Source organism: Triticum dicoccoides, chromosome 5A (assembly GCF_002162155.2).
Source record: "Triticum dicoccoides isolate Atlit2015 ecotype Zavitan chromosome 5A, WEW_v2.0, whole genome shotgun sequence".
NCBI lineage: Eukaryota > Viridiplantae > Streptophyta > Magnoliopsida > Poales > Poaceae > Triticum > Triticum dicoccoides.
Window position 1 is genome coordinate 416,099,769 of NC_041388.1, and position 72,089 is coordinate 416,171,857.

General features: G+C 44.0%; 2 protein-coding genes and 1 pseudogene across 3 annotated transcripts; 2 read left to right on the forward strand and 1 right to left on the reverse strand.

The window, feature by feature from the left end:
• Nucleotides 1-27,535: 27,535 nt before the first annotated feature.
• Nucleotides 27,536-29,131, forward strand: LOC119301932. Its single transcript, XM_037578936.1, has one exon. The coding sequence runs from the start codon at nucleotides 27,604-27,606 to the stop codon at nucleotides 28,819-28,821; it is 1,218 nt and encodes a 405-aa protein (XP_037434833.1). The 5' UTR covers nucleotides 27,536-27,603; the 3' UTR covers nucleotides 28,822-29,131.
• A 3,131-nt stretch (nucleotides 29,132-32,262) lies between these two features.
• On the forward strand, nucleotides 32,263-39,895 carry LOC119297477 (annotated as a pseudogene).
• A 499-nt stretch (nucleotides 39,896-40,394) lies between these two features.
• On the reverse strand, nucleotides 40,395-45,332 carry LOC119301933 (cyclase-like protein 3). Of its 2 annotated transcripts, none has more exons than XM_037578939.1 (6): nucleotides 44,893-45,332; nucleotides 43,983-44,027; nucleotides 43,528-43,600; nucleotides 42,022-42,153; nucleotides 41,515-41,585; nucleotides 40,395-40,893 (listed from the first exon to the last, which is right to left on the reverse strand). In XM_037578939.1, exons 1-5 carry the CDS (start codon nucleotides 45,275-45,277, stop codon nucleotides 41,552-41,554), a joined length of 669 nt encoding a protein of 222 aa, XP_037434836.1. In that variant the 5' UTR covers nucleotides 45,278-45,332; the 3' UTR covers nucleotides 40,395-40,893; nucleotides 41,515-41,551. The 2 variants fall into 2 exon arrangements, with proteins under 2 accessions (XP_037434836.1, XP_037434834.1); XM_037578937.1 differs by having other exon boundaries at nucleotides 40,419-40,893; nucleotides 42,056-42,153; nucleotides 44,893-45,329.
• Nucleotides 45,333-72,089: the final 26,757 nt, after the last annotated feature.

A 72,089-nucleotide genomic window follows, 5' to 3' on the forward strand; every position in this document is an offset into this window, starting at 1 on the left:
AGGAAGCCGAAGGACTGAGGAAGTCCCTGCAGAATTCAGATGCATACTTTCTGGTGCAACAGCAAGCGCTGGAGGACTTAAGCGCCAAACAAGAGAAAGTTAATAAGCTTGCTAAGCATCTTGCCAGCATTATGGGTACCCAGGATATTGTTTCTTGAGCTCTTCTGAAGTGGTTTCAGTTCTGGACTTGTTTTGCTGCGACGTTTATATGCTGTTGTGTTCCCTATATTTGCACTGGTGGTGAACTTTGATGCCCAGTGGATGTAATATGTGTAATAGCCGTGATAGCCTAGTGTAAGTTGCTTGCTTATTTATTTCCTTGTTGTCTTCTTTATTTGTTTGCTTGTAGTCACTCTAGTTCTTTTTCTGCGGTTTGCTAGTGGCTGCAATAACCTATTTTTAAAACTAGGCCACAATAACCATGGGCTAATATTTACTGTAGTGACACTGGGCCTCCTACGGGCCATAGAAACAGTGGGCCTTCTACGGGCCGTATAAACAGTGGGCCTTCTACGGGCCGTAGAAACAATGGGCCTTCTACGGGCTGTAGAAACAATGGGCCTTCTACAGGCCGTATCATCAATGGGCCTTCTACGGGCCGTATCATCAATGGGCCTTATACGGGCCGTATGATCGATTGGCCAAACATGGGCCAAACAGACCGCATTCTAGTCGTAAACAGGCTAGAGTTGGAATCGTCCGTTCATGGGCCGACCATAATGGGCCATCGTTAATAGGCCGTATTTGATGACGCTATGAAAACGGCCCAACGTATTAACGGACCACAAACGGGCCGACTATAACCACGGGTTGAATTTGGCCCACAAGCAAAAAATGACAGTAACGGGCCGTAAGTAAAAGAATGCTGGAAAATAGCCCAAGAATAAATGGGCTCTGAGAAGGACGAAAGATAACATGGGCTGGAAACGGCCCAACGAAATAACGGCCCGTTAATGGGTATAAAGTGATACACTGTTCTTTATGGGCCAGTTTCACCACGTGCCGTTAATGGGTGTAAAGTGATACACTGTTCATTATGGGCCAGTTTCACCACGGGCCGTTAATAGGCCAAGAGTTACATAGGGCCTCATATGGGCCGAAAGACGTCATGGGCCATACATGGGCCAGAAGTGAAAACGGGCTGGAGTCATATTGGATGGCCCAGATGATGCTACTGGGCCTAATTTGAATAGGGCGTAACAGGCCTTGGGTTAGCGGGCTGTAAATGGGCTATATGCAAACAGGCCGTTAACAGGCTTTCCATGGGCCGGCCCACCACCTTTTGACCAAGTCAAACAGGCCGACCTTTTCACAGGAATGGGCCGCTGTTGGGTCGTGCCACGTGTCGACGTATCATAGGCGCCTTCTGTCCAATGAGTGGATGACATCTGTCCAGGCGATGAGCCGACATGTGTTTCCTCCAGCCAATGATGATTTTACACGTGGAAAATCCCCATTGGTCGGGGCTGTTAACGGGTTATCGGATCCAAAACCCGACCCGATAGCTTAACGGCGTTCTGTTACGGTGGATGCCACGTGTCGGTCACCCTTGATGAAAGCACTTCTGTGACGCGCGATTTATCGTCATGGAAGTGGACACTTCCGTGATGATAATTTTGGTAATGTCATGGAACACTTCTATGACAGCACAGGTATGACTATCTTGATTCTGTCATAAAATCGTCATGGATGTACATGCATGACAGAAAACGCGACCTACTGTGACAAACACGTATCATCACGGAAGTGTATTTTTTTTGTAGTGCAAGTGTAAGGGTGAAGTAACTTAGCAATAAGTATTTCCCTTGATTGACAACCAAAGTTTATTGAACCAGCAGGAATTTCTTTTGCGACCTCAATCCTCAGTACTTGCACACCAAACACAAAATAATCTTGCCCCCAACGTTTCAAGAAGTTGTCAAGCTTATTGTCTTGCTAGTTATAATAATAAATTGTATGGTATAATACAAAGTGATAAATGGGTAAATAATAAATACGAAACAATGAGAAAAGTAATTTTAATGGTGTATACAATTAAAAAGATAGACCCAGGGATGCTAGTTTCACTAGCTCCAAGCAAGATAAATGTGTTGTGGTGAACAAATTATAGTTGGGCCGTGATTAAATTGCAATATTTATTTTTATGACTATGATCATTCATGGCATAATCTCATATAGACATTAAGTCCATGATATGTAGGTCGTTATCCAACTGCATCTACAACTAATACTCCACCTAAAGACCGCTATCCAACATGCATCTTGAGGTATTAGGTTCATAATAAACAGAGTACTGCAATAAGCAATATGACATAATGTAGACAACAAAACAGTCATTCAAGTGTTATAAAGAAACCATCATTTATCCTTAGTAGCAACAATACAATACGTGCATGTTTTGTCAATGGGATGGATCACCGCAAGATTGAACCCACTACCGCACACAACTCCCTCTGAAGAACTACCCATCAAACTTAGCCAAAGTAGACAAATAGATTAGAGAGCATATACGACTACTTAATTATTGTAGCATACAAAGGTCATGAGCACATTATATTCTATTCACAGGGCTTGTTAGCGTACAAAGGGCATATGACTCCATGTTTGTAAGAGACTGTTGGGGAACGTTGCATGGAAAACAACAATTTTTCTACGCACACGCAAGATCTATCCATGGAGATACATAGCTACAAGAGGGGGAGAGCATCTTCTTACCCTTGAAGATCGCTAAGCGGAAGCGTTTATCAACGCGGTTAATGTAGTCGTACACCTTCACGATACGTCCCGGTCAAGTACCGAATGTACGGCACCTCCGCGTTCAGCACATGTTCAGCTCAATGACGTCCTTGTTGGAAATATGCCCTAGAGGCAATAATAAAAGGATTATTATTATATTTCTTTGTTCATGATAGTTGTCTTTTATTCATGCTATAACTGTATTATCCGGAAATCATAATACACGTGTGAATACATAGACCTCAATATGTCCCTAGTGAGCCTCTAGTTGACTGGCTCGTTGTGATCAATAGATAGTCATGGTTTCCTGGCTATGGACATTGGATGTCGTTGATAACGGGATCACATCATTAGGAGAATGATGTGATGGACAAGACCCAATCCTAAGCATAGCACAAAGGTCGGTTAGTTCGTTTGCTAGAGCTTTCAATGTCAAGTATCTCTTCCTTAGACCATGAGATCGTGTAACTCCCGGATACCGTAGGAGTGCTTTGGGTGTACCAAACGTCACAACGTAACTGGGTGACTATAAAGGTGCATTACAGGTATCTCCGAAAGTGTCTGTTGGGTTGACACGGATCGAGACTGGGATTTTTCACTCCGTGTTACGGAGAGGTATCACTGGGCCCACTCGGTAGTGCATCATCATAATGAGCTCAAGGTGGCCAAGTGTCTGGTCACGGGATCATGCATTACGGTATGAGTAAAGTGACTTGCCGGTAACAAGACTGAAAGAGGTATTGGGATACCGACGATCGAGTCTCGGGCAAGTAACATACCGTCTGACAAAGGGAATAGTATACGGGGTTGCTTGAACCCTTGACATCGTGGTTCATCCGATGACAACATCGAGGAGCATGTGGGAGCCAACATGGGTATCCAGATCTCACTGTTGGTTATTGACCTGAGGTCGTCTCGGTCATGTCTGCATGTCTCCCGAACCCGTAGGGTCTACACACTTAAGGTTCGGTGACGCAAGGGTTATCAGGAAGACAAGTATGTGATTACCGAATGTTGTTCGGAGTCCCGGATGAGATCCCGGATGTCACGAGGAGTTCCGAAATGGTCCGGAGGTAAAGATTTATATAAGGAAAGTGGTTAAACGGACACCGGAAAGTTTCGGTGGCATACCGGTATTGTACCGAGGCCACCGGAAGGGTTCCGGGGGTCCACCGGGTGGGGCCACCCCTCCCGGGGGGGCACATGGGCTGTGTGGGAGAGGGAGCCAGCCCCTAGTGGGCTGGGCACGCCTCCCCACCTAGGCCCATGTGGCTAGGGCAAGGGAAGGGGAAACCCTAAAGGGGGCGCCCCTAGCTTGGGGGGCAAGCCAACCCTTTTCCCTCTCCCTTTGGCCGCCGCCCCCCTCTAGGGTTTCCCCTAGAGGGCCGGCCCCCTTTCCCCTCTCCTCCTATATATAGAGGGGTGAGGGGAGGGCTGCTGTACACAACTCAAGGCGCAGTCCCTCCCCTCCCCAACACCTCTCCTCCTCCGTACGTGCTTGGCGAAGCCCTGTCGGAGTACTTCTGCACCAACTACACCACGCCGTCGTGCTGCCGTTGGAGCTGCCTTCCTCAACCTCTCCTTCCTCCTTGCTGGATCAAGACGGAGGAGACGTCGCCCGTACCGTACGTGTGTTGAACGCGGAGGTGCTGTCCGTTCAGCACTTGGTCATCGGTGATCCGAATCACGTCGAGTACGACTCCATCATCACCATCCCCTTGAACGCTTCCGCACTCGATCTACAAGTGGTATGTAGATGCAAACTCTTCCCCTTGACTCGTTGCTTAGATGAACTCATAGATGGATCTTGGTGAAACCGTAGGAAAATTTTTAATTTTCTGCAACGTTCCCCAACAGTGGCATCATGAGCTAGGTCTATGCGTAGTTCTCTATTGCACGAGTAGAACACAATTTTGTTGTGGGCGTAGATCTTGTCAACTTGCTTGCCGTTACTAGTCTTATCTTGCTTCAGCGGTATTGTGGGATGAAGCGGCCCGGACCAACCTTACACGTACGCTTACGTGAGACCGGTTCCACCGACTAACATGCACTAGTTGCATAAGGTGGCTGGCGGGTGTCTGTCTCTCCCACTTTAGTTGAAGCGGATTCGATGAAAAGGGTCCTTATGAAGGGTAAATAGAAGTTGACAAGATCACATTATGGTTATTCGTAGGTAAGAAAACGTTCTTGCTAGAACCCAATTGCAGCCACATAAAAGATGCAACAATAATTAAAGGACGTCTAACTTGTTTTTGCAGCAATTGTCATGTGATGTGATATGGCCAGAAGTTGTGATGAATGATGAATGATATATTGTGATGTATGAGATCATGTTCTTGTAATAGGAATCACGACTTGCATGTCGATGAGTATGACAACCGGCAGGAGCCATAGGAGTTGTCTTTATTTTGTATGACCTGCGTGTCATTGAAGAACGCCATGTAAACTACTTTACTTTATTTGCTAAACGCATTAGTCATAGAAGTAGAAGTAGTCGTTGGCGTGACAACTTCATGAAGACACGATGATGGAGATCATGATGATGGAGATCATGGTGTCATGCCGGTGACAAGATGATCATGGAGCCCCGAAGATGAAGATCAAAGGAGCTATATGATATTGGCCATATCATGTCACTACTTTATATAATTGCATGTGATGTTTATTATGTTTTATGCATCTTGTTTACTTAGAACGACGGTAGTAAATAAGATGATCCCTTACAACAATTTCAAGAAGTGTTCTCCCCTAACTGTGCACCGTTGCTAAAGTTCGTCGTTTCGAAGCACCACGTGATGATCGGGTGTGATAGATCCTTACGTTCACATACAACGGGTGTAAGACAGTTTTACACATGCAAAACACTTAGGGTTAACTTGACGAGCCTAGCATGTACATACATGGCCTCGGAACACGGAGATCGAAAGGTCGAACACGAGTCGTATGGAAGATACGATCAACATGAGAATGTTCACCGACGATGACTAGTCCGTCTCATGTGATGATCGGACACGGCCTGGTCGACTCGGATCGTGTAACACTTAGATGACTAGAGGGATGTCAAATCTGAGTGGGAGTTCATTCAATAATTTGATTAGATGAACTTAATTATCATGAACTTAGTCTAAAACCTTTTGCAAATATGTCTTGTAGATCAAATGGCCAACGCTCATGTCAACTTGAACTTCAACGCGTTCCTAGAGAAAACCAAGCTGAAAGATGATGGCAGCAACTATACGGACTGGGTCCGGAACCTGAGGATCATCCTCATAGCTGCCAGGAAACAATATGTCCTAGAAGGACCGCTAGGTGACGCTCCCGTCCTAGAGAACCAAGACATTATGAATGCTTGGCAGTCTCGTGCTGATGATTACTCCCTCGTTCAGTGCGGCATGCTTTACAGCTTAGAACCGGGGCTCCAAAAGCTTTTTGAGCATCACGGAGCATATGAGATGTTCGAGGAGCTGAAACTAGTTTTCCAAGCTCACGCCCGGGTCGAGAGATATGACATCTCCGACAAGTTCTATAGTTGTAAGATGGAGGAAAATAGTTCTGTCAGTGAGCACATACTCAAGATGTCTGGGTTGCACAACCGTATGACCCAGCTGAATATTAACCTCCCTGATGAGGCAGTCATTGACAGAATCCTTCAGTCGCTCCCACCAAGCTACAAGAGCTTTGTGATGAACTACAATATGCAGGGGATGGTAAAGACCATTCCTGAAGTATTTTCCATGCTGAAGTTAGCAGAGGTTGAAATCAAGAAAGAACATCAAGTGTTGATGGTCAATAAGACCACTAAGTTCAAGAAGGGCAAGGGTAAGAAGAACATCAAGAAGGACGGCAAGGAGGTTGCCGCGCCCGGTAAGCCAGTTGCCGGGAAGAAGTCAAAGAATGGACCCAAGCCTGAGACTGAGTGCTTTTATTGCAAGGGGAAGGGTCACTGGAAGCGGAACTGCCCCAAATACTTAGCGGATAAGAAGGCCGGCAACACTAAAGGTATATTTGATATACATGTAATTGATGTGTACCTTACCAGTACTCGTATTAACTCCTGGGTATTTGATACCGGTGCCGTTGCTCATATTTGTAACTCACAGCAGGGGCTGCGGAATAAGCGGAGACTAGCGAAGGACGAGGTGAGGATGCGCGTCGGGAATGGTTCCAGAGTCGATGTGATCGCCGTCGGCACGCTACCTCTACATTTACCCACGGGATTAGTTTTGAACCTTAATAATTGTTATTTAGTGCCAAGTTTGAGCATGAACATTGTATCTGGATCTCGTTTAATACGAGATGGCTACTCATTTAAGTCTGAGAATAATGGTTGTTCGATTTATATGACAGATATGTTTTATGGTCATGCTCCGATGGTTAATGGTTTATTCTTAATGAATCTCGAGCGTAATACTACACATATTCATAGTGTGAATACCAAAAGATGTAAAGTTGATAAAGATAGTCCCACATATTTGTGGCACTGCCGCCTTGGTCACATTGGTGTCAAGCGCATGAAGAAGCTCCATGCTGATGGACTTTTAGAGTTTCTCGATTATGAATCATTTGACACATGCGAACCATGCCTCATGGGCAAGATGACCAAGACTCCGTTCTCCAGAACAATGGAGCGAGCAACCAACTTGTTGGAAATCATACATACCGATGTGTGCGGTCCAATGAGTGTTGAGGCTCGCGGAGGATATCGTTATGTTCTCACTCTCACTGATGACTTGAGTAGATATGGGTATGTCTACTTAATGAAACACAAGTCTGAGACCTTTGAAAAGTTCAAGGAATTTCAGAATGAGGTAGAGAATCAACGTGACCGAAAGATAAAATTCCTACGATCAGATCGTGGAGGAGAATACTTAAGTCACGAATTTGGTACACACTTAAGGAAATGTGGAATCGTTTCACAACTCACACCGCCTGGAACACCTCAGCGTAACGGTGTGTCTGAACGTCGTAATCGCACTCTATTAGATATGGTGCGGTCTATGATGTCTCTTACCGATTTACCACTATCATTTTGGGGATACGCTCTAGAGACAGCTACATTCATTTTAAATAGGGCACCGTCTAAATCCGTTGAGACGACACCGTATGAATTATGGTTTGGGAAGTAACCTAAGCTGTCGTTTCTAAAAGTTTGGGGATGCGATGCTTATGTCAAGAAACTTCAACCTGAAAAGCTCGAACCCAAGTCGGAAAAATGCGTCTTCATAGGATACCCTAAGGAAACCATTGGGTATACCTTCTACTTAAGATCCGAGGGCAAGATCTTTGTTGCCAAGAACGGATCCTTTCTGGAAAAAGAGTTTCTCTCGAAAGGAGTAAGTGGGAGGAAAGTAGAACTCGATGAAGTACTACCTCTTGAACCGGAAAGTAGTGCAGCCCAGGAAAATGTTCCTGTGATGCCTACACCAACTGAAGAGGAAAATAATGATGATCAAGGTACTTCAGATCAAGTTGCTACTGAACTTCATAGGTCCACAAGGAAACGTTCCGCACCAGAGTGGTACGGCAACCCTGTCCTGGAAATCATGTTGTTAGACAACGGTGAACCTTCGAACTATGAAGAAGCTATGGCGGGTCCAGATTCCAACAAATGGCTAGAAGCCATGAAATCCGAGATAGAATCCATGTATGAAAACAAAGTATGGACTTTGACTGACTTGCCCGATGATCGGCGAGCGATAGAAAACAAATGGATCTTTAAGAAGAAGACAGACGCGGGTGGTAATGTTACCATCTATAAAGCTCGACTTGTCGCTAAGGGTTATCGGCAAGTTCAAGGGATTGACTACGATGAGACTTTCTCTCCCGTAGCGAAGCTTAAGTCCGTCTGAATCATGTTAGCAATTGCCGCATACTACGATTATGAGATATGGCAGATGGACGTCAAAACGGCATTCCTTAACGGTTATCTTAAGGAAGAGCTGTATATGATGCAGCCAGAAGGTTTCGTCGATCCTAAGAACGCTAACAAAGTATGCAAGCTCCAGCGATCCATTTATGGGCTGGTGCAAGCATCTCGGAGTTGGAACATTCGCTTTGATGAGATGATCAAAGCGTTTGGGTTTATGCAGACTTATGGAGAAGCCTGCGTTTACAAGAAAGTGAGTGGGAGCTCTGTAGCATTTCTCATATTATATGTAGATGACATACTTTTGATGGGAAATGATATATAATTCTTGGACAGCATTAAGGCCTACTTGAATAAGTGTTTTTCAATGAAGGACCTTGGAGAAGCTGCTTATATATTAGGCATCAAGATCTATAGAAATAGATCGAGACGCCTCATAGGTCTTTCACAAAGCACATACCTTGATAAAATTTTGAAGAAGTTCAAAATGGATCAGTCCAAGAAGGGGTTCTTGCCTGTATTGCAAGGTGTGAGATTGAGCTCGGCTCAATGCCCGACCACGGCAAAAGATATAGAAGAGATGAGTGTCATCCCCTATGCTTCAGCCATAGGATCTATTATGTATGCCATGTTGTGTACCAGACCTGATGTAAACCTTGCCGTAAGTTTGGTAGGAAGGTACCAAAGTAATCCCGGCAAGGAACACTGGACAGCGGTCAAGAATATCCTGAAGTACCTGAAAAGGACAAAGGACATGTTTCTCATTTATGGAGGTGACGAAGAGCTCGTCGTAAAGGGTTACGTCGATGCTAGCTTCGACACAGATCTGGATGACTCTAAGTCACAAACCGGATACGTGTATATGTTGAATGGTGGAGCAGTAAGTTGGTGCAGCTGCAAGCAGAGCGTGGTGGCGGGATCTACATGTGAAGCGGAGTACATGGCAGCCTCGGAGGCAGCGCATGAAGCTATTTGGGTGAAGGAGTTCATCACCGACCTAGGAGTCATACCCAATGCGTCGGGGCCGATCAAACTCTTTTGTGACAACACTGGAGCTATTGCCCTTGCCAAGGAGCCCAGGTTTCACAAGAAGACCAGGCACATCAAGCGTCGTTTCAACTCCATCCGTGAAAATGTTCAAGATGGAGACATAGAAATTTGCAAAGTACATACGGATCTGAATGTCGCAGATCCGTTGACTAAACCTCTCTCGCGAGCAAAACATGATCAGCACCAGAACTCTATGGGTGTTCGATTCATCACAATGTAACTAGATTATTGACTCTAGTGCAAGTGGGAGACTGTTGGAAATATGCCCTAGAGGCAATAATAAAAGGATTATTATTATATTTCTTTGTTCATGATAGTTGTCTTTTATTCATGCTATAACTGTATTATCCGGAAATCATAATACACGTGTGAATACATAGACCTCAATATGTCCCTAGTGAGCCTCTAGTTGACTGGCTCATTGTGATCAATAGATAGTCATGGTTTCCTGGCTATGGACATTGGATGTCGTTGATAACGGGATCACATCATTAGGAGAATGATGTGATGGACAAGACCCAATCCTAAGCATAGCACAAAGGTCGGTTAGTTCGTTTGCTAGAGCTTTTCCAATGTCAAGTATCTCTTCCTTAGACCATGAGATCGTGTAACTCCCGGATACCGTAGGAGTGCTTTGGGTGTACCAAACGTCACAACGTAACTGGGTGACTATAAAGGTGCATTACAGGTATCTCCGAAAGTGTCTGTTGGGTTGACACGGATCGAGACTGGGATTTGTCACTCCGTGTTACGGAGAGGTATCACTGGGCCCACTCGGTAGTGCATCATCATAATGAGCTCAAGGTGGCCAAGTGTCTGGTCACGGGATCATGCATTACGGTACGAGTAAAGTGACTTGCCGGTAACGAGACTGAACGAGGTATTGGGATACCGACGATCGAGTCTCGGGCAAGTAACATACCGTCTGACAAAGGGAATAGTATACGGGGTTGCTTGAACCCTTGACATCATGGTTCATCCGATGACAACATCGAGGAGCATGTGGGAGCCAACATGGGTATCTAGATCCCGCTGTTGGTTATTGACCTGAGGTCGTCTCGGTCATGTCTGCATGTCTCCCGAACCCGTAGGGTCTACACACTTAAGGTTCGGTGACGCTAGGGTTATCAGGAAGACAAGTATGTGATTACCGAATGTTGTTCGGAGTCCCGGATGAGATCCCGGACGTCACGAGGAGTTCCGGAATGGTCCTGAGGTAAAGATTTATATAAGTAAAGTGGTTAAACGGACACCGGAAAGTTTCGGTGGCATACCGGTATTGTACCGGGGCCACCGGAAGGGTTCCGGGGGTCCACCGGGTGGGGCCACCCCTCCCGGGGGGCCACATGGGCTGTGTGGGAGAGGGAGCCAGCCCCTAGTGGGCTGGGCACGCCTCCCCACCTAGGCCCATGCGGCTAGGGCAAGGGGAGGGGAAACCCTAAAGGGGGCGCCCCCTAGCTTGGGGGGCAAGCCACCCCTTTTCCCTCTCCCTTTGGCCGCCGCCCCCCTCTAGGGTTTCCCCTAGAGGGCCGGCCCCCTTGCCCCTCTCCTCCAATATATAGAGGGGTGAGGGGAGGGCTGCTGTACACAACTCAAGGCGCAGTCCCTCCCCTCCCCAACATCTCTCCTCCTCCGTACGTGCTTGGCGAAGCCCTGTCGGAGTACTTCTGCACCAACTACACCACGCCGTCGTGCTGCCGTTGGAGCTTCCTTCCTCAAACTCTCCTTCCTCCTTGCTGGATCAAGACGGAGGAGACGTCGCCCGTACCGTACGTGTGTTGAACGCGGAGGTGCTGTCCGTTCAGCACTTGGTCATCGGTGATTCGAATCACGTCGAGTACGACTCCATCATCACCATCCCCTTGAACGCTTCCGCACTCGATCTACAAGTGGTATGTAGATGCAAACTCTTCCCCTTGACTCGTTGCTTAGATGAACTCATAGATGGATCTTGGTGAAACCGTAGGAAAAATTTTAATTTTCTGCAATGTTCCCCAACAGTCCTCGCCTTCTTGATCCAGCAAAAGGGGTGAAGTGGTAGATGAGTTCCGGCAGCATGATGGCGTGGTGACGGTGTTGATGACGAACAATCTCCGGAGGGCTTCGCCAAGCACAACGGAAACTATGATAGAGGATAAACTAGAGGGGACGGGGTTGCCGGCACATGACTTGGTGAATCTTGATGTGTCTTGGGTGCTAGCCCTACTGCTCTATTTATATGTTGATCCCTAGGGTCGAAACTTGGAGTAAAAGCCTCCTCTAGGTCGGCTTTGCCCGAAAGGCAAGAGTCCTTCTCGGACTCCAGGGCTAGACGCCAGGGTTCCCGGCGTCTACCCCCAGACGCTAGGGTTCCTAGCGTCTGGCACCTGGCCTCCGCAAAACTTCCTTTTGCACTTTCCAAAATCCTTGTGGGCTTTACCCCTTGGCCCAAATAAAGTGTTCTCGTGCCCAAACATTTCGGGAAACATTCGAAACCCCTTCCGATGAATTCTGAAACCCTTCCGGAGACCAAACACTATTATCCCATATATCAATCTTCACCTGTGGACCATTCTGGAGCTCCTCGTCATGTCTGTGATCTCATCCAGGACTCCGAACAACATTTGGTCACCAACATACATAACTCATATAATACTATATCGTAAACGAACGTTTAAGCGTTCGGGCCCTACGGGTTCGAGAACTATGTAGACAAGACCGAGACACCTCTCCAGTCAATAACCAATAGCGGAACCTAGATGCCCATATTGGCTCCTACATATTCTATGAAGATCTTTATCGGTCGAACCTTATGACAACATACGTAATTCCCTTTGTCCATAGGTATGTTACTTGCCCGAGATTCGATCGTCTGTATCTTCATACCTAGTTCAATCTCGTTACTGGCAAGTCTCTTTACTCGTTTCGTAATACATCATCTTGCAACTGACTCATTAGTCACTTTGCTTGCAAGGCTTCTTATGATGTGTATTACCAAGAGGGCCCAGAGATACCTCTCCGATACTCAGACTGACAAATCCTAACCTTGATCTATGCCAAATCAACAAACACCTTAGGAGATACATGTAGAGCATTTTTATGATCACCCAGTTATGTTGTGACATTTGATAGCACACAAGGAATTCCTACGGTATCCGGGAGTTGCATAATCTCATAGTCGAAGGAATATGTATTTGACATGAAGAAAGCAATAGCAATAAAAATGAACGATCATTATCCTAAGCTAACAGATGGGTCTTGTCCATCACATCATTCTCCTACTGATGTGCTCCCGTTATCAAATGACAACTCATGTCCATGGTTAGGAAACCTTAACCAACTTTGATCAACGAGCTAGTCTAGTAGAGGCATACTAGGGACACGGTGTTTGTTTATGTATTCACACATGTATTTAAGTTTCTGATCAATACAATTCTAGCATGAATAATAAACCTTTATCATGACTAAGGAAATATAAAATAACAACTTTATCATTGCCTCTAGGGCATATTTCCTTCAGAGACATCTCACAACATGGGAAGGTTGGATACTTGGCTCAGAGCATTAACGAAATGTGAATATAACCAGGGAAATTCGTTGAGAGCTAGAATATCAACTATCAGTCCAGATCTCATGCCTCTAGCAGCTCATCCATAGTCTAGAGATGGTATCCTTGATACAAATATGTCGCTGAATAGGAGCCAACCGGTGGTGATGTAAGCATGCAAGCTGGTAGCGGTAGTGAAAATCTAAAACAACCAAAAATCTCAAACCGAACGATAAATCTGGATTGGTCCATAAGAAGTGAACCACGTAAGGATCAGACATCCAATTATCATACTGTCTCAGTTATCATGTCATATAAATAAAACAAATAAAAGATATTAAAAAATAGGAGGATAAGTTATGGGCATTGACTAAGGCATTAGAAAGCATAAGATAAATTCCCGGGATAACTTGTTCTAACTTGTAGATGTCTTCATCACCTTGTACATAAAAAATTCTATGGGACCGGTATTTTCTCGCATCTAGTGAGCCCACCCTAGAGATGGCCACACGTCTTCTCACCAATCTCAAAGCATCTCTTCTTCTCTGATGCGTTATTCCATGAGTTTCATATGTCCTTCTGACGGTGACCTCTTGATAACCCACAAGTATAGGGGATCTATCGTAGTCCTTTCGATAAGTAAGAGTGTCGAACCCAACGAGGAGCAGAAGGAAATGATAAGCGGTTTCCAGCAAGGTATTCTCTGCAAGTACTGAAATAAGTAGTAATAAATAGTTTTGTGATAGGATAATTTGTAACAAGCAACAAGTAACAAAAGTAAATAAAGTACAGCAAGGTGGCCCAATCCTTTTTGTAGCAAAGGCCAAGCCTGGACAAACTCTTATATAGAGAAAAGCGCCTCCCGAGAACACATGGGAATATCGTCAAGCTAGTTTTCATCACGTTCATATGATTCGCGTTCAGTACTTTGATAATTTGGTATGTGGGTGGACCGGTGCTTGGGTGTTGTCCTTACTTGGACAAGCATCCCACTTATGATTAACCTCCATTGCAAGCATCCGCAACTACAACAAAAGTATTATGGTAAACCTAACCATAGCATGAAACATATGGATCCAAATCAGCCCCTTGCGAAGCAACGCATAAACTAGGGTTTAAGCTTCTGTCACTCTAGCAACCCATCATCTACTTATTACTTCCCAATGCCTTCCTCTAGGCCCAAATAATGGTGAAGTGTTATGTAGTCGACGTTCACATAACACCACTAGAGGAGAGACAACATACATCTCATCAAAATATCGAACGAATACCAAATTCACATGACTACTAATAGCAAGACTTCTCACATGTCCTCGGGACAAAATGTAACTACTCACAAAGCATATTCATGTTCATAATCAGAGGGGTATTAATATGCATATAGGATCTGAACATATGATCTTCCACCAAATAAACCAACTAGCATCAACTACAAGGAGTAATTAACACTACTAGCAACCTACTAGTACCAATCCCGGACTTGGAGACAAGAATTGGATACAAGAGATGAACTAGGGTTTTGAGAGGAGATGGTGCTGATGAAGATGTTGATGGAGATTGCCCTCTCCCGATGAGAGGAGGGTTGGTGATGACGATGGCGATGATTTCCCCCTCCCGGAGGGAAGTTTCCTTGGCAGAACAGCTCCGCCAAAGCCCTAGATTGGTTCCGCCAAGGTTCCGCCGCGTGGTGGCGGAGTTTCGTTCGAGAAGATGGCTTATGATTTTTTCGTCGTCGAAAGACTTCATATAGCAGAAGATGGATATCGGAGGGCCACCAGGGGGCCCATGAGGTAGGGGGCGCGCCCAGGGGGGTAGGGCGCGCCCCCACCCTCGTGGGCAGGGTGTGGCCCCCCTAGTGAACTTCTTGCGCTCGGTATTTTTTATATATTCTAAAAACATCTTCCGTGAAGTTTCAGGACTTTTGGAGCTGTGCAGAATAGGTCTCTAATATTTGCTCCTTTTCTAGCCCAGAATCCGAGCTGCCGGCATTCTCCCTCTTTATGTAAACCTTGTAAAATAAGAGAGAATAGGCATAAGTATTGTGACATAATGTGTAATAACAGCCCATAATGCAATAAATATGGATATAAAAGCATGATGCAAAATGGACGTATCAACTCCCCCAAGCTTAGACCTCGCTTGTCCTCAAGCGAAAGCCAAAATTGAAAAATATGTCCACATGTTTAGAGATAGAGGTGTCGATAAAAGTAAAATACGGACATGAGGGCATCATGATCATTCTTAGAACAACAACTTACATAATTCTTGTGATATGATTTCTTATGCTAGAGTAATAATTCAATCACAATTTCAAGTATGAATCGTAAACATCATTGAAAACTAACAAACTATAATCTCAGTCATTGGAGCAATTGTAATTTATCATAACATAGGAAAGAGTCAATATATAAGAGCTTTTCAGCAAGTCCACATACTCAACTATCATATAGTCTTTCACAATTGCTGACACTCATGCAATACATATGAGTATGGAGTTTTAATCGGACACAGAGAAAGATAGGGGCTTATAGTTTTGCCTCCCAATGTTTTACCTCAAGGGTAATGTCAACAATAATAGTTCATGAAAACTCACATCCAATTGGCCATATATACCAGGATCTTTCCAACATACTGTGCTTGCCAAAGGATAAAATGTAAAAAGGAAGGGTGAAGATCACCATGACTCTTATGCAAGGTAGGAGATGAAACTAAAAGATAGGCCCTTCGTAGAGGGAAGCAGAGGTTGTCATGCACTTTTATGGTTGGATGCACAAAATCTTAATGCGAAAGAACGTCACTTTATATTGCCACTTGTGATATGGACCTTTATTATGCAGTCTATCGCTTTTATTTCTTCCATATCACACGATCGTATAAAGCTTATTTTCCCCCACACTAATAAGTCACACATATTTAGAGAGCAATTTTTATTGCCTTGCACCGATGACAACTTACTTGAAGGATCTTATTCAATCCATAGGTAGGTATGGTGGACTCTCGTGGCAAAACTGGTTTAAGGGTATTTGGAAGCACAAGTAGTATCTCTACTTGGTGCGATGAATTTGGATAGCATGAGGGGGAAAGGCAAGCTCAACCATGTTGGATGATCCATGACAATATAATTTATCTCAGATGTAAGAAAGCATAACCCATTACGTTGTCTTCCTTATCCAACATCAACTCTTTAGCATGTCATATTTTAATGAGTGCTCACAATCATAAAAGATGTCCAAGATAGTATATTTATATGTGAAGACCTCTCTTTCTTTATTACTTCCTATTAATTGCAACGATGACCAAAACTATGTTTGTCAACTCTCAACAACTTTTATTCATCATACTTTTTCTATGTGGGTTCATTACCCTCCATAAGATCCATATGATCTCTTTGTTTCTTTTTATTCTTTCTCTTTTCTTTTATTCACTCAAGATCATGGCAAAATAATCAAGCCCTTGACTCAACACTAATATTTATTATATATAGCTCACGGACTCGATTACATATAAGGATCATAAAGAAAAACTCAAAACTAGATCATGCCATAAACTTTATTCTACTAGATCAAGATATTACCAAAAGGATTGAACTAAGAAAAATGGTAAAGAGAAAAGTGATGGTGATACGATACTGGGGCACTCCCCCAAGCTTGGTAGTTGCCAAGGGGAGTGCCCATACCAGATACTCAATTCTTCTTTGTTGGTGGAGAAGGTGATGGTTTTGTTGATGGCGTAGGCTTGTCGTCCTTCTTCCAAGGCATAGGCTCACCATCATAGAAGGATGATCGAGTCTCCTGAAACCTCAAATCTGCAGCCAAACTCATCCTCTTGAATCTATATTCATACTCACAATTTTGATTTTGCGGGTCATAGATCTGGGCTTGGAGGTGCTCGATTTTCTCATGAAGCTTGAAGATGGCCTCCCCAATGTCCTTGACGTCCAGCTTGTGGTTGTTGGTGAACTCCGTGATCATAATGTGATTGGAATCAAGTCCACGCTCCACCATCTCCTGACACCTGAAAACTTCTTGCTCCAATGCCTCGAGCCTTGCCTCCGTGCTTCCGGTCTTCCTTGGTCCCTCAACATCGCGGATGTGCAACAATCCCTCACGCATCTCAATGGTTTGAGGGTGTTGCAGCACTTCCGCGAGGTAGGGGTTGATGACCTTCTCGAAGAACTGGTCCTTGGGGGCACTTGAAGACGACATGATGACCTGGATCTGTCAGAAAAACAGCTCGAAACAAAGACATGAGATTTTGCGTGATACGGGAGTCAAAACCTTCGGGAGATTATATAATGAATTTTTACCGACCAAAATACGTGTCGTGTACGAAAACGGAGTCCGGAGAGCGCACGAGGTGCCCACGAGGTAGGGGGTGCGCCCAGTAGGGTGGGGTGCGCCCTCCACCCTCGTGGAGGCCTTGTGTCCTTCCCAGACTGCTTCTTATTTTTCTATTTTTCTAAATATTCTAAAAACGGAGAAATATTGCCTTAAAACTGTTTTGGAGTTGGTTTACTTACCATACCACATACCTATTCCTTTTCGGAGTCTGAAGCGTTCCGGAAAGTGTCCCTTATGTATTCCTCCAGGGTTACGGTTTCAATAACATTGGTTTCAACATTTATGGGATTACCTGATATATCATGTTTGATTCTTTGACCATTCACCACCTTCGGATTTGTGCCTTCGAAGTTGTTGGTTTTTATGGCACCTGAACGATAAACCTCCTCGATAACGTAAGGACCTTCCCATTTAGAGAGAAGTTTTCCTGCAAAAAATCTTAAACGAGAGTTGTATAGCAATACATAATCACCTACATTAAACTCACGCTTTTGTATCCTTTTATCATGCCATCTTTTAACTTTTTCTTTAAAACAACTTGGCATTTTCGTAGGCTTGGGTTCTCCATTCATCGAGTGAGCTAATATCAAATAACCTCTTCTCACCAGCAAGTTTAAAATCATATTTGAGCTCTTTAATAGCCCAATATGCCTTGTGTTTTAGTTCAAGAGGTAAGTGACATGCTTTTCCATAGACCATTTTATACCGAAACATACCCTTAGGATTTTTATATGCAGTTCTATAGGCCCATAATGCATCATCAAGTTTCTTGGACCAATTCTTTCTAGACCTATTAATAGTCTTTTGCAAAATTAATTTGAGCTCTCTATTACTCAATTCTACTTGACCACTAGACTGAGGGTGATAAGGAGATGCAATTCTATGATTAACATCATACTTAGCAAGCATTTTACGGAAATCACCATGAATAAAATGTGAACCACCATCAGTCATTAAATATCTAGGGACTCCAAATCTTGGAAAAATAACTTCTCTAAACATTTTAATAGAAGTGTTATGATCAGCACTACTAGTTGGAATAGCTTCTACCCACTTAGTAACGTAATCAACAGCAACTGAAATATGTGTATATCCATTAGAGGCAGGAAAAGGTCCCATATAGTCAAAGCCCCAAACATCAAATGGTTCAATAACGAGTGAATAATTCATAGGCATTTCTTGACGTCTACTAATATTACCAATTCTTTGACATTCATCACAAGATAAGACAAACTTACGGGCATCTTTGAAGAGAGTAGGCCAATAAAAACCAGATTGCAATACCTTATGTGCAGTTCTATCTCTAACATGGTGACCTCCATAAGCTTCGGAGTGACACTTGCGTAGGATTTGTTCTTGTTCATGCTCAGGTACACAACGTCTAATAACACCATCTACTCCTTCTTTATAAAGATGTGGGTCATCCCAAAAGTAATGTCTCAAATCATAGAAGAACTTTTTCTTTTGCTAGTATGTGAAACTAGGTGGTATAAATTTGGCAACAATGCAATTAGCATAATCAGCATACCATGGAGCAGTATGAGAAGCATTTATGACATTTAATTGCTCATCAGGAAAGCTATCATCAATAGGTAGTGGGTCATCAAGAACATTTTCTAACCTAGACAAGTTGTCTGCAACGGGGTTCTCCGCTCCCTTTCTATCAACAATATGTAAGTCAAATTCTTGTAGCAAGAGAACCCATCTAATAAGTCTAGGTTTAGCATCTTTCTTGTACATAAGATATTTAATAGCAGCATGATCAGTGTGAATAGTTACTTTAGAATCAACAATATAAGGTCTGAACTTATCACAAGCAAATACAACTGCTAAGAATTCTTTTTCAGTAGTAGCATAATTTCTTTGAGCATTGTCTAGGGTTTTACTAGCATATTGGATAATGTTTAATTTATTATCAACTCTTTGCCCTAGAACAGCACCTACAGCATAATCACTAACATCACACATAATTTCAAAGGGTAAATTCCAATTAGGTGGCTGAACAATAGGTGCAGAGATCAATGCTTTCTTAAGTATTTCAAATGCTTCTACACAACCATCATCAAAGACAAATGGTACATATTTTTGTAATAAATTAGTCAGAGGCCGAGAAATTTTTGAGAAGTCCTTAATGTACCTCCTATAAAATCTGACGTGACCAAGGAAACTTCTTATACCTTTGATGTCCTTAGGGCATGGCATCTTTTCAATAGCATCAACCTTGGCTTTATCAACCTCAATACCTCTTTCAGAAACTTTATGCCCCAAGACAATACCTTCATTAACCATAAAGTTGCACTTTTCCCAATTCAAGACAAGATTAGTTTCTTCACATCTCTGCAAAACTCGATCAAGGTTGCTCAAGCAATCATCAAAATACGATCCATAGACGGAGAAATCATCCATGAAAACCTCACAAATCTTTTCACAAAAGTCAGAGAATATAGCCATCATGCATCTTTGAAAGGTGGCAGGTGTGTTACATAAACCAAAAGGCATACGTCTATAAGCAAAAGTACCAAAAGGACAAGTAAAAGTAGTCTTTGATTGATCCTTGGCTGACACAGGTATTTGAGAGAAACCAGAATAACCATCTAGAAAGCAAAAATGTGTATGTTTGGATAATCTTTCTAGCATTTGACCGATAAAAGGTAAGGGATAATGATCCTTTTTAGTGGCCCTATTTAATTTGCAGAAATCAATTACCATCCTATAACCTGTAATAATTATTTGAGGAATCAATTCATCTTTATCATTAGGAACGACAGTAATACCCCCCTTCTTAGGGACACAATGGACAGGACTTATCCACTGACTATCAACAACGGGATAGATTATACCTGCCTCAAGGAGCTTTAGTATTTCCTTTCTTACCACTTCTTTCATTTTAGGATTCAGTCGTCGTTGATGATCACGAACTGGTTTAGCATCTTCTTCCAAATTTATTTTATGTTGACATAGAGTGGGACTAATGCCCTTAAGATCATCAAGAGTATACCCAATAGCAGCACGGTGCTTCTTCAGAGTTTTCAATAATCTCTCTTCCTCATGCTCTGAAAGGTTAGCACTAATAATAACAGGATATATCTTTTTCTCATCAAGATAAGCATATTTAAGAGTATCAGGCAACGGTTTAAGCTCAAACACGGGATCACCCTTGGGTGGAGGAGGATCCCCTAGGATTTCAACAGGCAAATTGTGTTTCAGAATAGGTTCCCGTTTAAAGAATACTTCATCTATTTCCCTTCTTTCATTCATAAACATATCATTTTCATGGTCTAGCAAATATTGTTCTAAAGGATCACTAGGAGGTACAGCAATAGAAGCAAGACCAATAATTTCATCCTTACTAGGTAATTCTTCTTCACGGTGTCGTCTACTAAATTTAGAGAAATTAAATTCATGAGACATATCATCTAAGCCGATAGTAACAACATCCTTTTTGCAATCTATCTTAGCATTAACAGTGTTTAAGAAGGGTCTACCAAATATAATGGGACAAAAGCTATCTTGTGGGGAACCAAGAATAAGAAAATCAGCAGGATATTTAGTTTTCCCACACAAGACTTCAACATCTCTAACAATTCCCATTGGTGAAATAGTATCTCTATTGGCAAGTTTAATTGTGACATCAATATCTTCTATCTCAGCAGGTGCAATATCATGCATAATTTCTTTGTATAAGTCGTAAGGTATTGCACTAGCACTAGCACCCATATCACATAAGCCATGATAACAATGATCTCCTATTTTAACAGAAATAACAGGCATGCCTACCACAGGTCTGTTTTTATCTTTAGCACAAAGTTTAGCAATTCTAGCAGTCTCATAAAGGAAATGAATAACATGCCCATCAATATTATCAGACAAAAGATCTTTAACAGTAGCAATATCAGGTTCAACTTTAATTTTCTCAAAAGGTGTATAAGTTTTAATGTTTCTTTTACGAACCACAGTTGAAGCTTTAGAATGATCCTTTATCCTAACAAGGAAAGGTGGTTTCTCAACATAAGAAGTAGGAACAATAGGATCATTATAAGTGATAGTCTTTTCTTCAACTTTAATAGGTGCAGCTACTTTTACTTCTATGGGAGGATGATATTTAAACCACTTCTCCTTGGGGAGATCAACATAAGTAGCAAAAGATTCACAGAAAGAAGCTACTATCTCAGAGTCAAGTCCATATTTAGTGCTAAATTTATGAAAAACATCGGTATCCATAAAATATTTAACACAATCAAACTTAGGTGTCATACCTGACTCCTTACCTTCGTCGAGGTCCCAATCTTCAGAGTTGCGTTTAATTCTTTCCAATAAATCCCATTTGAATTCAATAGTCTTCATCATAAAAGATCCAGCACAAGAAGTATCGAGCATGGTGCGATTGTTATCAGAAAGCCGATCATATAAGTTTTGAATAATCATCTCTCTTGAGAGCTCATGATTGGGGCATGAATATAACATTGATTTAAGCCTCCCCAAACTTGAGCGATGCTTTCTCCTTCGCGAGGCCAAAAATTATATATATAATTGCGATCACGATGAACAAGATGCAAAGGATAAAACTTCTGATGAAATTCCAATTTCAATCGTTTGTAGTTCCATGACCCCGTATCATCACATAGCCTATACCATGCCAATGCATCTTCCTTCAAAGATAAAGGGAAGACCTTCTTCTTAACAACATCTCCGGGTACACCTGCAAGCTTAAATAATCCACAAACTTCATCCACATATATTAGGTCCTCATCAGGATGCATTGTTCCGTCTCCTGCAAAAGGATTATCTAGCAGTTTTTCTATCATACCCGAAGGGATCTCAAAGCAGACATTTTCTTTTTTTTTTGAAAGTGAAAGAAATTTTCATTTTTATTTTCATTTTCAGTAGGTTCAGTAGGTTGAGGAGCAACTCTTTGCTCTACTGGTCGGGGTGAAGATACCCCGAACAAGCCCCTCAGAGGATTACTTTCCATAGTAATAAGTGACAGTAAATTTCAGCACACTATATAAATTTTCCTTACCAAATTCCACCTACCAAAGGTGCTTCACTCCCCGGCAACGGCGCCAGAAAAGAGTCTTGATGACCCACAAGTATAGGGGATCTATCGTAATCCTTTCGATAAATAAGAGTGTCGAACCCAACGAGGAGCAGAAGGAAATGATAAGCAGTTTCCAGCAAGGTATTCTCTGCAAGTACTGAAATAAGTTGTAATAGATAGTTTTGTGATAGGATAATTTGTAACGAGCAACAAGTAAGAAAAGTAGATAATATGCAGCAAGGTGGCCCAATCCTTTTTGTAGCAAAGGACAATCCTGGACAAACTCTTATATAGAGAAAAGTGCTCCCGAGGACACATGGGAATATCGTCAAGCTAGTTTTCATCATGTTCATATGATTCGCGTTCGGTACTTTGATAATTTGGTATGTGGGTGGACCGGTGCTTGGGTGTTGTCCTTACTTGGACAAGCATCCCACTTATGATTAACCTCTATTGCAAGCATCCGCAACTACAACAAAAGTATTAAGGTAAACCTAACCATAGCATGAAACATATGGATCCAAATCAGCCCCTTACGAAGCAACGCATAAACTAGGGTTTGAGCTTCTGTCACTCTAGCAACCCATCATCTACTTATTACTTCCCAATGCCTTCCCCTAGGCCCAAATAATGGTGAAGTGTCATGTAGTCGACGTTCACATAATACCACTTGAGGATAGACAACATACATCTCATCAAAATATCAAATGAATACCAAATTCACATGATTACTTATATCAAGACTTCTCCCATGTCCTCAGGAACAAACGTAACTACTCACAAAGCATATTCATAGTCATAATCAGATGATTATTAATTATCATATATGATCTGAACATATGATCTTCCACCAAATAAACCAACTAGCATCAACTACAAGGAGTAATTAACACTACTAGCAACCTACTAGTACCAATCCCGGACTTGGAGACAAGAATTGGATACAAGAGATGAACTAGGGTTTTGAGAGGAGATGGTGCTGATGAAGATGTTGATGGAGATTGCCCTCTCCCGATGAGAGGAGCGTTGGTGATGATGATGGCGATGATTTCCCCCTCCCGGAGGGAAGTTTCCCTAGCAGAACAGCTCCGCCAGAGCACTAGATTGGTTCCGCCAAAGTTCCGCCTCGTGGCGGCAGAGTTTCATTCGAGAAGATGGCTTATGATTTTTTTTCTCATCGAAAGACTTCATATAGCAGAAGATGGCCATCGGAGGGCCACCAGGGGGCCCACGAGGTAGGGGGCGCGCCTAGGGGGTTGGGCGCGCCTTGCACCCTCGTGGGTAGGGTGTGGCCCCCCTGGTGAACTTCTTGCGCTCAATATTTTTTATATATTCTGAAAACATCTTTCGTGAAGTTTCAGGACTTTTGGAGCTGTGCAGAATAGGTCTCTAATATTTGCTTCTTTTCCATCCCAGAATCCCAGCTAGCGGCATTCTCCCTCTTTATGTAAACCTTGTAAAATAAGAGAGAATAGGCATAAGTGTTGTGACATAATGTGTAATAACAGCCCATAATGCAATAAATATCGATATAAAAGCATGATGCAAAATGGACGTATCACCTCTCGGCTTTTGATAACCCACAAGTATAGGGGATCAATTGTAGCCTCTTTCGATAAGTAAGAGTGTCGAACCCAACGAGGAGCTAAAGGTAGAACAAATATTCGCTCAAGTTCTATCAACCACCGATACAACTCTACGCACGCTCAACATTTGCTTTACCTAGAACAAGTATAAAACTATAAGTACTTTGTAGGTGTTTTTGGATAGGTTTGCAAGATAATAAAGAGCACATAAATAAAAGCTAGGGGCTGTTTAGATAAAGAAGCAATAAAGTTAGTATAGCGAGTGTGGAAAAGTGGTGGTAGGAGTTGCGAAATAGTCCCTAAGCAATTGACTACTTTACTAGACCGATAGGACAACGAAAATCTACTCACACATCATAGGATGGCAACACATCATTGGATATGAAGCATAAAGCACCATGTTCAAGTAGAGGGTACATCGGGTTGCGGGAGAGTGTACCACTATAGATAGAGGGGGGAAGGTGATGGAGATGTTGGTGAAGATGGCAGAGGTGTTGGTGTAGATTGCGGTGATGATGATGGCCCCCGACGGCGTTCTGGCGCCACCGGAAGCGAGGGGGAGAGAGCCCCCCTTCCTTCTTATTTTTCCTTGACCTTCTCCCTAGATGGGAGAAGGGTTTCCCCTCTGGTACATGGCCTCCATGGAGGCGGAGGGGCGAGAGCCCCTCCGAGATTGGATCTGTCTCTCTGTCTCTCTCTGTTTCTGCGTTCCCAGATTCTGCCCTTTCACCGTTTCTTATATTCCCGGAGATCCGTAACTCCGATTGGGCTAAAATTTTAACACGATCTCTATCCGGATATTAGCTTTATTGCGGCGAAAGAAGGGCACCAGCCGCCTTACGGGGTGGCACGAGGGTCAGGGGCGCGCCCCCCTGCCTCGTGGGCCCCTCGAGCATCGTCTTGCGTTGATTTCACTTCCCAAAATTCACATATATTCCAAAAAAATTTCCTTCAGTTTTTATCCCGTTTGGACACCGTTTGATATGGATTTTCCACGAAACAAAAAACATGCAACAAACATGAACTGACACTGAGCACTGGATCAATATGTTAGTCCCAAAAATAGTATAAAAAGTTGCCAAAAGTATATGAAAGTTGTATAATATTGACATGAAACAATCAAAAATTATAGATATGACGGAGACGTATCAGCTTTCCTTCACCGGAATTAGCCGAGTAGGACTTCTTTTCCTTATCTAGAGGGCACAATATGCTTTGGCTTCTTTTCTCAAAGTAACAATATACACATATATAGTTAGCTCAGAACTTGTGATGCACGCGTTTTCTACAGTTGAGCGGGAACGAGAGTGGTGGCCTGTGGTGCGCAACAGTTGCATACCATACAATGCACTGCCTATTAGGCGTGGTCGACCACTCGTCTTCCAAAGTGGATCACAAGTACAGATCAAACTTGGATTTGAAATTAACTAGGCAAGTACAAGTCGAATCCAACTAATTCATTTATTTTCTTTCCTTCTCTTCTTCAATTTCCCTTACTACTCCCCAGCCTAGCACCCAGCTACAGCCGACGATCCTCCTGGGTGTGGTGTGGAGCGTTCAAAGGAGATTGAGGCAATTCAGAGAAGAAGGCACCAGGGAAGAAGAGATGATTTGGGATTGGTGATTACACGTGGCCTCCTCTAGGGTAGGTCTAACAGATGGGAGAAAAGACTAGTAACATATAAAAATATTCCCCACCTTCTACCACTTATTCATAATAGTGACCAAAACCGCAAGTTAATAGAAAAATTAAAGGGTTAATCCTTTCTTTATCAAAACCATATTATTGTGAAAGCCAAATGGCTGAACACAAGCCCTTAGGAAAAAAGAGAGGATGAACCCAAAAAGCGAGCGAGCGCGCGCGTATGTGTGTGTGTGTGTTGAGGCCTGGTTCACACGTGTCAACTTGGGGCTCCAGTGCATCTGACTTCGGGTCCTCAGTCCACCTTACAGATTAAACTCATCTTAGCTTGTCCTCTTCCTCGCCGACGTATGGCGATGCTGCCACCGTCGTCACCGATAGACATGCCTCTGCGGCTCTCGCTTCTCCCAGTGGACACCATCTTGGAGATATTGTCCCGCGTGGGCGAAGCTACCATCATCGGCCACTGCGCATCCACTTGCAAAGCATGGCTCCACCTCATCCTGGAGCCGTCCTTCTTCTCCTGCCGTCGGGCCGGGCGCCCCGACCCCTTTAATCTCGATGTAAGCGTGCAAGCTGGCAGTGGTAGTGGAAATCTGAACGAGTCAAAGAATCTCACACAGAATGCTAAGTCTGGATTGGTCCATAAGAAGTGAACCACGCTAGGATGCAGACATCCAGTTATCATAATGTCTTGGTTTATCAAGTCATGTAAAGAAACACAAAGAAAATATATTTTAAAAACACGAAGATAAGTTACGAACATTGAGTAAGCCATTACAAAGCATAAGATGAATTCCTAGTATAACTTGTTTTGACTTGTAGCTTTCTTCCATCATCACCTCCCACCGAAAAAAAATCCTATAAGACTGGGTCTTTTCTCCCATGTGGTGAGACCCACCCTAGAGGAGGCCACACTTCTTTTTACCAATCCCAAAGCATCTCTTATTGCGTTATTTCATGAGTTTCATATTTCTTTCTGATGACAGACCTCTCGTCTATCCTTCATCGGAATCAGCCAACTAAGACTTCCTTTCCTTATCTAGATGGGCACGACGAACTGCTTTGGTTTCTTTATAGGAAGTAACCATATACACGTATATAAGTAGCTCAGAACTTATGATGCATGTTCTCTACAGTTGAGCGAGAACGAGAGGGGCGGCGTGTGGTGCGCAACAGCTGCTACCATCCAATGTGCTGACAATCAGCTAGGGGTGAGGAAAAGCACCCGCCTTCCTCACAAGTTACAGATCGAACTTGGATTTGAAATTAACTAGACAAGTACAAGTCGAATCCAACTAATACTTTTATTTTGTTGCTTCCCTTCTTTAATTTCCCTTACTACTCTCCGGCGTGGCACCCAGCTACAGTCGGCGATCCTGCTAGACGTGGTGTGGAGCATTCAACAGAGATTGAGAAAATTTGGAGAAGAAGACGTCATGGAAGAAGAGATGATTTGGGACTGGTGATCACTCGTGGCCTCCTCTAGGGTTGGTCTAGACAGATGGGAGAAAAAACCGATCTTATGATTTTTTTTCCCTCACCTTCTACTACTGATTCACAATATTGACCAAAACAACAAGTTAGTCTGCAAAAAGGGCTAATCTTTTTTTATCAAAACCATATTATTGCGCAAGGCCCAATGGATGAACACAGGCCCTGAGGAAACAAGAGAGGATGAACCCAAAAGCGCGAGGGTGTGTGTGTTGAGGCCTGGTTCACGCCTGGCAATTTGGGGCTCCAGTGCATCTGACTTCGGTTCCTCGGCCCACCCTGCAGAATTCGACTCATCTCAGCTTCTCCTCTTCCTCGTCGGCGCATGGCGCCGCCGCCGCCGCCGCCGATAGACGCGCCTCTGCGGCTGCCGCCTCTCCCGGCGGACACCATCTTGGAGATCTTGTCCCGCGTGGGCGACGCTACCGCCGTCGTCCGCTGCGCAGCCACCTGCAAAGCATGGCGCCGCCTCATCCTGGAACCGTCCTTCCTCTCCCGCCGTCGCGCCGGGCGCTCCGACCCCTCCCCTCTCCTCGGCTTCTTCTTCCTGGACACATCCCAGAAGCTGCCCCGTCGCCGCCTCTACCTCCGCCGCCCCACGCGCTTCCTCCCCCTCGGCCCCTCTCAGTCGCAGGCAACCGCCCTCCCCCTGTCCCACTTCTTGCCGAAGCCGGACGCGGCCGGCCTCAGCGGGTTCGCCCCCGTCGCGTCAGGCGCCGGCGGGCTCCTTGCCCTCCGCCGTTCCCCGGCCAGCTCGTGCGACCCCGTCAGGATCTGCGTCTGCGACCCCGTGGCAGGGACCTCCACCTTCCTCCCCCCTCTCCCGCCCACAACATCCCCCGAGAACATCGTCTTTCTCGACGCCGACGGCTCCTCGTTCCGCCTGCTTGCGGTGATGAACCGACCAATGGGGATCCGCCTGCGCGTCTTCTCCTCCCAGACCGGGCAGTGGGGCACGGCTGTGACGGCCCCACTTCCTGATAACATGGTGATCCACCTCTGCTCCCCTGCCGTCGTCCACCGTGGTGCCGCCCACTGGATATGCGGCACCCGTGCCCTCCCGAATGCGGTGCACGCACTGGCCGTTCGCCCCGGCCAGGCCGATGTCTCGGTGTGCCGATTCGACCTTCCGCTGCGCGCAGGCATTCACCGCCTGAACCACGCCGCAGAAGCCGTTCGCCTGTTCAGTTCAGCTCAGGGGTGTCTCTCCTTGGTTCTTCTGGATGAACCTGTGATCTCCGTCTGGAACTTCAAAGACAATGGCGCTGATGGCAGGCCCTGGGAGCTTCACAAGACGGTACATCTGCCGTCGGTGTTGCCGTCGACAATCTCTGATCCTTCTGCAGGGTGGAGGCTCTCTGTCGTAGCATCGTGCGATCAGAGTGGCTCCTTGTTCTTGCGTGCTGTGGGCGAGGGCGGCCTTTTTGTGCTCAACCTGGAGACGGAGGTGATGTCGAGGGTACGCAACGACCACTGCGCCAAGTTCCTGTGCCCGTATGTGGCGAATCTGAGTTCTTGCCTGGGAGCCATGAAGAATTTCTGATGTTGGACTCAAAATTCAGGTTTCTGAACACACTAGCTTAATGCATATTAAGAGATGAGTATTCAGTTCTGTTTCGATGTATTCTACAGGTTTACTCTTATCTGTGATGTATCACCTGTTTATTTTCACATCTGGAGGCTTCATACTGATTTAAGTTTCAGTTTATTGTATGCGGCTTGCTTATTGTAGTCTTCATTTCTAATAATCAGTGTCCTCTACTGCTAAACTTGAATTTGGATATGATTACAGTTTGTATGTCCAGTGGGGTTCTATAATGTGAAACTGAAAGAAACAGGATTAAATTGCGCTTATTTTCTTCGATTCACTATGCCAATAATGCAATTTGCTGTTTCTTGGAAGGCAAGATTTTAGTTATCTAAGCCAATGTGAACAATAGGAGAAATTTTATTGCTTTGCATTCTGAGGTGACAACTCTTGTGATCAGGTAGTAAAAGAAAAAAGAACACATAATAATGGGAATTTGCCAGATTATATGATTACTAGAGCTGACAGTTACATCATGTCTGAGAGTTAGTATGACACAATATACGTTCCATCATGTCTGGGAGTTAGTACTGTATACACAATATATGTGCACACAGTTCTCTACTGTATATCTAAATAAGCCAGTCCTCACTACTAGATTTCTCTGCACATGTGTGCTTCCATATTGTAAATAGCCAGACATCATCGTGAGTTGTATACGTCATGCAGTAGATATTTCCATACTGTAAAGTTCAATTAGAAATCTGTGGAGTTGATTTTGATGTCTCTAATTTGTTCAGAAATGGGAATTTTAATTTTTAACGAACATGCAAAGTATGATTGTGAAGCTGAGGTCAAAACCGAAGCCCTGAAAATAACAATATCATTCTCTCATATTAGTAATGTCTCGATATTCTATAAGCAAAATATCAGCCTTAAAAGCTAATTTTTTAACAGAAAAGTAAAAAAATGCAAAATTGATTTGACTGGACCACAACCATATGCACTAAGAGCTTCTTGTATTTATGTTTTTTTTTACTTTTCTGTAATTTTTACTAATCTTCTAGTATTAATTAGCGTACTGATTTTATTATTGTTTCATTTTAAATTTCAAAATGTATATTCCCTTATTCAAGTTAACTGTGAAGAACAAACTCAACTGATTTTTTCATTAAGAAATTGTATCCTTTTTGTAACCCTAACTGTAGTACCTAAATCTTCAATAACCTTATTGACTCACCAAAAATGTTGATCCAGAGTTCTCCCTCCTTCTGGTCCGGCCAGATGAGAAGAACATACATGAACGAGTTCGGAGGAACATTTGTATGATTGTAATCTTACAAGAACTCCAAATTAGCAGTTTGTTTTATATAAGTAATTTTTTTTGTCAAGTTTGACCAAATTTAGAAATAAATATCAACATTACAATGCTAAATCAATACCATCAGATCCAAGTTGAAACATATTTCGTATTACATTTTATTTGATATTGTAGATGTTGATATTTTTAAATACGAGTTTAATCAAATTTTATAAAAGTTTGGCCCTTTAAACGTCTTGCTAATGCCAAATCGCACTTGTATGCACTTGTGCCATCTTGTGGCTTGTTGTCACATGGCGTAACTCATCTCGCTGGAGCTCTGGCAGGATCCAATTTTTGGCAACTTCCTTTTATGTTAGAGCGTTGCTATGCGAACGATAAGACTGCGCCCTATTTACGGGTGACATGCTACGATCAGATGCAGTTGGCGAGCACTTGTACTCCGCTCGATTCCAGCACTGTCTGCATATAGGCCAGAAACTGTGGTGTGCACGGCAGTTTCGTTTATGTTAATATTCAGACTAAAACAAAAACAAAAAAACTGCAAAACACACAACACAAAAAACAGTTAAAGGAGAATCACGCTGACCCGTTGGACATAAGCCACTCTGTGTCTCCCTCCGTTTCAAAATATGTTTAAGTTGAAATGGAGGGAGCATATATTTTTCATGCGACTTTTTTCAGTTTGAATTTCGTTTGAAAATTTCAGACGAAAAAAATCCGAAATTTCCTGAAAACCGTTTCCCGAAAGTAACCCACAAAGTATTTCAAAACGAAGGGAGTACTTTGTTGTTGGGCCAGTTGGTACTTTTAATTCCTGCGCTCAAGTTTGAGCTGCGATGGAACCGGCCAGTCGGCCATGCATTTCTACGGTTCTACCTACCGTGTGACAATTTGGAAGATAGGCATTCATAACACACTACTTCCTTCCTCGAGTATTTAACAAAAAAACTACCTCATTTTATGGAACCGTACCTACAAACTATCACTCTACAAATTTATGTCGAAAATTACCACTTTTTATCTAATCTTTGACTAAAAACTACCATGTCGGGAAAGTGCCCAAATCGCCTGTTCTAAACGCCTTTCTGACAGGATGGGCTCACCTGTCAGCATTAATCTTCTTCCTCCTCTCTCTCTCTGGCATTTCCTCAAACACTTCATGTGCACTCCGCCGCTCTGCCCCGCTCGTCCTCCCACACCGTCGCCCCGCAGCACCTCGTCAGCCCGCGCTGCCCCGTCCAGTTCCTCATCGGCGACCTCCCGCTCCGGATCCGCCTCCCACGCCTGCGACCAGTGCCGCGCCTCCACGCCGTCTTCCGCATCCCCGGCCTCCTCATCGCCGCTTCGCCCATCCCCGGCCACAGGTGCCCTCGCCGGAGCCAGCCGTCTCTGCTGCGCGCGGCCTCTCCCTCGCCCCGCCAGCGCCCTGCTCCAGCGTCGCCGCCGGATGCCTCAAGCTTCAGATCCGACCGACCTCGCCGCTTCCCTCGGCCTCCCGCAGCTGCCTGTTGCCGGCCATCCCCATGGTTCGAGGAGCCCGAGCCTTCATCTGCTCCTCTCGCCCTGCGCCGGCCTCCACCAGCACCCATGGCCGCCGCTTGCTAGTCACCACCACAGCCGCCGCGCCCCTGCTTGCTGCTTCGACTTCATGCCCAAGCTTCGTTTTCGTCATGGACGTGGGGTAGCAGCACGGCGAAGGGTTTGACGACATGCCAGAGAGAGAGGAGGAAGAAGATTAATACTGACAGGTGGGCCCATCCTGTTAGGAAGGCGTTTAGAAGAGGCGAATTGGGCACTTTCCCGACATGGTAGTTTTTAGTCAAAGATTAGACAAAAAATGATAGTTTTCGGCATAAATTTGTAGAGTGGTAGTTTGTAGGCACGGTTCCATAAAATATGGTAATTTTTTGTTAAATACTCCCCTTCGTCATTGTGAGCTCGTACCACCACCACTTGAGTTTCGGAGACAAGCGCACCTGGAGCACCACAGAGCTGCGCCACGTTAAATGTGACCTCGTATCATCATGTATGTTGCCGCTCAGTACTGCTCTGCTGCTAAACACCAGGACCCTCCTCTCCACCTCTCTCTTTCTAGTTTCCAGTGAGCAGGCGCACGCGCACGTGGAGCGGCCATGGCGACCGCGGCAACTGCCGGCGCGGAGGGGCGTCACGCCGTGTTCTTCCCTTTCCCGGCGCAGGGCCATGTGAAGGCGGCGCTCGGCCTGGCCCAGCTCCTCCACCGTTGCCATGGCTTCCAGGTCACCTTCGTCCACACCGCCGAGCACAACCGCCGCCGCCTCCTCCGCTCGTGCGGCCTCGGCGTGCTCGCGGGGGTCTCCGGGTTCCGCTTCGCCGCCGTCCCGGACGGCCTGCCCCCGTCCGAGGTGGACGCGTCGCAGGACATGGGCGCCCTGCTGTCCACCACGGAGGCCTTGGTGTTGGAAATATGAACAAATTACTACGAGATTTAATCCGAATAAACAGAAGATAAATCATGACCACAACAGTAGAGATTAAACTAATCATGCGAACTAGCATAGCAGATGAACATATCACATCTAGGGCACATACTAGAAGCATGAATTCTACCACGATCTCGAACAGGAAGGATAGAATCACATACGGTGCAGCGGGTGCAGCACCGCCGGCGTTAACGTTGTCGCCCATGTCATCGAGGACGAGATTGCCGAGGTCGGGGAAGAAGTCGTCGTTCGCGAAGTCGTCGCTGCCAGCAGTCGCGCGAGTGCGCTCCCCAAAAATCTGATCGCCCCTCTCCCGTACAGGATCACGAGAGGCGGGGTTCCGGAGGCCTGCTGTCCCTTTTCGGGGTGCACGCCGGAAGAAGGGATGGAGAAGACTTGCTTGGCGGCGCAATGATCTGGAACGGTGGTGAGAAACCATACGAAGCGGCGGCGGCTAGGGTAGACATCTGTCTGACTATATAGTGCGGGCCGGATAGGTTGTGGGAATAAACCCCATGTCCGAGTCGTCACGATCCAAAAGAATCGGAAACGGTTCAGTAATTAACGCGTCCGTTAATTATTAATTAATGACTCATTAATTTTTCCATGCATCAAAAATATAGACAACGTGCATAGCTTTATCCTCGGCTCGGCTCAATCCCGCAACCCGCGGCGCGGCGTGGCGTGGCGAGCGAGGAGGAAGAGCGCGCGTGTAGGTCTCCTCTTCTCATGCTCATACAAGTGGTAGAAGAGCTCACCTTATAAAGAGGTGCAACTCTCTCTCAACTTCCGGGGTGGGACTAAACTTTAGCCTCACTCACTTCACTCACATGTGTGCATGAATGGACCAAGAGAATTTCAGAATTTTAGTTGGGCTTTGGGCCAAAGGCCTACTAGCAAAATTCCAACAATCCCCCACAAAGTCTCATTGGCACATCTCATCATTTAGTTTCAAAACATTGTTTTATATATCGGTGCTTAGTGGAGAATGTGAAGTTAAACTTTCACTTAGAAATTTATGCTACACTACATCACAACTTGAATAGTGGACTATGCCTTGAACTACAAGTTTTCTGTGAAACTAGTTTCACACAAATTCTTGATCGATACTGGGCTGCCGTAAGACTTCCCCGCGGGTGGAGCGTATACGTCATACTCCAGGGCCTTTTATGAATTTATTAGAGAACACCCAATTCTCACAGACTGCGACATTAACAGTCAAATTCATATAGGTGTGTTCCTCAGAAGATGTTCTGCAGGACAACATCTCTGCTTACCCGAATAAGCCACTTGGAACATATTAAGATAAATATCAACCTGCCATGCAGATCAGGAGAGTATTGCATCTTCACGGAGTGGGATAATTAATATAGGGATACTCTCCTCCCAGCTGACCAACAGCTTGTCTCCCACTTCTACTTCACGGGATCTCCGATCACATGGAGTGGTTTACCACTATGGACAACTCATGCGGTGGGTCTCAAACCCATCTCCATCGATGCATTATCTATCACATTACGTGATAGACCCTTTGTGAAGGGATCTGCCAAGTTTTTCGACGTTTGGATATAATCCAACGTAATAACTCCGGAGTTCCTCAATTTTCTGACAGATTTTAGTCTCCTCTTCACATGCCTTGAGGACTTCATATTGTTCTTAGAACTGTTTATCTTGACGATCACAGTTTGATTATCACAGTTCATCAGGATAGGGGGTACCGGTTTTTCAACCATAGGTAAGTCCATCAAGAGTTCACGAAGCCACTCTGCTTCAACAATGGCAGTGTCTAATGTTGTGAATTCTGCTTCCATAGTTGACCTCGTTAAGATGGTCTGCTTGCAAGACTTCCAGGAAACAGCGCCACCACCAAGTGTAAAAACATAATCACTTGTGGCCTTAATCTCATCAGCATCAGATATCCAGTTTGAGTCACTATAACCCTCCAGTACCCTTGAATACCCGGTGTAGTGAATCCCATAGCTCGTGGTGCCTTTCAAATAGCGCATAACTCTCTCAAGCGCATGCCAATGATCATCTCCCGGTTTTGACACAAACTGACTCAGCTTGCTCACAACAAAAGAGATGTCAGGCCTCGTGGCACTCGCCAAATACATAAGCGAGCCAATAATCTGAGAATACCTCAGTTGATCTCTAGCAATCCGTCGATTCTTTCGAAGCAACACACTAGCATCATATGGAGTTGGAGAAGGCGTGCAGTCGCTATACCCAAAACGACTCAAGACCTTTTCCACATAATGAGACTGAAGCAGTGTGATCCCACCATTCTCATCTCTCAACAGCTTGATGTTTAAGATAACATCAGCTACTCCTAGATCCTTCATCTCAAAACAACGAGATAAGAAATCCTTAACCTCCTTGATTAAATCAAGTTTGGTTCCAAAGATCAATATGTCGTCGACATACAGACAAAGAATAATTCCTTCACCCCCACCATAGCGATAGTACACGCACTTGTCACCATCGTTTACTACAAAGCCGGCAGCAGTTAATGTTGTTTCGAACTTCTCATGCCACTCCTTAGGAGCTTGTTTAAGGCCATATAAAGACTTTAATAACTTGCACACCTTTTCTTCTTGACCAGGTACTACAAAACCATCTGGCTGATCCATGTAAATTTCCTCCTTCAACTCTCCATTGAGGAAAGCCGTCTTAACGTCCATTTGATGAACGAGAAGACCATGTGAGGCAGCCAGTGATAGTAGCACCCGAATTGTGGTCAGTCTAGCCACGGGTGAGTAAGTATCAAAGAAGTCTTCACCTTCTTTCTGGGTATAACCCTTGGCCACAAGCCGTGCCTTGTACTTTTCAATCGTACCATCAAGTCTAAGCTTCTTCTTGAACACCCACTTATATCCTACAGGTTTGCATCCATAAGGACGGTCAGTGATCTCCCAGGTACCGTTAGCTAAGATGGAATCCATCTCGCTACGTACAGCTTCCTTCCAGTAGTCAGCATCAGGAGATGCATAGGCTTCTGAAATAGTCCTGGGTGTGTCATCCACGAGGTACACAATGAAATCATCACCAAAAGACTTTGCAGTCCTCTGTCTCTTACTCCTCATAGGAGTTCCATTGTTACCCTCAATAGGATTCTCAACGTGTTCCATCGCAATGGTGGGTTCAGGAATTACAGTGAATTCCTCACTAGATGGAGTAGGTATCTCCTGATTTGATGAACTCGACATATCCTTCATAGGAAATATGTCCTCAAAAAAAGTTGCATCATTTGATTCCATAATCGTACCAACATGCATGTCAGATACCTTAGATTTTATTATCAAAAATCTATAGCCGATGCTATGAAAAGCATAGCCCAGAAGAACACAATCCACGATTTTTGGTCCAAGCTTGCGCTTCTTGGGAATTGGTATATTGACTTTCGTCAAACAACCCCAAGTACGTAGGTAAGAGAGTTTCAACCTTTTCCTTTCCCATTCCTCAAATGGAGTCATGGTCTTATGCTTTGTGGGAACTCGGTTTAGGACATGACACGCAGTCATTAGCGCCTTCCCTCACCATTCCTTGGATAGACCCGAAGTGTCTAACATGGTGTTAACCATATCAGTTAGAGTTCGGTTCTTTCTTTCGGCTACCCCATTTGACTGGGGTGAGTAGGGAGGCGTCCTCTCATGGATTATACCATGTTCCGCACAAAACAGATCAAATTCATTGGAAAAATACTCTCCACCACGATCGGACCTAAGCCGTTTAATTTTTCGATCAAGTTGGTTCTCTGCCTCAGCTTTATAGTTTTTAAAAAAAGTCAAAGACTCATCTTTTGATTTCAGAAGATACACATAATAATATCTAGTGGAGTCATCAATCAACATCATGAAGTATCTCTTTCCACCTTTTGTCAACACGCCATTCATCTCACAAAGATCAGAATGTATAATCTCAAGTGGCGCCAAGTCTCTTGCCTCTGCAGTCTTATGGGACTTGCGAGGTTGCTTAGCTTGCACACATACTTGACACTTGGAGCCTTTGACAGTAGAGATTTTCGGAATTAAATTCATATTGGCTAACCGCGTCATGCAACCAAAGTTAATATGACAGAGTCGTGAATGCCAAATATCAGACTCATTATTGTGGCAAACATTATTAATAACTTTAGTGCAAATATCTGACAAAGATAGGCGGAACAAGCCTCCGCACTCATAGCCTTTTCCAACAAATTGTCCACACTTAGAAATTACAACTTTATTGGATTCGAAAACCAACTTAAAACCATCTCGACATAAATGGGAACCGCTAACGAGATTTTTATTGATGGACGGCACATGATGAACGTTCTTCAGACGCACAGTCTTCCCCGAAGTAAACTTCAGATTGATCGTACCAACACCTCGAACGATGGCATGTGACCCGTTCCCCATTAGCACGGGTGAAGTCCCTGTTGCCTGGTAAGAAGAAAACATGGAGGCGTCAGCACAAACATGTACATTGGCACCGGTGTCAATTAACCAATCAGGGGATTGAAATACTGAAAGGATGGTAGGAAAAATATCGTACCCTGATTCCTTCATATCAGTATCACCGATGACAACATTAGCGGACTTGCCGCTCTTCTCATGTTCGCGCTCCTCAAAGCGGTTAGGACACTTCGGAGCCCAGTGATTAGGATCACCGCAGACATGGCAAAGTCCCTTCCCCTTCTTATGAGAATTCTTCTTGAAGTTGGTAGAATGTGATGGCTTGTTCTTTGTATCAAACTTGCCTTTACCCTGAGTTTTGTTCTTATTGTTTTTGAACTTGTTGGGCTGGGAGTTCTTCTTCTGTACCATGTTGGCACTAGAACCTCCCTCAGCAACTCGAGCACGTGTGTCCTTTGCTCTCGCCTTCTCTTCAACATCAAGAGTACCAATGAGATCCGCAACGGAAAACTCCTGTCTCTTGTGTTTCAGGGAAGTAGCAAAATTGTTCCACGAAGGTGGAAGCTTGGCAATGATGCCTCCGGCAACAAATTTGTCCGGCAACACACACTTGAAGTACTCAAGTTCTTTTGCGAGCGACTGTATCTCATGAGCCTGCTGTACAACAGGGCGCTCATCGGTCTTCTTGTAGTCATAGAATTGCTCCATGACGTACAACTCGTAGCCGGCGTCCGAGGCACCAAACTTGGCCTCGAGCGCAGCCCACATGTCCTTGCCGTTGTCAAACGACATATACGAATCCACAATGGAGTCATCAAGAACACTTAGAAGAGCGCCTTTAAAGAGGGTATCGATCTTCTCAAAAGCTTCCAGCTGTGCTGAATTAAGATCGCCCTCAGCCTTGCCCTTGGTGGCATCATAGCAGCCCATGGTCTAAAACCAGTAGACTGCTCTCGTGCGCCACCTCTTATATTGCGCCCCTTTAAAGGCAGGCGGCTTCAGATGCCCAGCAAAACCACTCGGAGTAAATTGCCTATAATCAGGTTTTTGGATTGTTGGAAATATGAGCAAATTACTACGAGATTTAATCCGAATAAACGGAAGATAAATCATGACCACAGCAGCAGAGATTAAACTAATCATGCGAACTAGCATAGCAGATGAACATATCACATCTAGGGCACATACTAGAAGCATGAATTCTACCACGATCTCGAACAAGAAGGATAGAATCACATACGATGCAGCGGGTGCAGCACCGCCGGCGTTGACGTTGTCGCCCATGTCGTCGAGGACGAGGTTGCCGAGGTCGGGGAAGAAGTCGTCGCTGCCAGCAGTCGCACGAGTGTGCTCCCCAAAAACCTGATCGCCCCTCTCCCGTAGAGGCGGGGTTTCCTTCTCGCGGTGCACGCCGGAAGGAGGGATGGAGAAGACTTGCTTGGTGGCGCAATGATCTGGAACGGTGCACGCCGGAAGGAGGGATGGAGAAGACTTGCTTGGCGGCGCAATGATCTGGAACGATGGTGAGAAACCATAGGAAGCGGCGGCGGCTAGGGTAGACATCTGCCTGACTATATAATGCGGGCCGGGTAGGTCGTGGGAATAAACCCCACGTCCGAGTCGTCACGATCCAAAAGAATCGGAAACGGTTCAGTAATTAACGCATCCGTTAATTATTAATTAGCTCTGTCCTCGGCTCGGCTCAATCCCGCAACCCGCGGCGCGGCGAGCGAGGAGGAGCGTGCGTGTAGGTCTCTTCTCATGCTCATACAAGTGGTAGAAGAGCTCACCTTATAAAGAGGTGCAACTCTCTCTCAACTTCCGAGGTGGGACTAAACTTTAGCCTCACTCACTCTACTCACATGTGTGCATGAATGGGCCAAGAGAATTTCAGAATTTTAGTTGGGCTTTGAGCCAAAGGCCTACTAGCAAAATTCCAACACCTGGTCCCACACTTGAGGAGCCTCGTCGCCGGCCTGCTCCCGCCCGTGTCCTGCGTCATCTCCGACGTCGAGCACGTCCTGTATGGGTCCAGGGAGATGGGTACCCCCTGCGTCACCTTCTTCACGACCAGCGCGTTCGCCTTCATGGCGTCCCAGCAGTTGCAGCGGCTCGTGGATATAGGCATTGTCCTAAACGCAACGGCGTGCCACGGGACCACTCCGTCCGCCATCATCTTTCACACCTTCGACGACATCAACCGCGAGGCCATGGCGGCCATGTCCACCATCCTGCCACCCACCTACGCCGTCGGGCCGTTGCCGCTCCTCCTCGGCCATGTCTCTAGCAGCGTGGCTGACACGCTGGAATCCAACTTGTCCAAGGAGAACAACGCCAGCCTAGAGTAGTTGGAGGGCAAGCGGCCAGACCCGATGCTGTACGTGAGCTTCGGGAGCATCACGACGCTCACGAGCATCGCGTGGGGTCTGGCCAACAGTAAAATGGATTTCCTGTGGGTGCTGCCACCGGAGTTCCTGGAGGAGACGAAGGCGAGGAGCCACGTGACGAGCTAGTGCCCGCAGGAGGCGGTGCTCCGGCACGAGGCGATGGGCGCGTTCCTGACGCACTGCGGGTGGAACTCGGTCCTGGAGAGCCTCAGCGTCGGGGTGCCGATGCTGTGCTGGCCCTTCGGCGCCGATCAGTACACGAATGCAAGGTACGTCTGCTCCGAGTGGCGCGCCGGCATGGAGATCGGCGGCGATGTCGAGAGGGATGAGGTGGAGGCGGCCGTCCGGGAGGTGATGGGAGGAGGGGGCAAGGGAGAACAGATGAAGAGAATGGCCATCGAATGGAAGGAGAAGGCTGCCATGGCTGCACTGCCAGGTGGGCCATCTTGGGTAAATCTGGAGAAGGTGGTCAATGAAGTGCTTAGTGTGGCTCCTGCGAGGATTATGGATGTGGAATTATGACTAGGCTCGTCCTTGGTCTACACTGGCAATAAATTGATGAAAAGGTTGTGATCCATCACCTTTGTCCAAACTTAATATGGGTTGTCCATTTGTCAAGAAAATAAATGTGGGTTAGGTGATCCATTATGTTAGTACTCCCTCCATCCCAAAATAAATGACTCAACTTTGTACTAGCTTTAATACAAAGTCAAGTCACTTATTTTGGAACAGAGGGAGTACTACGTATTTTGGGACAGAGGGAGTACTACGTAGTACTCCCTCAATTTTTATTTACTTCGCATATTAGAGTTGATTGAAGTCAAACTTCCTAAAGTTTGACCAAGTTTATAGAATAAAATATAAATATTTACCATAACAAATTTATACTATGTGGAAGTACATTTGATAATGAATCTAATAGTGTTGATTTCTTATTGTATATGTTAATATTTTTGTTTATTCGCAAAAAAAATGTTAATATTTTTGTTTACAAACTTTGTCAAAGTTTATAAAGTTTGACTTTGACCAAAGCTAATATGCGGAGTAAATAAAAACGGAGGGAGTACTACTACAATAGTGATCACTCAACTACACTCTTCAATGTAGCATGATTCATTTGGTATTTTGGTACCACCGAACATTGCGGTTTGTATTGTAATCCATCCCTTCTATAGCCCAACTAAAGGTTCGGAGGGTACCCTAGAGGCTACACATTTGCATCCCTAGCCGTTTGTCGCTCCTTACTAAGCATCGAAGTGCCACCATGTTTCTGGACACATGACAGTACTCCTCTGGTATCAAAGACACGAGTTTTGCTGCTATACACATTCTATTTTTATATATAAGTGCTTGCGGTATCAAACTAAACCGCCGCAGCGGGATGCAAATGTCTTTCACTTTATAAGGATGCATCTGATCGGCGAACCTTCAGCTCCACGCAACCGAAGTGGCAGGCAATGCAACGAGTATATCCCAGGTATGACATTCTCCAGTTTGAGGCCCTCCACAAGAATGATATCCTGAAAGGAACCAAAGAACAGCAAAATATCAGGTATATGGTGTTTTATCCGTCTAGAGATCAACTGTATGATGCCCAGCGTGGTGGCTAGTGCCAAGTACCCGCACGGAGTAATACTCCATATGAAAGAACACAGGTACAAAGATTCTAGCTGGCCTCTTCGAAACTTGTTAGATCAATGTGAGCCAACAGGCATGTTGAGAGGCCACAATTTTTTTTGTCACTGACCCCAAAATTAGAAAGGTCGACCAGGAATTTTAACGGTCCTAATCCATCGAGGGTAGGGAAGAGGAGTGTCATCTAGGGAAGAAGTAACATAGAAGGACCTCCTTCAACGAATCATTAATCACGCTGCTCTTGATAAGGACTTCACTACTTTCGTGGATCAATATCGACAATATGGCTCAAATATTCTTCATTTTACTAGTGAACATCCGATTCTTCGTTTAAAATTACTGTTGGAGACTGCTTGTTCAGATTACTGGAAACGCAAGGAAAATGAAGTTCGGAGCACAGGGCAAAAACAGAAGGTACAATAAGAAAAGAGAGAAAAGAACGCAAACATAATCAAATACAGTAAATATGAACTAAACAAAATTATTCCAAAGAAGTATCTTCGTACCCGGTTTTCAAGTAAAACTAAATGTGAAGGGATCAAGTCATCGAAAGCTGCAACGGACAAATAGTCTATTCCTGCAAAAACATGACAACAAAAGTTTCTTTTTTGAGAATAAACGTGAAGAGATAAATATAAATAGAAGAGTTAATGCAGGACAAATCATTTAACCTGTCCAAGATGTAGAAGTTTGTACTGAAGGGCTGATGCGTAAGGAGCAACTAACAGGAACACAAATGGCAAAAAGGAATTGGATGGAGCAGAAGGAATACAATGATAATGAGACCATGGTCCAGGGGCTATGGAATGACAGGGTGCATGGTGTGTGGAGCACTGGATGCGTCAAAACATGACGCTTCCAATCCAGGTATGCAAAATGCTAATGGTGCAAACAGAAACCACTATATTTCAGACCAATGACACACAGACCCAGACAGTAATCAAGTGCACAAACTTAACATAGTTGCATACAGAACTAAGTAAAATACTAGTGTCATAGATACAATTAAGGACCTCATAAAAGGATGCAAAGGTCGTTGGAACTCATCGACAAGCTTAATATCCGTGTTGTCTACCAACCATTGGGCACCATCTTTCATAAAACCCACATAGCTTGTGTCAAACTCTTTCTTCCACATTAGGTTCCTGCATGACAACAGTAACTGAATTTACTTTCCCAATTTGTCACATTTCGCTCTACAGTTCGGCATAGTAAAGCACTTGGCGCATTAATTTACTTCAAGAAATTGCATAATGGATTAAAACAGAGGATACAAGATGTTCTATAGAGAAAACTATTGAGGGGTTGTACGAATCCAAAAGCACGTGATTAGGCCGAAGGAAGCCAGATACAGGAAAAAATTACTGGTTCTGCTGGTTTGCTCATTCATTTTACATATTCCCAGATTGATAAAGGTGGGCCCTGAAAATACACGCCAAGGCTCCGGTCAATGAATATTATGCACTTTGGTTGCTCAAATAGCAGAAAGGGGGGGGGGTCTAGAAGGCTGAAAATGCCCGATAGATATATCGATAAGTGAAAGGTCCATCCCGCTGAAGATGTCTTGTCTACAAAAGGATAAGTAGGTATGCAATGTACCCATTCAAGGTGCAGTCACCGTATCTTCTGGATGGATACAAATTGCAATGAAGACAAATTCGGTGGCATCAAGGGAATTATTTGAAGTTTTTCCCTAACCGAGGATGCAATCATGCAACAAAGTAATCATCACTCTAATACAAAGTGACATGCGGTTGGCGCGTGTTCGAGAAAAAAAGAAAGCAAACATCACTTGTTTGCATCTACCAAAGATGCTTTTTTGCAGTAGATGCACACCTTTGGATTGGCATTTTCTATACAACAAAATCCTCTATCAATTTGCTAGGCGAAGTGGCAAGGGAGTAATGTAAATCGTCAGAATTTAAAGCACCCCAGATCTTCTAGAGCAAACTATTTTCTTTCTGACCACAAGAAGACAGAGGCCATATACTACCATATAGGAAGTAGAAAACAAATTACTTCTCATAGTTACTTCGTAGCAGTTGGTTCATGTATTGTTGATGAATATCTCAGCTCAACCTCTTTCCGAATATCAGACATAATATAAGTCAACAATAAACACTGTGTCAAATCATTCAAAATAGGTACAGAGCCGTATCAAATGCTAAATATAATTTGAGTGTAAACATCCACACACACACACACACACACACACACACACACACACAGAGTTTTGGATGGCAGATAAAGCGGAGGGTCTTAAGAAGGCTAGGTTTTCGAACATGCAACGAGGTTACTCAGAAAGTTACCCACTTATGTGATGCTAAGGCCTCCTGGATCTAGTCCTTTCCTTTGTTAAGTATGGCAAAAGGTTTTTGAACATGAAGTTCGAATGATGGCACTTAAATTTTAGTTTGCACTAGATGTTTGTCTGAGCGTAACATGAAAAGGTGTTCACATCAAAAATCTGTAAGCATGATTACCACAAATGAGCAGACAATTGGGTTAAGATTCATTACCTGTCAGTGTTTAATGTTCTAAAAAGTACCCGTTGAACTCCTTTAGGAATATGCAAAGATTCCATCGTTTTAGCTGCAATGATAGATCAATTCAATATGCAGATTCCATGTCTAATTAAACAGATATTAAGGTATTAAATCAGACTTCGCCAAACATTAGTTAGACAAGTTTTACTTCCTGTCGCCAGTAGCTAAATACAAAATCAATTGTTTTATACAAGTTTGACTTCTTTGACACATTTCCTTGGTCATGTAGCCCACCTTTCATAGACTCGTGCTTTTTCTAAAACTTGCATAAGGTCTGACCACCTATTTGTTGGCCACAAATGACTTAGCCAATCACACTCAATCAACATAATAATCCACAGCAAGCAAATAGTTAGGCTAAGTAAACAACACTAGCCTTTTTACGACACTAACAAATAAGCGGTTGGCATGAACAATACAAAATTTACCAGTAATATTTTCATCCCTTGGAACATCAACCAGCAGTGCAGGACCTAATAACACAAAATCAGTTGTTAGAACGGTATAAAACAATTGCATATACGTGTACGTACCTCTAATTGTAACCCTGTGAGTAACGATTCAGATGTACACATCGTATGCTACATAATGCCTTTTCTTCCAATAATGGCATGTTCAATATGCAGTATCACTCATTTTTGCAAGCCTGAGGAGTGAGCTATGATCGTGTACACACAATGCTTAAAAAAGGCTTATGTTACTCAACAACAGTTAACATGGAAATTTAGCCGACTAAGTAAGAAAATGTTTGAAGCACTGGAACAGAGCTCTTATAGACTGGATGGTATCAACACTTTTAATCAAGAAAGTAAGGAACCATGACATAGCAACCTTTTCAGTTTCTCCAGTACCCCTCCCTCCTCTGTCCCAGAATAATGTGATATTTCTAAAAGTTCCCTATGGAGCTAGTCTCACTCTCACTCTCACCAGGAATTTTCAGGTGGTATATTTTAGTGAACGGAATGGCTTTCACAGGAAATATTTTTTGGGCGATCATGTTATAGATGTTCTGCCGACGGCCTTCAATCTCCCAACGAGAAGAGTAACGAAGCAGCAGAGTAGAGTTGCCATAATCTGCCTAACTTGCAACATCTGCATTGAAGACATGTCGTTCAATTCAGACAAATCTCAATCCCAAAAAACGAGTTCACACAGCAATTTGTTACAGGCCTCCGATAGCATGTAACCCAATCTCTGCCTGGCAACGCAAACATCCAACAGACGGACACGTTCGGAACGGCCACCGCTTCACTGTTAGTAGTACTACGGAAATTGCTATGGAATAAAAAAAGGAAAAAAGGGGAGGAGGAGGCGGCGGCGGCGGCGGGGTGAGCTCACCGTTGAGGACGTCGAGGTCGAGGGTGTCGACGTCGAAGCCAGCGTCGAAGTAGTGCTGGAAGACGTGGCCGGGGGCGTCGACGTGGGTGCCGGTGTGGGTGGGCATCCGCATCTCGGAGTTGTTGGCGAGGGAGCCGTTGCGCATGGAGGCGGGCAGCCAGAGGAACTGGCCCACCCCGGCGCCGGACTCCCACGAGGGCATGTCCTCCTGGTAGTAGTGGGTGATGTCCAGGATGCGGCCCCCGCCGTGCGCCTCCCGGCGCTCCGGCGCCAGCACGGGCTCCGCGGCGCACGACGCCGGCTGGCTCGGGTGGGCCGGGTGGGCGCACGGTCCGGTGGCGGCGACGAGAGGGACGAGGAGGAGGAGGAGGAGGGGAGGCGCCATTTGGGGCGTCGGGGATCAGTTGCTCCTCTCCCTCGGTGTCGTGGATAGGTGCGGGTTATTCGGCGGTGGTGTGCTGCTTCAGTTTCGCAGCACATTTTACTTCAGCTTGATTTCTGCTGAACTGCTTAGGCACATTTTTGATTTGCATATTGGAGTACTCGTTCGCTCGTAATTTACCGTGCTTTAGGCATGACACCCTCTCTGGTATCCTCTTTGTTTCTGGCATTTTCTATTCTTCAGTTGTTTGATTTTCTTTTCATAGATGGATGGAGCGGTGGCTGTCGTGGTTTGCTGCCAAAAATTGGCATGCCAATATTTGGCATTGTGCCAAATATTGGCAACTACTTGGTTGGTTACGAGTTGTTTTGTCTATTTTACACAAAGTTGTCAATAGTTGGCAAGTCTCGGTATTGCTAATAGTTGGCATTAATTTGGTAAGTCAAATGTTGATAGAAACCAATTATGCTCATAATCCTCTACTTCCTCCGTTTTTATTTACTCTGCATATTAGACTTGACTGAAGTCAAACTTTGTACAGTTTGACCAATTTTTTTTAAAAAAATACAAACATTTCCTATAAGAAATCTATATGATGTGAAAGTACATTCAATAATAAATCTAATGGTATAATTTGTTATTGTATATGTTAATATTTTTGTTTATATATTTGGTCAAAATTTACAAAGCTTAACTTTGATTAAAGCTAATATGCGGACTAAATAAAAACGGAGGAAATACTCTGTACCACCTTCTTTTCATATTAAGTGTCACTTAAATCGATGTGTCTATACTGAGCGCATATCACTAGAAGCAGTTGAGGCCAGTGATTTGATTTCCCACATCAATTTTAACTCGGTTCTCTCAAGGTGAGCTAGGATGCGTTAGCTGGCCCGTTTCGTGGGCCTTTTTTGTCGGTGGTGTGGAGCCATGGACCCGGTTGTAGCTGAGTGGGAAGCTAGGTCTTTTTCTGCTTGATAGTTCTCTTGCTTGACTATTTTTTGAGCAGCGCCTCGTTGTCGATGGAAATGTCTCCTCCCACTGAAAGGCTGAAAGCGCATTGCCGGAAATTCTGAAATAAATCCAGAAATAATGCGAGCACCAGGATTTGAACCCAGCTGGGTTGAGGATATCACTGTCCACCTAACCAACTTAACCACAGGTTGATTCGCTTCTCTTGCTTGACTAGTAAATTCATATGTGCAATGCATTTTGATATTATACAGTATATTAATTGCATGTAAAATATTAAGTAGGATATTATTTGCGTGTTGATTTTGTGATTAGCATTGAAATTGATATTTTGTATGATATTAACGGCACGATAAACATGTTGAGCGCTCGTCCTTGAAGCAGGCTGAGTCATTGGATTGATCTGGTTTGATATTTAGCATTTGTTGGATCCATCCTTTTGGGTCTATTTATATTGATATATATAAATAGATAGATATAGATGATTTCATCACATGTCTTCGAGGTCCTATATGCCGCTCACTTCATCCGATAGCGGGGCAACGCACAGTCGGGCCTTCCTGACTGGGCCGGCCCTTTAATGCAGTAGTAGCTCGGCTGTTGTAGTGAACTGGCTACAAGTTCATCCGACCTTTTTATTCTCCCCCAACAGAAGAAGAAAAATATAAAACATGAATACTTTATTAAATTCGGAACAATTTTCTAAAACGTGAACACCTTTTAAAACACGAACATTTTGTTAAAAAGGCGAATAATGTTTGGAATTATAAACTTTTCTGAAAATACACAAACAATTTTTGAAAATTTGATTTTTTATAAATACGAACATTTTCCAAAAAATAATACTTTTGAAAATTTGAACATATTTTGAAAACGCAAAGATTTTAAAAAATTCTGAACAATTTTTGGAAACAAGAAATTTTGGGGGAAATTTCAGACAATCTGTTTATATATTTAGTTTTTAAAAAAGTAGTTTAAAAAGAAGAACTAAAAGAAATCTGGTAAAGAAAAAAAAAGGAAGACACAATTGGCTCGTGAACCTTCTAAAAGATTCCCAGAATCGGTGGCTCGCGCGCTCAGTAGGTCGGCCCATATAACAATTGGGGTGTGCATAGCCTCGACTATTTGACGCAGAAATATGAATTACGTGTTTTCACTGTCCAACACTAGTGTCTACCCCCCTAAACAACACTACATGTGAGATCATTAGCACTAGCCACATAAGACCTCTGACAGGAAACCATAGCCCACCATAACCCAACATGAAAAAAAATCATAGCCCATTGTTTCCTTAGGCGCCAACATACAAATAGAAAACTCTCTGCGAAATCCATACGGCACAACCACACAACAAAGAGCGCCCGATCCTTCTAGTTGTGTATGCAATGCACGTATACCAAATAATGTATAAAATATTATTATGTCTAATGCTGATAGTTTTTCATTTGCTTTATAAAATAAAAACACTTATTTGAAATGGCTAGTAAGTAGTCTAGGTTAGGTTTTTTTAGTTGATCTAGGTTAGGGTTTCTTATTCCTCACGGGTGCGGCGCTTGGGCGGAGGGCCTCTTCTTCGAGTTTATCTTCCGGGCATTGATCCTCCTCAAGTTTGTCCATCTTGACGTAGTTGACGGAGCTCCGACATAGATTCATGTTGTCTCCTTGGGACATGTGCACGAAGACTTCCGGTTTTCATCGACAAGGTCAAGCCAGCTCCGGTAGTTGAGTGACGATAGTGGAGTGTCGACGGTTCTAGCATAGTGGCCATTCGGTTGTCGAGAGACCTTGATGTAATTTTTACTATGTTTGAGATTTTTTTTGGTGAACTTCTATAACAGATCCGAATCTTTTGGTAGAAGAACGCTTTATGTAAGTTACCTAACTTTTAAATTTTGGTAAGATTTTTGCAGTATTTTGTCCTTTATTTTTTCAAGACTTCTTAGGTTGATTTTTGAATTGTTGCTGTTTGGGCTAAGTCGGGGTTTTCTTAGGATAAATTTTTGATTTGCCCCTGTTTTGGGTAAGTCGAATTTCCTATCAGGCTTGAAGCCCGTTACACATTGCCTATTTTTTCGTATATTTTTTGCTTTTGCTTTTATTTTTATTTTTAGTCAGTTTTTCTTTTCTCCAACAGGGTATTTTTTGCAGGCTGGATGAGCAAAAATGAATACGCACGGAAGTATTATACAATATGTATGTAAACTGCGCTAGAGTGTAAAATTTTAACTATCATATGCTTATTTTTTTCATATTGAAAAGAAGGAATTTCAGTGGAAAGTTGTGTGCAAGTTCTTTTGTTTTCTCCTTAAAGGGTAATACCAATGCCATTAATTCATTATTTCTTAGATAACTTCATTGTTTTGATTTTATTTTAGTTTTAATTTTATTTTCTTTCTTTTTAAGGATAATACCGACGTCACTAATTCATTCCTTCTTAGAAAATGTTTATTGCGGAATTCCACTATTATATTTTTATTCTTACATATTATAAAAAACATAGTTTTGTGTAAATTATGTGCAAATTTTGTCATTCTTTTTCATTTTTTCTTCAAAGGGTACTATCAATGTCACTAATTCGTTTTCTTTGGAAAACTTCATTATTTTGATTTATTTTAGGTTTTTCCTTCCTTAAGGGTTATAGCAAAGCCAGTAATTTGCTCCTTCTTACAAGACTTCATTTTGCAAAAATTCCACTATTATTTTCTTATTATTGCATATGATAAAAATTACAATTTCTATTTAAACTGTCTACAATTTTTTCATTACTTATTTTACTTTTCTTCTTCTTAAATGGTAATATCAATATCAATGTCTTAGAAAACATCATTTTGTTTATGTTTATTTATATTCATTTCTTGTGTCTTACCACATATCGTGTCATTTTCTATTATGCTCCAGACCAAGCCCAAGTATCTAGTGGGTGTTTGTTTTGTGGTTGCAAAGGGTCGAGTGCTCCTCTAAAAAACCAATTGACCCAAATTGAGATTTTGATTCTGAGAAAAAAAATCGACTTACCCAAATTGGTGCAAGTCGATTGTGGTTTTGAGAAAAATTGACTTAACCAAATTGGATTTTCAGGTGACTTGTCCTTAGCCGACCCCAAAATATGTGCAATGAACATTCGAGTGTACTAGTTGCATAATTCAACAATCTAGGATAGTTCTTGTGGCCTTCTTTATTTATTTTTCTCCTTGTTTACATGGTGATCAGGACAAGGGCTTGAATTGGATTGTGTTGACTTAGTCTTGTATTGATAATTGGCTTCAAATGTACTTAGCCTTTATAAGTGACACTCACGAGTAATAATTATTTATTCCTACAACACAAAGTGTCAACCATATACAACATCATACAAAAGTTAGCAATAAAAAGGGAACAAACTCAAAACAACCGGCCACCAATAAGATAAAATGGCTCAATCACATATCCTATCATCATGTCGCCATTTGACCTGGCTAAAGAAATCCAGTGCAACCATCCAAAGCCATTACGACAATTGCATAATGTTTACACTTAAGTTGGGAGGAAACTCCCCTCAACCATATACTGAACATATTTGCCATGCTAGTTGGGGGTGGCAGATTAAACGCAACATGCAGCATTTTGCTACACTGTTGCAAGTGAACAAGATTGAAATCGATGATGAATAGTTTTCTCTTGATAAAAAAACACTTCTCACAACACTTCCATCGCTGTTATTTCCATGTTTGTAATCAATATTCATTTTTTGTGCTATAATTGCTATGGTTCTTGAATGTGAGATCCAGAGGAAAACTCATAAGCATGTGTAAAAACATAAATACAATAATAGGTTCCTAGTCTCGCCTCTAAAACTAGCTCATGTGGTGCTTGATGATCCCTTTTCCTTATCATAGGACATTGTTAGAGTAACAAGGATGCCGACAACAATGAGAGCGTGTTGCTATCGAAACAATGGTGTTGAATAGACCCAACGGAATGATAATACTATGAGGACACACCGTCACTTGTTATTAGTGTTATCATATAGAAGTTAATGTATACTCGCTTCCTTATACAATGAGAGTATCAAGTACCTGTTGGAAATATGCCCTAGAGGCAATAATAAATTGGTTATTATTATATTTCCTTGTTCATGATAATCGTTTATTATCCATGCTAGAATTGTATTGATAGGAAACTCAGATACATGTGTGGATACATAGACAACACCATGTCCCTAGTAAGCCTCTAGTTGACTAGCTCGTTGATCAATAGATGGTTATGGTTTCCTGACCATGGACATTGGATGTCGTTGATAACGGGATCACATCATTAGGAGAATGATGTGATGGACAAGACCCAATCCTAAGCCTAGCACAAGATCATGTAGTTCGTATGCTAAAGTTTTTCTAATGTCAAGTATCATTTCCTTAGACCATGAGATTGTGCAACTCCCGGATACCGTAGGAGTGCTTTGGGTGTGCCAAACATCACAACGTAACTGGGTGGCTATAAAGGTACACTACAGGTATCTCCGAAAGTGTCTGTTGGGTTGGCACGAATCGAGACTAGGATTTGTCACTCCGTGTAAACGGAGAGGTATCTCTGGGCCCACTCGGTAGGACATCATCATAATGTGCACAATGTGATCACGAGATGATGTGTTACGGAACGAGTAAAGAGACTTGCCGGTAACGAGATTGAACAAGGTATCGGGATACCGACGATCGAATCTCGGGCAAGTATCGTACCGCTAGACAAAGGGAATTGTATACGGGATTGATTAAGTCCTTGACATCGTGGTTCATCCGATGAGATCATCATGGAGCATGTGGGAGCCAAATGGGTATCTAGATCCCGCTGTTGGTTATTGACCGGAGAGGTGTCTCGGTCATGTCTGCATGTTTCCCGAACCCATAGGGTCTACACACTTCAGGTTCGATGACGCTAGGGTTATAGGGAAAGTATGTACGCGGTTACCGAATGTTGTTCGGAGTCCCGGATGAGATCCCGGACGTCACGAGGAGTTCCGGAATGGTCCGGAGGTAAAGATTGATATATAGGAAGTATGGTTTTGGCCACCGGAAGTGTTCCGGGCATCACCGGTGGTGTACCGGGACCACCGGAGGGGTCCGGGGGTCCACCAGGTGGGGCCACCAGCCCCAGAGGCCTACATGGGCCAATAGTGGGAAGGGACCAGTCCCTAGGTGGGCTGGGGCGCCTCCCACCAAGGCCCAAGGCACCTCCAAGAGGGGAGGGGGCAAACCCTAGGGCAGATGGGCCCTAAGGCCCACCCCAGGTGCGCCTCCCCCTCTCCCCCTTGTGGCCGCCACCCAGATGGGATCTGGGGGCTGCCACCACCCCTAGGAAGGGAACCCTAGGTGGGGGCATAGCCCCTCCCCTTCCCCTATATATACTTGAGGTTTGGGGCTGCCCAAAATATGTGATTTGCTCTCCTTGTTGGCGCAGCCCTACCCCTCTCCTTCCTCGTCTCTCGTAGTGCTTGGCGAAGCCCTGCTGGAGTCCCGCGCTCCTCCACCACCACCACGCCGTCGTGCTGCTGCTGGATGGAGTCTTCCCCAACCTCTCCTTCTCCCCTTGCTGGATCAAGGCGTAGGAGACGTCACCGGGCTGTACGTGTGTTGAACACGGAGGTGCCGTCTGTTCGGCACTAGGATCATCGGTGATTGGGATCACGACGAGTACGACTCCATCAACCCCGTTCACTTGAACGCTTCCGCTTAGCGATCTACAAGGGTATGTAGATGCACTCTCCTTCCCCTCGTTGCTAGATTACTCCATAGATTGATCTTGGTGATGCGTAGAAAATTTTGAATTTCTGCTACGTTCCCCAACAGTGGCATCATGAGCTAGGTCTATGCGTAGTTTCTATGCACGAGTAGAACACAAGTTGTTGTGGGCGCCGATTTTGTCAATTTGCTTGTCGTTACTAGTCTTATCTTGATTCGGCGGCATCGTGGGATGAAGCGGCCCGGACCGACCTTACACGTACTCTTACGTGAGACTGGTTCCACCGGCTGACATGCACTAGTTGCATAAGGTGGCTAGCGGGTGTCTGTCTCTCCCACTTTAGTCAGATCAGATTCGATGAAAAGGGTCATTATGAAGGGTAAATAGAAATTGGCATATCACGTTGTGGGTTTTGCGTAGGTAAGAAACGTTCTTGCTAGAAACCTATAGCAGCCACGTAAAAACTTGCAACAACAATTAGAGGACATCTAACTTGTTTTTGCAGCATATGCCTTGTGATGTGATATGGCCAAAAGGATGTGATGAATGATATATGTGATGTATGAGATTGATCATGTTCTTGTAATAGGAATCACGACTTGCATGTCGATGAGTATGACAACCGGCAGGAGCCATAGGAGTTGTCTTAATTTATTTATGACCTGCGTGTCAACATAAACGTCATGTAATTACTTTACTTTATTGCTAAAGCGTTAGCCATAGTAGTAGAAGTAATAGATGACGAGACAACTTCAAGAAGACACGATGATGGAGATCATGGTGTCATGCCGGTGACAACGATGATCATGGAGCCCCGAAGATGGAGATCAAGAGGAACAAAATGATATTGGCCATATCATGTCACTATTTGATTGCATGTGATGTTTATCATGTTTTACATCTTATTTGCTTAGAATGACGGTAGCTTAAATAAGATGACCCCTCTCTAAAATTTCAAGAAAAGTGTTCCCCCTAACTGTGCACCGTTGCGAAGGTTCGTTGTTTCGAAGCACCACGTGATGATCGGGTGTGATAGATTCTAACGTTCGAATACAACGGGTGTTGACGAGCCTAGCATGTACAAACATGGCCTTGGGACACATGCGAAACACTTAGGTTGACTTGACGAGCCTAGCATGTACAGACATGGCCTCGGAACACAGAAGACCGAAAGGTCGAACATGAGTCGTATAGAAGATAAGATCAACATGAAGATGTTCACCGATGATGACTAGTCCGTCTCACGTGATGATCGGACACGACCTAGTTGACTCGGATCATGTAATCACTTAGATGACTAGAGGGATGCCTATCTGAGTGGGAGTTCATAAGATGAACTTAATTATCTTGAACATAGTCAAAAGGTCTTCGCAAATTATGTCGTAGCTCGCGCTTCAGTTCTACTATTTAGATATGTTCCTAGAGAAAATTTAGTTGAAAGTTGATAGTAGCAATTATGCGGACTAGGTCCGTAAACTGAGGATTGTCCTCATTGCTTCATAGAAGGCTTATGTCCTTAATGCACCGCTCAGTGTGCTGAACCTCGAACGTCGTCTGTGGATGTTGCGAACATCTGACATACACATTTTGATAACTACGTGATAGTTCAGTTAAACGGTTTAGAGTTGAGGCACCGAAGACGTTTTGAAACGCCGCGAAACATATGAGATGTTTCGAGGGCTGAAATTGGGATTTCAGGCTCGTGCCCACGTCAAGAGGTATAAGACCTCCGACGATTTTCTTAGCCTGCAAACTAAGGGAGAAAAGCTCAATTGTTGAGCTTGTGCTCAGATTGTCTGAGTACAACAATCATTTGAATCGAGTGGGAGTTGATCTTCCAGATGAGATAGTGATGTTTCTCCGAAGTCATTACCACCAAGCTGCTAGAGCTTCGTGATGAACTATAATATATCGGGGACATATATGATGATCCTTGAGATATTCGCGATGTTTGACACCACAAAAGTAGAAATCAAGAAGGAGCATCAATTGTTGATGGTTGGTGAAACCACTAGTTTCAAGAAGGGCAAGGGAAAGAAGGGATACTTCATGAAACGGCAAATCAGCTGCTGCTCTAGTGAGGAAACCCAAGGTTGAACCCAAACCCGAGACTAAGTGCTTCTGTAATAAGGGGAACATCCACTAGAGCAGAATTACCCTAGATACTTGGTAGATGAGAAGGCTGGCAAGGTTGATAGAAGTATATTGGATATACATTGTGTTAATGTGTACTTTACTAGTACTCCTAGTAGCACCATGGTATTAGATATCGGTTCGGTTGCTAAGTGTTAGTAAACTCGAAATAAAAGGCTGCGGAGTAAACGGAGACTAGCTAAAGGTGAGCTGGCGATATGTGTTGGAAGTTTTTCCCAAGCTTGATGTGATCAAGCATCGCACGCTCCCTCTACCATCGAGATTGGTGTTTGTGTTGAGCATAGACATGATTGGATTATGTCTATCGCAATACGGTTATTCATTTAAGGAGAATAATGGTTACTCTGTTTATTTGAATAATACCTTCAATGGTCTTGCACCTAAAATGAATGGTTTATTGAATCTCGATCGTAGTGATACACATGTTCATGCCAAAAGATATAAGATAGTAATGATAGTACCACCTACTTGTGGCACTGCCACGTAAGTCATATCGGTATAAAACGCATGAAGAAGCTCCATGTTGATGGATCTTTGGGCTCACTCGTTTTTGAAAAGTTTGAGACATGCGAACCATGTCTATTGGTGTATATGCATGAAGAAACTCCATGCAAATGGACCGTTTGGACTCACTTGATTTTGAATCACTTGAGACATGCAAATCATACCACATGGGCAAGATGACTGAAAGCCTCGTTTTCAGTAAAATGGAACTAGAAAGCAACTTGTTGGAAGTAATACATTTTGATGTGTGCAGTCCAATGAGTGCTGAGGCGTGTAGTGGATATCGTTATGTTCTTACTTCACAGATGATTTGAGTAGAAGTTGAGTACATTTACTTGATGAATCACGAGTCTGAATTATTGAAAGGTTCAAGTAATTTCAGGGTGAAGGTGAGAGATCGTCGTGACAAGAGGATAAAATATCTATGATATGATCATAGAGATGAATATCTGAATTACGAGTTTGGCACAGAATTAAGACATTGTGGAAATTGTTTCACAACTAATACAGCCTGGAACACCATAGTGTGATGGTGTGTCCGAACATCATAACTGCACCCTATTGGATATGATGCATACCATGATGTCTCTTATCGAATTACCACGATAGTTTATGGGTTAGGCATTAGAGACAACCACATTCACTTTAAATAGGGCACCACGTAATTCCGATGAGATGACACCGTATGAACTATGGTTTAGAGAAACCTAAGCTGTCATTTCTTAAAAGTTTGGGGCTGCAACGCTTATGTGAAAAATTTTCAGGCTGATAAGCTCGAACCCAAAGCGGATAAATGCATCTTCATAGGACACCCAAAACAGTTGGGTATACCTCATGTCTCAGATCCGAAAGCAATAAGGGATTGTTTCTAGAATCGGGTCCTTTCTCGAGGAAAAGGTTTCTCTCGAAAGAATTGAGTGGGAGGATGGTGGAGACTTGATGAGGTTATTGAACTGTCTCTTCAACTAGTGTGTGGCAGGACACAGGGAGTTGTTCCTATGGCACCTACACCAATTGAAGTGGAAGCTTATGATAGTGATCATGAAACTTCAGATCAAGTCACTACCAAACCTCGTGGGATGACAAGGATGCGTACTACTTCAGAGTGGTACGTAATCCTGTCTTGGAAGTCATGTTGCTAGACAACAATGAACCTACGAGCTATGGAGAAGCGATGGTGGGCCTGGATTCCAAAATGGCTCAAGGCCATATAATCCGAGAGAGGATCCATATATGAAAACAAAGTGTAGACTTTGGAAGAACTACTTGATGGTCGTAAGGCTATTAGGTACACATGGATTTTAAAAGGAAGACGAACAATGATGGTAAGTATCACCATTAAGAAAGCTCGACTTGTCATTAAGATGTTTTCTGACAAGTTCAAGGAGTTGACTACGATGAGACTTTCTCACTCGTAGCGACGCTAAGAGTCTGTTGGAATTATATTAGCGATTACTTCATTATTTATGAAATCTTGCAGGTAGGATATCAAAACATTGTTTCCTCGACGTTTTTCTTGAGGAAAGGTTGTATGTGATACAACCGGAAGGTTTTGTCAATCCTGAAAGATGCTAACAAGTATGCAAAGCTCCAGCAATCCTTCTAAGGACTGGAGTAAGCATCTCGGAGTTGGAATGTATGCTTTGATGAGATGATCAAAGATTTTGGGTGTATACAAAGTTTATGAGAAACTTGTATTTCCAAAGAAGTGAGTGGGAGCACTATAGAATTTCTGATGAATATATGTTGTTGACATATTGTTGATCAGAAATGACATAGAATTTCTGAAAATCATATAGGGTTATTTGGAAAGTGTTTTTCAATGGAAAGCCTGGATTAAGCTACTTGAACATTGAGCATCAAGATCTATAAGGATAGATCAAAACGCTTAATGGTACTTTCAAATGAGCACATACCTTGACATGATCTTGAAGGTGTTCAAGATGGATCAATCAAAGAAGGAGTTCTTGCCTGAGTTGTAAGGTATGAAGTTAATACTTAAAGCTCGACCACGGTAGAATAAAGAGAAAGGACGAAGGTCGTCCCCTATGCTTTTGTCATAGGCTCTATACGGTATGCCATGCTGAGTACCGCACCTGATGTGTGCCTTGCCACATATCTGGCAAGAGGGTACAAAGGTAATCTAGGAGTAGATCACCAGATAGCGGTCTAAATTATCCTTAGAGGAATAAGGATATGTTTCTCGGTTATGGAGGTGATAAAGAGTTCAACGTAAAGAGTTACGTCGATACAAGCTTAACACCTATCCGGATAGCTCTGAGTAGAGATACCGGATACATATAATGGAGCAACAATTTAGAATAGCTCCAAGTAGAACAGTTAGTTGAAGTGGATCCAAATGTAGCGTAGTAGTTGCATCTACAAGATGACATAGAAATTTGCGAAGTACATACGGATCTGAATGTTGCAGACCCGTTGACTGAAACCTCTCTCACAAGCATAACATGATCAAACCCAGAACTCTTTGGGTGTTAGTCACATGGGGATGTGACCTTGAGTGTTAATCACATATCGATGTGAACTGGATTATTGACTCTAGTGCAAGTGGGAGACTGTTGGAAATATGCCCTAGAGGCAATAATAAATTGGTTATTATTATATTTACTTGTTCATGATAATCGTTTATTATCCATGCTAGAATTGTATTGATAGGAAACTCAGATACATGTGTGGATACATAGACAACACCATGTCCCTAGTAAGCCTCTAGTTGACTAGCTCGTTGATCAATAGATGGTTACGGTTTCCTAACCATGGACATTGGATGTCGTTGATAACGGGATCACATCATTAGGAGAATGATGTGATGGACAAGACCCAATCCTAAGCCTAGCACAAGATCATGTAGTTCGTATGCTAAAGCTTTTCTAATGTCAAGTATCATTTCCTTAGACCATGAGATTGTGTAACTCCCGGATACCGTAGGAGTGCTTTGGGTGTGCCAAACGTCACAACGTAACTGGGTGGCTATAAAGGTACACTACAGGTATCTCCGAAAGTGTCTGTTGGGTTGGCACGAATCGAGACTGTGATTTGTCACTCCGTGTAAACGAAGAGGTATCTCTGGGCCCACTCGGTAGGACATCATCATAATGTGCACAATGTGATCAAGGAGTTGATCACGGGATGATGTGTTACGGAACGAGTAAAGAAACTTGCCAATAACGAGATTGAACAAGGTATCGGGATACCGACTATCGAATCTCGGGCAAGTATCATACCGCTAGACAAAGGGAATTGTATACGGGATTGATTAAGTCCTTGACATCGTGGTTCATCCGATGAGATCATCGTGGAGCATGTGGGAGCCAACATGGGTATCCAGATCCCGATGTTGGTTATTGACCGGAGAGGTGTCTCGGTCATGTCTGCATGTTTCCCGAACCCGTAGGGTCTACACACTTCAGGTTCGATGACGCTAGGGTTATAGGGAAAGTATGTACGCGGTTACCGAATGTTGTTGGAGTCCCGGATGAGATCCCGGACATTACGAGGAGTTCCGAAATGGTCCGGAGGTAAAGATTGATATATAGGAAGTATGGTTTTGGCCACCGGAAGTGTTCCGGGCATCACCGGTGGTGTACCAGGACCACCGGAGGGGTACGGGGGTCCACTAGGTGGGGCCACCAGCCCCGGAGGCCTACATGGGCCAATAGTGGGAAGGGACCAGCCCCTAGGTGGGCTGGGGCGCCTCCCACCAAGGCCCAAGGCGCCTCCAAGAGGGGAAGGGGGCAAACCCTAGGGCAGATGGGCCCTAAGGCCCACCCCAGGTGCGCCTCCCCCTCTCCCCCTTGTGGCCGCCACCCAGATGGGATCTGGGGGCTGCCTCCACCCCTAGGAAGGAAACCCTAGGTGGGTGTAACACCCCGGATATAACTTTCCCAATTTGTACTCCAACTCTTGCCGTTTCCGGCGTTAAGTTATATTTATTTCTCGGGTTCGGGTCTTTGTCTCGGTGTGTTGTTTTCTTTGTCATGCATCTCATATCATGTCATCATGTGCATTGCATTTGCATACGTGTTCATCTCATGCATTCGAGCATTTTCCCCGTTGTCCGTTTTGCATTCCGGTGCTTCGTTCTCCTCTGGTGGCCACTTCTAGCTTTCTTTCGTGTGTGGGGATTAAACATTTCCGGATTGGACCGAGACTTGCCAAGCGGCCTTGGTTAACTACCGGTAGACCGCCTGTCAAGTTTCGTATCATTTGGACTTCGTTTGATACTCCAACGGTTAACCAAGGGACCGAAAAGGCCTCGTGTGTGTTGCAGCCCAACACCCCCTCAATTTGGCCCAAAACCCACCAAACTCTGCTCCATGCTCTAGAGCGTTCGATCATGATCGCGTGGCCGAAAACCACACCTCATTTGGACTCTCCTAGCTCCACTTATGCCTATAAACATCTTGTGTGCATCCCTGCCATGTATTTGCATTTGCGTTTGCGTTTGCGTTTGCGTTTTGCATTTGCGTTTTTGCCATGCTTGTTAGAACCTCATAATGGATGAATTGGCCGTGGCTCAGTGTGCGTCCCACCAAACTCTGCCAAGTCTGGAATCTGTTTTGCATTTGCGTTTTTGCCATGCTTGTTAGAACCTCATAATGGATGAATTGGCCGTGGCTCAGTGCTAGTATTTTGTTAAGCATCTTGTGTGCATCCCTGCCATGTATTTTGTTGTCATGTTTGGTGGCTGTAGCATGTTTATTTCATTGCATTTAGATGCCTACTTGCTGTAAATCGCAGACCGGTGTCAATTTTGAAACGCTTGCAATTTCCAAACCGTAACTCCGATTCCGGCGTTCTTTATATCGTTTTCAAGCGATTTCATCTCTTCTTTCCAGTGGCACCTTTGGAATTCCAAGTTGAGGCCAGGTTCATGCATTTCCTGTCGTATCTTACATTTTGCATCCCGCATCGCATCCCGCATAGCATACCATCATTGCATCTTATTGTTTGAGTTTGCATGTGGTTGATTGTATCCTTGTTGCTTGTTTGTCTTGTTGGGTAGAGCCAGGAGACGAGTTCGCTACCGAGGAGCCCGCTGACTTTGCTTGTGAGGATCCAGTCAACTCTGACAGCTGTGCAGGCAAGATGATCATACCCTCAAAATCACTACTATCTTTGCTATGCTAGTTTGCTCGCTCTTGCTATGCCAATGCTACGATGCCTACCATTTGCTTGTCAGCCTCCCAATTGCCATGTCAAACCTATAACCCACCTTGTCCTAGCAAACCGTTGATTGGCTATGTTACCGCTTTGCTCAGCCCCTCTTATAGCGTTGCTAGTTACAGGTGAAGATTGGAGGTCGTTCCTTGTTGGAACATTTATTTACTTGTTGGGATATCATTATATTGCTATGTTATCTTAATGCATCTATATACTTGGTAAAGGGTGGAAGGCTTGGCCTCTCGCCTAGTGTTTTGTTCCACTCTTGCCGCCCTAGTTTCCTTCATATCGGTGTTATGTTCCCGGATTTTGCGTTCCTTACGCGGTTGGGTTATAATGGGAACCCCTTGATATTTCGCCTTGATTAAAGCTTTTCCAGCAATGCCCAACCTTGGTTTTACCATTTGCCACCTAGCCTTTTCTTTCCCTTGGGTTTTGTAGACTCAAGGGTCATCTTATTTTACCCCCCCCCCCCCGGGCCAGTGCTCCTCTGAGTGTTGGTCCAAACCATCAGCCGCCGGTGGCTACCAGGGGCAACTCTGGGCTGGCCTACTGGAAGTTTAGACAATCTGAGTGTGCCCTGAGAAAGAGATATGTGCAACTCCTATCGGGATTTGTCGGCACATTCGGGCGGTGTTGCTGGTCTTGTTTTAACCTGTCGAAGTGTCTTGAGTTACCGAGATACCGAGTCTGATCGGAACGTCTTGGGAGGAGGTCTATTCCTTCATTGACCGTGAGAGCTTGTCATGGGATAAGTTGGGACTCCCCTGCAGGGATTGAACTTTCGAAAGCCGTGCCCGTGGTTATGGGCAGATGGGAATTTGTTAATGTCCGGTTGTAGATAACTTGAGCCTTAATTAATTAAAATGAATCAACTGAGTGTGTTACCGTGATGGCCTCTTCTCGGCGGAGTCCGGGAAGTGGACACGGTGTTGGAGTAATGTTTGCGCAGGCTGTTCTCTAGCTTCTCGCTCGTGCTTTGCCTCCTCTTCTCGCTCTCTTTTGCGAATAAGATAGCCACCATATATGCTAGTCGCTTGCTGCAGCTCCACATATATTTTGCCTTACCCTTCCTATAAGCTTAAATAGTCTTGACCGCGAGGGTGCGAGATTGCTGAGTCCCTGTGGCTCACAGATACTATAACTCCAGATGCAGGTCGAGGTGATTCCGCTCCAGGTGACGAGTACGAGCTCAAGTGGGAGTTCGACGAAGACTCTCAGCGATACTATATTTCCTTTCCTGATGATCAGTAGTGGTGCCCAGTTGGGGGTGATTGGGACCGTGTCGCATGTTGGGTTCTCTTTTATTTTGGCGCCGTAGTCGGGCCATGAGTGTTTTGGATGATGTAATGTTATTTATGTTCTTGATTGACGTGGCGAGTGTAAGCCAACTATATTCTTCCCTTTTATTATTACATTACATGGGATGTTTGTGAAGATTGCCTAACTTGCGACATATGCCTTCAATGCGATTATGTCTCTAAGTCGTGCCTCGACACGTGGGAGCTATAGTCGCATCGAGGGTGTTACAAGTTGGTAATCAGAGCCATCCCCGACCTTAGGAGCCCCATTGCTTGATCGTTTTTAGCAGCCGAGTTGTGTCTAGAAAAATGTTTTGAGTCATTTAGGAATTATATATCGGAGAGTTTAGGAATTCTTTTTACTTCCCAGTCTCCTCATCGCTCTGGTAAGGCATCCTGACGTAGAGTTTTGACTCTTCTCTTCTCAAATTTCACTAATTTTTTTTTAGGATCACGCGAGTATCTTGGAATCGTTCCGATGGCTTATGATGAGAACATTGACTTGGTGCCTCCTGTCAGGGGTTTAGTGGAAGTGTCCCGGGGAGTTGAGCTTTGAGGTGTTGTCATCATAATTTTATCGTTGCAATTCTGGAATACTTGAGATATGTTCGCCAACATCGAAAATCTCTTTTATACAGTTCGTTGGTGAGATAACCTCGACGCCACCCAGTACTGGGGCAGGAGTTCAGGAGTATCACCATAACTTGTATAACGGATGCTTTTCGAAGGTTGAGGTAGATGGTTTCCGAAGGTTTCTTGGTTATGTGTTGAAGGATGGATACAGCTGGATGTAGGATTTGCTAGTTTGGGTGAGATATTATGCTTCCCCTGTATCCCCAACACCTGATTGCATAACCGGAAAGGTTCGGGAGTTTCATAGGTGGGAATTCTCGTAGCTCTAGTTCTTCTTCCACGGATATTGGTTTGAGATTGGGATTTCTTACCGATTATTCGTTCTTGATCCGTACCTTGTTGATTTACTTCTTCTACCTTAATTCTACGTGCCTTCTCAATTTATGGATATGTGACCATTTGAAGAGTAATGCATTCGTTCATTTTGTTCGGATGTGAAGACTATATGTTGCAATTTTCATTCCGTTGGATTCAGCTTCAATATTATCTATCAATATGCTAATGGTGGTCAACCTCTTCAGGATGGCTCCTCCAACGCGCACGACTCCGAATCCTGATCCGCCACCACCTCCACCTCCTCCAGAGGCATGGCAAGCTGTGATGGCCGCAACCAATGCAAACACACAGTTGATCATGCAAATTCTTCAAGAGCGCAATCAAGGCAGTCAAGGGAATCAAGGCAGCAATCAGAGTCACTTTGCTACACTCAACCAGTTCCTTACTAACGGGCCAAAGACTTTCAGCAATTGTGTTGAGACAACCTATGCTGACGATTGGCTTGTGGATCTGTGTAAGCATTTCGAGTGCAGCAACGTCAGGCCTGAGGACTTTGTGAAGTTTGCTTCCTTCCAACTCAAAGATCAAGCTGCAGAATGGTTCCAGCAGTACAAGGATTCCAGAGGTGGACGTGTTATCACTTGGGATGATTTCCGTCGAGATTTCCGAGCTCATCATATTCTGCAGAGCGTGGTTGAAACCAAGCGTGAGGAATTCCGCAATCTGAAGCAAGGCTCTTTGTCTGTCTATGACTACAACAAGTTGTTCCAGAAGCTCGCCCGCTTTGCTAAGCAGGACGTCCCTGATGAGAAGAGCATGATATATCAGTTCAGGGGTGGTCTCAGAGAAGATATTCAGCTCGCTCTTGTTCTCTTCGAGCCCTTGAGATACGATGAGTTCTACAACATGGCACTGAAGCAAGAGGCTGCTCAGTTGAGGTGTGATGCTTCCAGGAAGCGAGTCAGAGATGTTACTCCTTCTTCCTCTACGCAAGTGGCCAAGCAGTAGAAGTTTTGGCTTCCTCCTCCTCCGTTCCGTCAGCCGTATCAGCAGAAGAGCAAAGGTGGCAGTGGTTCTTCCCACCCACCCAACCCTGGCTTTCAGAACAAGACTTTGTCTCAAGCTCCAAGATCGAGTGCTCTGTATCACCGTCCACTGGCAGAGGTCACGTGCAACAAGTGCCAACAGAAGGGTCACTATGCCAACAAGTGTCTCAACCAGAGGTGTCTTCCTCCTCCTCCTCCTGTCATATCATCAAGTACAACTGTGGTCAAGCATAACCCCAAGTACGCCAAGGTAAATATGGTGAATGCAGCCCAGGCAGAGGACTCGTCAGATGTGATTATGGGTAACCTTCCTGTTAACGATGTTCCTGCAAAAGTTCTTTTTGACACGGGTGTGTCGCATTCCTTCATTTCCAGACCTTTTGCATCTAAGCATGGGTGGTTTTCTCAAGTTATGCATAAGCCATTAGCAGTCGTCTCTCCGGGTAGATGCTTGCTTGCTAACTACGAAGTTCCGGATATTTCTATCTCGATGGGTGATTTCAAGTTTCTGGCTTCCCCAATGATCCTTGGTAACTCGGATATTGATCTTATTCTCGGAATGGATTGGCTTTCTAAACACAAGGCTCAGCTTGATTGTGCAGCCAAGCAGATTCAATTGACTCATTCGTCTGAGGATGTAATTGTCTTTGCCGCTCGGGATAATACTATCCGTCTGTTTGCTCTCAATGAGAAGGGTGAATTGGATGCCATCTCTCAAATTCCAGTCGTTTGCGAATATCAAGACGTCTTTCCAGAAGAGCTTCCAGGAATGCCTCCGCACCGGCCAGTTGAATTCGTTATTGATCTTGAGCCTGGTACGGAACCTGTGTGCAAGCGTCCTTACAAGCTCGGACCTGAAGAGTTGAAGGAGCTGAAGAAGCAACTCGATGAGCAAGAAATAATGGGTCTCATCCAGCCTAGTTCTTCTCCGTGGGGTTGTGGTGTTCTTTTTGTGAAGAAGAAGGATGGAACGGACCGACTTTGTGTTGATTACCGTCCAGTGAACAAGAAGACCATCAAGAACAAATACCCACTTCCCAACATTAATGAGCTGTTCGAACAACTCAAAGGTGCCCAAGTATTCTCCAAGCTTGATCTCCGTATGGGTTATCACCAGATTCGCATTCGTGAAGAAGATATTCCCAAGACAACATTCAGAACAAGCTTTGGTTCATATGAATACACTGTCATGTCTTTTGGCCTCGCCAACGCTCCTCCGACGTTCTCTCGCATGATGAACTTCATCTTCAACGCCTACACCAATGATTTCGTTTTGGTCTATCTCGACGACATTCTGGTTTTCTCGAAGAACAAGGAAGATCATGCCAAGCACTTGCGTTTGGTTCTTGATAAGCTCAGGGAACATCAGTTCTACGCCAAGTTCTCCAAGTGTGAATTTTGGCTCGATGAGGTTCTTTATCTTGGTCATATCATCTCTGCCAAGGGCATTTCCGTGAATCCTGAGAAGGTGTCTGCAATTGTGAATTGGGAACCCCCTCAGAACATGAAGCAACTCCGCAGTTTTCTCGGTCTCGCAAGCTATTGCCGAAGATTCATTAAAAACTTTTCTAAGATCGCGAAGCCTCTCTCTAATCTTCTTCAGAAGCACGTCAAGTATGTTTGGTCTCCGGAGTGTGATATTGCTTTCAACACTTTGAAAGAGAAATTGATCACTGCTCTAGTTCTGACTCCGCCTGATGAATCCAAGCCGTACGAGGTCTTTTGTGATGCCTCTCTCCAAGGTCTTGGCGCAGTATTGATGCAAGAGAAGAAAGTTGTTGCTTATACATCTCGCCAGTTGAAGCCTAATGAGAAGAACTACCCCACTCATGATCTCGAGTTGGCGGCAGTTGTGCATGCTCTTTTGACTTGGAGACATCTTCTATTGGGAAGAAAAGTGGACATTTTCACTGATCACAAGAGTCTCAAGTACATCTTCACTCAGCCTAATCTCAACCTCAGGCAAACTCGATGGGTCGAAATGATTCAAGAGTATAATCCGAGTATCGAGTATACTCCAGGCAAGTCCAATGTGATTGCTGACGCTTTGAGCAGAAAGGCTTACTGCAACAGTCTAATTCTTAATGTTGGAAATATGCCCTAGAGGCAATAATAAATAAGTTATTATTATATTTCTTTGTTCATGATAATAGTCTTTTATTCATGCTATAACTGTATTATCCGGAAATCGTAATACACGTGTGAATACATAGACCACAATATGTCCCTAGTGAGCCTCTAGTTGACTAGCTCGTTGTGATCAACGGATAGTCATGGTTTCCTGACTATGGACATTGGATGTCGTTGATAACGGGATCACATCATTAGGAGAATGATGTGATGGACAAGACCCAATCCTAAGACTAGCACAAAAGGTCGTGTAGTTCATTTGCTAGAGCTTTGCCAATGTCAAGTATCTCTTCCTTTGACCATGAGATCGTGTAACTCCTGGATACCGTAGGAGTTCTTTGGGTGTATCAAACGTCATAACGTAACTGGGTGACTATAAAGGTGCACTACGGGTATCTCCGAAAGTATCTATTGTTTTATGCGGATCGAGACTGGGATTTGTCACTCCGTGTAAACGGAGAGGTATCTCTGGGCCCACTCGGTAGGACATCATCATATGCGCAATGTGACCAAGGAGTTGATCACGGGATGATGTGTTACGGAACGAGTAAAGTGACTTGCCGGTAACGAGATTGAACAAGGTATTGGTATACCGATGATCGAATCTCGGGCAAGTAAAATACCGCTAGACAAAGGGAATTGAATACGGGATTGATTAAGTCCTTGACATCGTGGTTCATCCGATGAGATCATCGTGGAACATGTGGGAGCCATCATGGGTATCCAGATCCCGCTGTTGGTTATTGACCGGAGAATGTCTCGGTCATGTCTGCATGTCTCCCGAACCCGTAGGGTCTACACACTTAAGGTTCGATGACGCTAGGGTTATAAAGGAAGCTTGTATGTGGTAACCGAATGTTGTTCGGAGTCCCGGATGAGATCCCGGACGTCACGAGGAGTTCCGGAATGGTCCGGAGGTAAAGATTTATATATAGGAAGTCCTGTTTCGGCCATCGGGACAAGTTTCGGGGTCATCGGTATTGTACCGGGACCACCGGAAGGGTCCCGGGGGCCCACCGGGTGGGGCCACCTGCCCCGGGGGGGCACATGGGCTGTAGGGGGTGCGCCTTGGCCTACATGGGCCAAGGGCACCAGCCCCAAGAGGCCCATGCGCCTAGGGAACCCTAGAGGGAAGAGTCCTCGAAGGGGAAGGCACCTCCGAGGTGCCTTGGGGAGGATGGACTCCTCCCCCCCTCTTGGCCGCACCCCTTTCTTGGAGTAGGGGGCAAGGCTGCGCCTCCCCCCTCTCCCCTGCCCCTATATATAGTGGAGGGGAGGGAGGGCATCCATACCTGAGCCTTTGGCGCCTCCCTCCCTCCCGTGACACCTCCTTCTCTCCCGTAGGTGCTTGGCGAAGCCCTGCAGGATTGCCACGCTCCTCCACCACCACCACGCCGTTGTGCTGCTGTTGGATGGAGTCTTCCTCAACCTCTCCCTCTCCCCTTGCTGGATCAAGGCGTGGGAGACATCGTCGGGCTGTACGTGTGTTGAACGCGGAGGTGCCGTCCGTTCGGCACTTGATCATCGGTGATCTGAATCACGACGAGTACGACTCCATCAACCCCGTTCACTTGAACGCTTCCGCTTAGCGATCTACAAGGGTATGTAGATGCACTCTCCTCCTCTCCTTTCTACTCGTTGCTGGTCTCTCCATAGATAGATCTTGGTGTTACGTAGGAAAATTTTTGAATTTCTGCTACGTTCCCCAACAGTGGTATCAGAGCTAGGTCTATTGCGTAGATTCTTTGCACGAGTAGAACACAAAGTAGTTGTGGGCGTTGATGTTGTTGAATATGCTTACCGTTACTAGTCCAATCTTGTTTCGACGGTATTGTGGGATGAAGCGGCCCGGACCGACCTTACACGTACTCTTACGTGAGACAGGTTCCACCGATTGACATGCACTTGGTGCATAAGGTGGCTAGCGGGTGCCAGTCTCTCCCACTTTAGTCGGAACGGATTCGATGAAAAGGGTCCTTATGAAGGGTAAATAGCAATTGGCATATCACGTTGTGGTTTTGCGTAGGTAAGAAACGTTCTTGCTAGAAACCCATAGCAGCCACGTAAAACATGCAACAACAATTAGAGGACGTCTAACTTGTTTTTGCAGGGTATGCTATGTGATGTGATATGGCCAAAAGGATGTGATGAATGATATATGTGATGTATGAGATTGATCATGTTCTTGTAATAGGATTCACGACTTGCATGTCGATGAGTATGACAACCGGCAGGAGCCATAGGAGTTGTCTTTATTTTTTGTATGACCTGCGTGTCATTGAAGAACGCCATGTAACTTACTTTACTTTATTGCTAAACGCGTTAGTCATAGAAGTAGAAGTAGTCGTTGGCGTGACAACTTCATGAAGACACGATGATGGAGATCATGATGATGGAGATCATGGTGTCATGCCGGTGACAAGATGATCATGGAGCCCCGAAGATGAAGATCAAAGGAGCTATATGATATTGGCCATATCATGTCACTACTCTATTTGATTGCATGTGATGTTTATCATGTTCATGCATCTTGTTTGCTTAGAACGACGGTAGTAAATAAGATGATCCCTTACAAAATTTCAAGAAGTGTTCTCCCCTAACTGTGCACCGTTGCTACAGCTCGTCGCTTCTAAGCACCACGTGATGATCGGGTGTGATGGATTTTTACGTTCACATACAACGGGTGTAAGACAGTTTTACACAGCGAAAACACTTAGGGTTAACTTGACGAGCCTAGCATGTGCAGACATGGCCTCGGAACACGGAGACCGAAAGGTCGAGCATGAGTCGTATAGTAGATACGATCAACATGAAGATGTTCACCGACGTTAACTAGTCCGTCTCACGTGATGATCGGACACGGCCTAGTTGACTCGGATCATGTAATCACTTAGATGACTAGAGGGATGTCTATCTGAGTGGGAGTTCATAAGATGAACTTAATTATCCTGAACATAGTCAAAAGACCTTTTGCAAATTATGTCGTAGTTCACGCTATAGTTCTACTATTTTAGTTATGTTCCTAGAGAAAATATAGTTGAAAGTTGATAGTAGCGATTATGCGATCAGTAGAAAGCTTATGTCCTTAATGCACCGCTCAGTGTGCTGAACCCCAACGTCGTTTGTCGATGTTGCGAACATCGGACATACACGTTTTGATAACTACATGATAGTTCAATTAAATGGTTTAAGTAGAGGCACCAAAGACGTTTTCGAAACGTCGCGGAACATATGAGATGTTTCGAGGGCTGAAATTGGGATTTCAGGCTCGTGCCCACGTCAAGAGGTATGAGACCTCCGACGATTTTCTTAGCCTGCAAACTAAGGGAGAAAAGCTCAATCGTTGAGCTTGTGCTCAGATTGTCTGAGTGCAAAAATCACTTGAATCGAGTGGGAGTTGATCTTCCAGATGAGATAGTGATGGTTTCCCAAAGTCATTGCCACCGAGCTGCTAGAGCTTCGTGATGAACTATAACATATCAGGGATAAATAAGATGATCCTTGAGGTATTCACGATGTTTGACACCGCGAAAGTAGAAATCAAGAAGGAGCATCAATTGTTGATGGTTGGTGAAACCACTAGTTTCCAGAAGGGCAAGGGAACAAAGGTATACTTCATGAAACGGCAATTCAGCTGCTGCTCAAGTGAAGAAACCCAAGGTTGAACCCAAACCCGAGACTAAGTGCTTCTGTAATAAGGGGAACAACCACTGGAGCAGCATTACCCTAGATACTTGGTAGATGAGAAGGCTGGCAAGGTCGATAGAAGTATATTGGATATACATTATGTTAATGTGTACTTTACTAGTACTCCTAGTAGCACCAGGGTATTAGATACCGGTTCGGTTGCTAAGTGTTAGTAACTCGAAATAAAAGCTACGGAATAAAACGGAGACTGGCTAAAGGTGAGCTGACGATATGTGTTGGAAGTGTTTCCAAGTTTGATGTGATCAAACATCGCACGCTCCCTCTACCATCAAGATTAGTATTAAACCTGAATGGTTTATTGAATTTTGATCGTAGGGATACACATTTTCATGCCAAAAGATATAAGATAGTAATGATAGTACCACTTACTTATGGCACTGCCATGTAAGTCATAATGGTATAAAACGCATGAAGAAGCTCCATGTTGATGGATCTTTGGACTCACTCGTTTTTGAAAAGTTTGAGACATGCGAACCATGTCTATTGGTGTATATGCATGAAGAAACTCCATGCAAATGGACCGTTCGGACTCACTTGATTTTGAATCACTTGAGATATGCAAATCATACCACATAGGCAAGATGACTGAAAAGCCTCGGTTTCAATAAGATGGAACAAGATAGCAACTTGTTGGAAGTAACGCATTTTGATGTGTGCAGTCCAATAAGTGCTGAGGCATGCAGTGAATATCGTTATGATCTTACTTCACAGATGATTCGAGTAGATGTTGAGAATATTTACTTGATGAAATACAAGTCTGAATTATTGAATGGTTCAAGTAATTTCAGAGTGAAGTTTAAGATCTTCGTGACAAGATGATAGAATGTCTATGATATGATCATAGAGATGAATATCTGAGTTACGAGTTTTGGCACACAATTAAGACATTGTGGAAATTGTTTCGCAATTAATACCGCCTGGAACACCATAATGTGATGGTGTGTCCGAACATCATAGTTGCACCCTATTGGATATGGTGCGTACCATGATGTCTCTTATCGAATTACCACTATCGTTCATGGGTTAGGCATTAGAGACAACCACATTCACTTTAAATAGGGAACCACGTAATTCCGATGAGATGACACCGTATGAATTATGGTTTAGAGAAACCTAAGTTGTCGTTTCTTAAAAGTTTGGGGCTGCGACGCTTATATGAAAAAGTTTCAGGTTGATAAGCTCGAACCCAAAGCGGATAAAATGCATCTTCATAGGAAACCCAAAACAGTTGGGTATACCTCCTAATTTAGATCCGAAAGCAATATGGATTGTTTCTAGAATCGGGTCCTTTCTCGAGGAAAAGTTTCTCTCGAAAGAATTGAGTGGGAGGATGGTGGAAACTTGATGAGGTTATTGAAACCGTCTCTTCAACTAGTGTGTGGCAGGGCACAGGAAGTTGTTCCTGTGGCACCTACACCAATTGAAGTGGAAGCTTATGATATTGATCATGAAACTTCGGATCAAGCCACTACCAAACCTCGTAGGACGACAAGGACACGTACTACTTCGGAGTGGTAAGGTGATCCTGTCTTGGAAGTCATGTTGCTGGACAACAATGAACCTACGAGCTATGGAGAAGCGATGGTGGGCCTGGATTCTAATAAATGGCTCGAGGCCATAAAATCCGAGAACGGATCCATGGACTTTGGTGGACTTGCCCGATGATCGGCAGGCCATTAAGATAAATGGATCTTTAAGAAGAAGACGGACGTGGATGGTAATGTCACCGTCTATGAGGCTCGACTTGTGGCGAAGAGTTTTTTCACAAGTTCAAGGAGTTGACTACGATGAGATTTTCTCACTCGTAGCGATGCTTAAAGTCCGTCGGAATCATGTTAGCATTAGCTGCATTTATGAAATCTGGCAGATGGATGTCAAGACAAGTTTCCTTACTGGTTTTCGTAAGGAAAGGTTGTATGTAATACAATCAGAAAAAGGTTTGACGATCCTAAGGATGCTAAAAGGTATGCTAGCTCCAGCAATCCTTCTAATGGACTGGAGTGAGCATCTCGGAGTTGGAATGTATGCTTTGATGATGATCAAAGATTTTGGGTTTGTACAAAGTTTATGAGAAACTTGTATTTCCAAAGAAGTGAGTGGGAGCACTATAGAATTTCTGATGAGTATATGTTCTTAACATATTGATGATCAGAGATGATGTAGAATTTCTAGAAAGCATATAGGGTTATTTTGAAAGCGTTTTTCAATGGAAAGCCTGGATTAAGCTACTTGAACATTGAGCATCAAGATCTATAAGGATAGATCAAAATGCTTAATAGTACTTTCAAATGAGCACATGCCTTGACATGATCTTGAAGGTGTTCAAGATGAACCAGTTAAAGAAGGAGTTCTTGCCTGAGTTGTAAGGTACGAAGTTAAGACTTGAAGCTCGACCACGGCAGAATAGAGAGAAAGGACGAAGGTCGTCCCCTATGCTTAAGACGTAGGCTCTTTAGTATGCTATGTTGTGTACCGCACCTGAAGTGTGCCTTGCCATGAGTCAGTCAAGGGGTACAAGAGTGATCCTAGAATGGCTCACAGGACAGCGGTCAAAGTTATCCTTAGTAATTAGTGGACTAAGGAATTTTTCTCGATTATGGAGGTGGTAAAAGAGTTCGTCGTAAAGGGTTACGTCGAAGCAAGCTTGACACCTATCCGGATAGCTCTGAATAGAGATACCGGATACATATAATGGAGCAACAATTTTGAATAGCTCCAAGTAGAACAGTTATTTGGAACAGCTCCAAATAGAGCGTGGTAGCTGCATCTAGGAGATGACATAGAGATTTGTAAAGCACACACGGATCTGAAAGGTTCAGACCCATTGACTAAAACCTCTCTCACAAGCAACATGATCAAACATAAAACTCATTGAGTGTTAATCACATAGTGATGTGAACTAGACTACTGACTCTAGTAAACTCTTGGGTATTAGTCACATGGCGATGTGACCTGTGAGTGTTAATCACATGGCGATGTGAACTAGATTATTGACTCTAGTGCAAGTGGGAGACTGTTGGAAATATGCCCTAGAGGCAATAATAAATAAGTTATTATTATATTTCTTTGTTCATGATAATAGTCTTTTATTCATGCTATAACTGTATTATCCGGAAATCGTAATACACGTGTGAATACATAGACCACAATATGTCCCTAGTGAGCCTCTAGTTGACTAGCTCGTTGTGATCAATGGAT

Excerpts from the sequence above, each read along its gene's own strand:
- LOC119301932 (XM_037578936.1), top strand. The coding sequence starts at position 27,604 with ATGGCGCCGCCGCCGCCGCCGCCGATAGACGCGCCTCTGCGGCTGCCG.
- LOC119301933 (XM_037578937.1), bottom strand. The coding sequence starts at position 45,277 with ATGGCGCCTCCCCTCCTCCTCCTCCTCCTCGTCCCTCTCGTCGCCGCC. Across the intron at positions 42,154-43,527 it reads AGAACATTAAACACTGACAG|GAACCTAATGTGGAAGAAAG; the intron begins GTAATGAATCTT and ends GTTGTCATGCAG. Across the intron at positions 41,586-42,055 it reads CACGGATATTAAGCTTGTCG|GAATAGACTATTTGTCCGTT; the intron begins ATGAGTTCCAAC and ends ATGTTTTTGCAG.